The 72,089-nt window shown below is 39.9% G+C and overlaps 1 protein-coding gene and 1 long non-coding RNA gene across 3 annotated transcripts; both read right to left on the minus strand.

Annotated features, from left to right (window-relative positions):
• Positions 1-19,487: 19,487 nt before the first annotated feature.
• On the minus strand, positions 19,488-22,606 carry LOC114261144 (serine--tRNA ligase). Its single transcript, XM_082900453.1, has 4 exons — positions 22,598-22,606; positions 22,439-22,519; positions 22,146-22,217; positions 19,488-19,877 (listed from the first exon to the last, which is right to left on the minus strand). Exons 1-4 carry the CDS (start codon positions 22,604-22,606, stop codon positions 19,635-19,637), a joined length of 405 nt encoding a protein of 134 aa, XP_082756579.1. The 3' UTR covers positions 19,488-19,634.
• Positions 22,607-34,007: 11,401 nt separating this feature from the next.
• On the minus strand, positions 34,008-36,540 carry LOC145805798 (uncharacterized). 2 transcript variants are annotated; one of them, XR_014347956.1, is made up of 3 exons: positions 35,659-36,540; positions 34,449-35,561; positions 34,008-34,296 (listed from the first exon to the last, which is right to left on the minus strand). It is a non-coding gene; the product is annotated as an uncharacterized LOC145805798 (long non-coding RNA). The 2 variants fall into 2 exon arrangements; XR_014347955.1 differs by having other exon boundaries at positions 34,009-34,304.
• Positions 36,541-72,089: the final 35,549 nt, after the last annotated feature.

The raw sequence follows: 72,089 nt of genomic DNA on the forward strand, positions 1-72,089 counted from the left end.
TGAATCATCTGAGGCCAGAATGGCAAGGCTAGAAAGAACAGTGGAAATGTTGACGGAGGCCTTGAGGCTACAACAGCGGAACCAACAGCCCCCACCTCTTCCAGTTCAATCGGAATAGAATGTTAATGATGATATAATAGCTCTGACACAGAAGTTTAGCAAGACGAAACCGCCATCCTTTCAGGGAGGCCTTGAACCCTTAAAGGCCGAAGCATGGGTCCTAGAGACCGAGAAATTGTTTGAAGTCTTTTCGTGTTCTGAAGCTCACAAAGTGCTACACCTTCACCTTACAAGAAGAGGCCAGAAGGTGGTGGATGCTTGTCCGTGACACTGACACTGTTATGACTTGGGCTCAGTTTAGGGGAGCCTTCTTTGAGAAATACTTTCCACAGTGTGTCAGCGACCGAAAGGTGACTGAATTTGAACAACTGAAACAAGGCACCATGTCGGTAGCAGAGTATGAATCAAAGTTTACTGAACTTGCCCGATATGCACCACACATGGTGGATACTGACTACAAGAAGGCCAGGAAGTTTGAAGGCGGCCTTAATGTGGAAATACTTGACAGGATTAATGTTTTGAAACTGCTTAAGTATATGGATGTTCTTGACTGAGCAATAATGGTTGAGTCGAACATCGAGGCACTGAAACAGACTAAAACATCGAGAACCGAGTGGAGTGGTAAGAGGCGAGGCTTCAAGTTTAGGAAAGGCAGAAATAATTCATCGAACAAAAGTAGAATACAGGGTCAACAACCAGTTCTGGTCAGGGAAGTGGTTCTATACCGCCCTGTTCTGATATGGTAAGAAACATAAGGGGTTTTTTTTATAAAATCTCTGGTGCTTGTTACAGGTGTGGCAAGGTGGGCCACATGGATAAAGATTGCCCTTCCACTTCCCAAGGCAATAGCAAAGCTGCACCAAGCGCAGCAGCATCAACTGCTCCACCGAAACCCAACCCCAAAGCTACTGGAAAAGAGCCTATGAGGCAAGGCCGAGTGTTCGCACTCGTACCGGGAGATGTACAGAATACCGAGACCGTTGTGTTAGGTATACTCTCAATTTGTGCTCAAAATGCATATGTTTTGATTGATTCGGGGTCTACACATTCATATGTATCGCATGCTTTTTCGCGAAAATTGAATAGACCATTGGAACCCATGAACTATCTGTTAGCTGTATCTTCACCTGTTGGGGGATCCATGACTTGTGCTTATATGTACCCTGCATATGAAATTATTGTTAGGGATGTTCATCTGTATATTGATTTATTGCCTCTGAATATTGATCACTTTGATGTGATATTGGGAATGGACTGGTTAACAAAATATCATGCTACCATAGACTGTGTAACAGAACAAGTTGTTTTTCGTCCACCCGGACTGTCTGAATTTGTGTTTAACAGAGTTGGAGTAGTACCTTCCCCGTATCTGATTTCATCCATGAAAGCTTTTAAACTGATTAAAAAGGGGTGTAAAGGATATTTGTGTTGTGTATTGACTGTACCTACTGATGATAAAACTAATGTGGACAATATTCCTATAGTCAGAGAATTCCCAGATGTTTTTCCAGATTATTTTCCAGGGGATTTGATTGATAGGGAGATTGAGTTCACCGTTGATGTGATTCCGAGTACACAGCCAGTATCTAAAGCTCCTTACAGAATGGCACCTACCGAATTGAAAGAGTTGAAAGTTCAGCTACAAGAACTATTAGATAAGAAGTTCATCAGGCCCAGTACTTCACCGTGGGGCGCGCCAGTCTTATTTGTGAAAAAGAAAGACGGCTCACTAAGACTCTGCATTGACTACCGTGAACTAAACAAGGTAACAGTGAAAAATAAATATCCATTGCCTCGTATTGATGATTTGTTTGACCAGTTACAGGGTGCCCAAGTGTTCTCCAAAATTGACCTTAGATATGGATACCACCAGTTGAAAGTCAAGACAGGGGACATTGAAAGGACTGCCTTTCGAACGAGGTATGGACATTACGAATTTCTTGTTATGCCCTTCGGAGTTACAAATGCACTAGCTGTATTTATGGACCTTATGAACCGAATTTTTAAACCATTCTCCGATGACTTTATTGTTGTATTCATAGATGACATTTTAATTTATTCCAAAAGCACGGAGGAACATGAACATCATTTGAGAATTGCCCTACAGACCCTAAGAGAACAGAAACTGTATGCTAAACTGACTAAATGTGAATTTTGGCTTGACAATGTTATGTTTTTGGGGCATGTGATCAGTGAGGATGGAATTTCAGTTGATCTGCAGAAAATTGAAGCAGTAGTGAGTTGGTCTAGACCGACAAATGTTACCGAAGTCCGAAGTTTTCTAGGCTATTGACATAGTTTACTCAAAAGGGGATGTCATTTGACTGGACCGATCAGAGAGAATCAGCCTTTCAAGAGTTGAAGACTCGACTGGTGACTGCACCAATTCTTACCCTACCCTCAGGTACGGATGGTTATACTATATTTAGTGATGCTTCTTATAAGGGTTTGGGGTGTGTTTTAATGCAGAATAGGAAAGTGATTGCGTATGCTTCCCGACAACTGAGACCACATGAAAAGAACTACCCGACCCATGATTTAGAACTTGCTGCAGTAGTGTTTGCATTGAAAATTTGGCGTCACTACCTTTATGGGGCGACATGTGAGGTGTATACAGACCACAAGAGTTTGAAATACTTCTTCACCTAAAAAGAACTGAACATGAGACAGCGGAGATGGTTAGAACTAATAAAAGACTATGACCTGAAAATTTTGTACCATCTAGAAAAAGCTAACACCGTTGCTGATGCACTGAGTCGGAAATCGATTAGAAATTTAGCCTGTTTACTCACCGGGCAGGAAGAATTGCTATGTGACCTTGAAAGACTTGAAATTGAGATTGTTTTGCATGAACAAGGTGGAACCATAACCGCTATTTCTGCTCAACCGGCACTGATTGAAGAGATTAAAGAGAAATAGCAACAGGATGACTTCTTGAGGAAGATCATCAAAGAACGGGAATCCAAACTGAGGCCGGATTTAAAATTTGAGAATAATGTGTTGAAATTTCAAGGAAGATTGTATGTACCGAGTGATTCTGAACTGAAAAGAAGAATTCTGCAATAGGGCCACAATTCGAAATTGTCTATCCATCCAGGGAATACGAAAATGTACCAAGACTTGAAACTGAATTTCTGGTGGCCAGGAATGAAGAAAGAGATTACTGATTTTGTGTCGCAATGTCTTCATTGCCAACATGTTAAAGCCGAACATCAACGACCCGCAGGTTTACTACAACGCTTACCGATACCGGAGTGGAAATGGGAACATATCACTATGGATTTCATTGTTGGTTTACCTCACTCCAGTAAAGGTATGGATTCAATTTGGGTTATTATTGATAGACTGACTAAATCTGCTCACTTCTTACCTGTCAAAACAATTTATAATGCGGATAAATTGGCTATAATTTATATTGATGAGATTATTAGATTGCACGGAGTACCTGTGTCCATTGTTTCTGATAGGGATTCGAAGTTCACATCGAGATTTTGGCAAAGCCTATAGACAGCATTGGGTACTGAACTGAGACTGAGTAATGCATACCATCCTCAGACAGACGGTCAGTCAAAAAGAACCATCCAGACTCTGGAGGATTTATTGAGAATGTGTGTCCTGGATTTTTAGGGAAATTGGGAAGGCCACTTACCCCTGTCTGAATTCGCCTACAACAACAGCTTTCATTCAAGCATTGGTATGACACCTTTCGAGGCTTTATATGGCAGGAAATGACGATCTCCTACCTGCTGGGCAGAAGTTGGAGATGGGCCTTTGCTTGGGCTCGAGATTGTATAGGAAACCACAGAAAAGGTGAAACTAATCCAACAGAGACTGAAAATTGCACAAAGCCGATAGAAAAGTTATGCGGATGTCCGAAGGTGGGACAGAGAGTATGAAGTAGGTGATCATGTTTTTGTAAAAGTAACACTGATGAAAGGCCAGACTCGTTTTGGAGTCAAGGGTAAGCTAGCGCCGAGATATGTCGGACCGTATGAGATTATTAAGAAAATCAATCCGGTGGCGTATCAAGTAGCGCTTCCTCCTGAAATGGAGCATATGTATAACGTGTTCCATATTTCAATATTGAGGGATTGCCTCCGGGATCCTTTCCATGTGATTGAGCCTACCCGTGTAGTGCTAAGTGATGACTACACTTATGAAGAACAGCCTATTCAGATTGTGGACAGACGGATCAAGAAGTTGAGGAACAAAGAGATTCCGTTAGTGAAAGTTGATTGGCAAAACCATGGTGGCGTGTATGCCACTTGGGAAAGGGAAGACGATATGATCAAGAGATATCCTGAACTGTTCCCTCTGGATCTAGTATTCTTCCAAAATGAAGGTAATTTGAGTTTGGAGGACCAAACTCTTTGTAAGGAGGGGAGACTGTGACAACCCTCCCCACTGATTAGTGCTAATCTATGATTAAGCATGTTAACTGACTGATTGACTGAAATTCTGAACTGATTGATTTAGTGTATTAGTTTAAATGCATTTCTATCTGTTGACCGTTAAATTATCTGTTCATATTTTATGTTTTAAACTGCAAATTGGAGGCTTTATCGGCGGCCGAATCCGAAATTGATTAATGTTTTATGCTAATTGGAATTTATGTGATTTTATGGTATATTTAATTGAAATTTGATTTTGTATGATTAAATTAGATTAAATAATGTTGTATCGCATTAGTTGGACTTATTTACCAAAATGCCATGTTAGTGGGCCATCTCATAAAACATTTGAGACTTAATTCATATCTCTTCCTCGGCCATTTCCTTATACCAAACCGGCTAGAGAGAGAGAAAGAGATAGGGGATAGCTTGATTTCATCTTGTTTTGGCTTGGAGATTAAGAGAGTTGAAGAAAATTTGCATAATTGAGCTTCTACATTTGAAATTGAAGACCTAAGGTAGGACATTTACTTTCTTGTATGTGAATTCAAGTTAGTTCTTGCATGGCTCATGGTAGATAGGAGCCTAAGGTCATAGTTTGGTCTTAAACTGTTGAATTGAAGCTTGAATCATGCATGCATGTTCATATTGTTGAGTTTTGAAGTTATTTCATGAGGATTTCTTCATGCATGTTCATATTTTTAGTCTTGATCCATGAACTCACCATGTTTTGAAGTTAAACATTGCATTTGATCTTGTTTTGTAGCATTGGAGTTCCTAGAAACCCATGCATGTGTTGAATTTGCATTGTTTTTCATGTTCATGAAAACTTCTTTGAAATTTGTGTTCAATCGAACTACCTTTCGGCTTTGATTTCTCAAATTGATCTTTGAAACATGCCATATTATGAGTTTACAAGTGTTTTCTAGAAAATTAGCCCAAAATGATCGTTTTTGGTACATTTAAAGTTGGTTTTGAGCTTGAGGTTCAAATCTGGAAATTCCAGATTTTGGACTCACGCTCGAGCGGGGAACTCCACGCTCGAGCGTACGCTTTGTGTTCATGCAGTCCGCTCGAGCGAGGAAAGTGACGCTCGAGTGGGAAATGCGTGCATCCAGTACTTTACATGTGTTTACAGTCCGCTCAAGCGGGGGAATGCACGCTCGAGCGAGGAATTGTGTCTCACGCTCGAGCGGAGGTCGAGCGCCCATCGAGTGTGAATCTCACCCATCCAGTACTTTTGCAGTCCGCTCAAGCGGAGTAAGTCACACTCGAGCGGGGCTTTTTTGTCTGCATGACCGCTCGAGCGGGGAAACCCATGCTCGAGCGGGACCCATGTTTCAGCAAAATTTTGAAAAGTGCATCTTTGCATCCTCATTTCATCCTAGGCATTCTTAAGCCTAGTTTAAGGCATCTTAATGAGGATATTGATGTAGAACCACACCGAGTCTAGGTAGGGACTAAGTCTTCGATTCCCAAGTATGTGACTTAGTGTGTGTTCATCCTGTAACTGTGTAGGGTTGGCATCCGAGGACGCGCATTAGCTTATCTGTAGCCCAGAACTCTATGAGTAACAATGTTGTAAAGATATGTTCAATTGAGATTATTTTTTGAACAAATGACTGTACTGCTTAATGAAATGACACTGTTTACTGAATGAATGCTTGTCCTATTTGCGAACTGTATTCATGGCATCCATAGCAATATACTGTTACTGAACTGTTATTACTGCTGTTACAAAGATCTCTGTCGGTTCCCATGTTTGGAACTACTACTGTTTACTGATATGATGGCCATCAATTGACTGTTCGGTCTAATAAGACCTACTGTACTGTTTGCTATTGGATGTACCACTTATGACTGCTATGATCGAATAACTGATATACTGTTCAAATGACTATTTTAAATACTGAAAGGACATTCATTCTTAATCTCTTTACGCATATGTTATTCACTGGGCTTTAGCTCACTGTTTATATATATATATATATATATATATATATATATGTAGGTGTCCAAGCACCGGATCAGAGCTAGGGGCGTTGGGTTAAACTCCCTTTTTGTCAAGCCAACCAACGTGCCTCACTGCGAGGTTCCCAGTGCTGCCAAGCTAAGGCTGCTTCGGGGTGTTTTAGATTCCCCCTTTTCTGTCTCTATTTTGTATAGACTGTTACTGCACTGTTATGGTAGGGATTTGGGTCCCTAACTTGAATACCCGTATATGATTGTATATGATGCATGTATATACTGTTTTTGTTCTGGATGTGAATGTGTTATGAAAAGTCTTTTTGCATACAGACTGTCACAGCTCATTGGACATCTTTTAATTACAGTTTTGGCTTCCGCCAGACCCTGTACTCTGTATTACTGTTTTACTGTTAAGCAGGCCTTCGGTAATCACGGATCATTGGCCGGTTACGGTGCTAAACCCATAGAGACGGATTTGGGTCGTGACAGTCACCTCTTCCCCAGATACCACATGGCCCAAGAACTTCACCTTTTTCAGCAAAAACTCACACTTCTCGAACTTAGCATATAACTAATGCACTCTAAGCAACTCCAACACAACCCGTAAGTGTTCCTCATGCTCCTCCTCAAAGGGTGAATAAATCAAAATGTTGTCAACAAAGACAACCACAAAACGATCAATATACTCACGAAAAACCCGATTCATCAGGTCCATAAACAAGGCCAGTGCTCCCCAAGGTGAAGTACTAGGGCGGATAAAACCCTTGTCTAGCAATTCCTGGAGCTAAATCTTCAACTCACTCAACTCAGCAGGTTCAAACCTATACGGAGCCATGGAAATCGGTGTCGTGCCGGACACTAGAAAGATCCTTAGGAAAGAAATCTAGGTACTCACAGACTACCCTCGACAATTCAACTCGAACTAGATCACTCTCTGCCCCCAAGGATGTAGCAAAAGAGGCTAAGCTCGCCCCGACCATGCGGGTCACAAACTGGCAACAAAGCCCTATCAACCCAATCTCCCAAGAAATAAAAGTAGTCACCGCTCGAGGTACACACAGTAACCCTCTGACAGTAACAGTCTATAACAGCCTGATACGTAGACAACCAATCCATACCTAGTATAACATCAAAACTCAACATATCAAGCAAAGCAAAAGAAAATGGAAGTCGACGACCGAAAACTTCTATATCACAACCCCGACATCCCTGTTCTAACACAATCTCACCCCCAACCGGTGACTCTACGCAGAGTGGCAATGCTAACCGAGCCAACTCTAACCCCAATGCACGAGATAAAAGAATGTGATGAACCTGTGTGAATCAATATATTGGCAATAGAATTGCAGAACAAGAAGGTATCTCTCACAACCGAAGGTGCTGGTACTAACTCTGGTGTGGTAACAACATACACACGCCCGGTAGGTCTCTGATCCACTTGCTCCCCTCTCAGAGCATATGCCGGATGTACAAACTTAGCCGAAAAGGCTCCTAGAGTGGCCCTTGAGGCCTGTGCCGACTGTTTTGGCTGGTGACTTTGAGTCTGCCTCGATCTAGATGCACCAGGTGTGCCACCCAACTATGGACAATACCACTTCATGTGTCCTGCTTGTCCACACTGAAAGCAAGTCAAACACTGCCCCCTCCCTTGAGTCTAGCTCGGTGGGCGGATTGAAGACGGAGAAAATCATTGTCCTCCCTCCTTCTGTGAGCAAGAAAAAGACTTATGACCCAACTAGCCACACTTGAAACAAGAAAATCCTCCCTGGCCACCTCTCTCTGCCCCTGAACTCGGCATTGGAAAAGTGGACCTAGACTGTGCCCCATGAGACTGTTGTGGTGCAAAACCCCTCTGCCTCTTGCTATCTCAGGTCTCACCCTGCATCTCCTAGCCTCTTTGCTTGAAACCCCTCATCTCTCTCTCTCTCCAGCTCCTAACCAGGTTTCCATATGTGTCGCTACCTCAACAAGATGGATGTTCTCCCTCGTCATAGACCCGCCCACACAGTAGGCAAGCTCATCTCTCAGTCGAGTCTCAAACTCGATACAACTGCGCTCTTCTATCGCCACAAGCTCAGGAGCAAATTTGGACAAACTAGCAAAAGTGGCCTTGAACTCCGCCACCGGTGTGCCAAGTTGCTGTTTAAGGTTCTTGAACTGTTCCCTTAACTTCTCTCTGATAGTAGCAGATAGACACTTCTCCTGAAAGGTGTTGACAAAGGCCTCTAAGGTCACCCTAATACGTCCTCGCGCGTATTTCCACCACTGACCCGCTTCTCCCTTCAGCTGAAAAGATGCCAAGGTCACTCTCAGAGCATCGTCCTCAATGTCTAGCATCTCGAACGTCTTAACCGTCTGCTCTAGCCACTCATCAACCTTCAGTGGCTCCTTAGGATCTCCCACAAAAATATCCGGATTGGTTCGAAAGAACTCCCTTTTTAGCAGGAGTGGTCATGTCTCTGCAACTGGGGCAGTTGGGGCCTGTGCTAGGTTCTCATCCCTCAGTATGTTCAGTGCCCCTGCTATCTCTTGTGCCAAAGCACCCATGGCCTGTTGCCCAGCTAGCTCAGCCACATTTGCCTGTCCTGTCCCCTCTTACTGTGTCGAAGCTAACTCACTCACGTCTTAAGGCAATGGACAACAGTTAATTCATTCCACATAAGCACATACAGATTTTCTTTCTAGATAATGATTGTTCCATGATGTTGTTAGAGTTCCAATCAAAAATAGCAATGATCAAGTGATTTTCTGACTGGAGTTCCAGGAACTCGCAGACCCAATGAACATCTCAGAAATCAAACCCCATACCCATATAATTACATAAGTATGTTATCACATAGCACCTCATCATACAGATATCTCTATCAAGCGGGATAAACCCACTGTGGTACTAACCACTCCCCACGTACCCAAAGTATTCGAACCCAGTACGCTCTGATACCAAGTTGTAACACCCCAAAAATTTGGACAAGGTATATATATCTATACAACAAACCCACCTGATAGACAAACACATATTTATAGCTAATTATTCCATACATCCATTTCCATTTAATCTCAAATGCCAAATTCATGTTGTTCACATCTCAATGCCCAAGTTCCAATCCCAAGCATGCATTTTACAACAAATATGAAATGGAAGCCAAATAGATAATGAGTGCCCTACAGGCTTACAAATTTATCCAAGAACATTCTTGGTTACACAAAATGGAGTTTCAACTCAATGCAAATACAGCCCTGGGCTTACATTCAACAAATAACAATAAAAAAAAAATAAAGCCTCAGCTCCGAGTCTTCCCAAGTCAGTGCCTTAGCGGAGACATATCACATGTACCTGAAATGGTTTCTCTTATAGGGTAAGCCACAGCCTAGTAGAGATATACTACACAACATCTGGACTATGACAAGACTAAAGAGGAGTATGCTCATGCCATGCTCATGATAAAACAGTTTATCTCTCTTTTTATAAAGCATGTAATGCTGAGATGCAACAACAGATATAAAACCATTTCCATTTTAAACCATATATGTTACATGAATACAGGCTCTGTGAATCTCTAGGTGAGTATCTGCAAGTAGGCCCTAATGCACTACCACTGTCATTTTTACCAGTAAACTGGAAGGCTCAACAACTAACCACGCAGTTCTACATCTCCTACCCAGATTCACTAAGTATTCATCTTTTCTCAAACAGATACATTTCCAAACATTTCTAAAAAACAGATACATTTCCAATGAAATGAATGTAATGCAATGTCCAATGCAACAAATGAGGAATGTGGTTCAATTTACCTAAGTCTCATGCATTTCTACAACAATCATGGCTATCTTCCACAGATAGCCCAAAACAGATATTTCTAAACAGATATTTAAACAATTAAATTCTAAAAAATTCGATAAATACAATCTATTCCATATCTCATCAAATATGAACAACTACACTAGTTTTCTTGTCACAATCACGTCCGGTAACCTCTCAATGTCCATTTCTAACCATGTTGGTTTTATTCCAACAAATACATTAAGCAAAATAATACCGTTAATGCCCAAGAAAACATCATTTTCTTTCCAAACTCATTCTGCAGGCATTATATCCTATTGTGATCAAAAGTCCCAGAAGTAAAACATAATTCCTTTGTTTTCTTTAAAAATGCTCTTTTGGTCGCAAACCGGTAAAAATTTCAAAACTGATCGAATCAAAATCCGTTTTTTTTCAAATTTAAAACATAGCTCTTTCATAACCTTACAAACATATTCCAAGTTTACACTTTCGCAATTTGGGCATCAACTCTTTATTTTTCTCAAAATGTCCCTTTTAAGCAAATAAATCACAAATTTTTCAAAAATTCTAATTAAATTATATACAACTCTAAGCTCCATATAATCAAGTAAAAGTGCATAAAGAAGTGTAGGAAAAATTCCTACCTTAAGCCAAGAAGCTTTCAAATTTTTTTGGCAACATAAATTAAATCTGCTCGGAGCCAAACGACGCCTTTTTCGCCCTCTACGTTTTGATCCAAAGCACTAAGGGTCAAAAATGACTTACACTAGATCAAACCCATGAAAAACAAACATTGAAACCCTTTTTTTCTTTCTTCCTCACGGCATTCTCCTAAAAGTTGAACAAAAAATCCTTTTTTGGTTACTATTTATAGATATATACACCTAAACAAATATGTAACCACAAATATCTAACTATATATGTATACACACCAATATATATTTATATATATATATATATATATATCAATTAAAAAATACATTTCAACATCTTTAATGACAAAAGTAAATATAATATTTTCTCACCACAAAAATATATTTCGTTTAATGGTACACACCATAAATATTCACAACTCTTTTATGGTAATCAAATAATAATAATAAAACCACAACACTACTACATGGTTACTAATGGGTCACAATTCAATAAATTGGGTCCAAAATGAATGGAGTTTAATAATTTAAAATAAATCCCCAACTGAGATTAAAGTATAAATTCAATTTGATTCAACTTGTTACATTTTTTCTCTTTTTTTTTTTAAATAGATATTAATCACAACCCATTTCAACTTTATGCAACAAAATCGACAGGCTTTACATTCTATTCTAAAACTAGGAGACACAGAAATGGAGAGAAATGGCCAATTATTTCTAGCGGGATCACATCAAATGTTACCTATTTATAAAAATATTGCACAAATAAATTTAGTAATTTACATTAATAATATAGTAATATTTAATAAAATTCTAGTCCCTTTTGAGAATTTAATTTTTTTATTAGTACAATTATTACATTTAAAAAATATTAGCTTTTCAAAATTATCTTTTAATAGTACCATTATTATATTTCAAAAATGTTAATATTAATGGCTTTACAGAAAATGCTAAAATAAAAAATTCAAGTTGTTTTAGTTTTTAATTTTTTAAAATAAACTAATATTTTGAGATGATAAAAAATAAAATAAAAGAGTACAAATAAAATTTTCTAAAAAGAACATTCTAAAAACTGAAACCAAATAAAATGATTTTTTCTTAAAATTCTTCGTGCATTACATGTGAATGTATTACTTTACGTCCCACCCCCTCTCTCTTTCCCTCTCCCTGTGCAAGCTTTCGATCAAGTCTTCTCTTTTTAAATAGATATTAGTCGCCACCCATGTCAACTTTATGCAACAAAATCGACAGGTTTTACATTCTATTCTAAAACTAGGATATACAAAAATGGAGAGAAATGGCCATTGATTTCTAGTCGGATTGCATCAAATGTTACCTATTTATAAAATTATTGCACAAATAAATTTAGTAATTTACATTAATAATATTATAATATTTAAGAAAATTAACAGAAATTAACTAATAATAATTACACATCAACTTGTAAAAGATAAATAAATATTCCTTGTGTATAACATTACTCAACAATAATTAATAATCCTCCTTTCATTCCAAAATTTTAGTCCCTTTTGAGAATTTAATTTTTTTATTAGGACAATTATTACATTTAAAAAATATTAACTTTTCAAAATTATCTTTTAATAGTACCATTATTATATTTCAAAAATATTAATATTAATGAATTTACAGAAAATGGCAAAATAAGAAATTCAAGTTATTTTAGTCTTTAATTTTTTTTAAAAAAAACTAATATTTTGAGATGTTAAAAAATAAATAAATGACTACAAATAAAAATTTTTAAAAAGAAAATTCTAAAAACTGAAACCAAATAGAATGATTTTTTCTTAAAATTCTTCGTGAATTACATGTGATCGTATTACTTTACGCCCTACCCTCTCTCTCTCTCCTTCTCTCTGTGCAAGCTTTCAAACAAATCTTCTCCCTTTTTTCGTTTTTTTTTAAAATAGATATTAATCGCAACCCACATCAACTTTATTCAATAAAATCGAGAGGCTTTACATTATGTTTTAAAACTAGGAGACACCGAAATGGAGAGAAATGGCCAATGATTTGCAGCGGGATCACATCAAATGTTACCTATTTATAAAAATATTTCACAAATAAATTTAGTAATTTACATTAATAGTATTTTAATATTTAATAAAATTAACGGAAATTAACTAATAATAATTACACTTCAACTTTAAAAGATAAATAAATATTCCATGTGTATAACATTACTCAACAATAATTAATAATACTCCTTTCATTCCAAAATTTTAGTCTCTTTTGAGAATTTAATTTTTTTTATTAGTACAATTATTACATTTAAAAAATATTAACTTTTCAAAACTATCTTTTAATAGTACCATTATTATATTTCAAAAATATTATTATTAAGGAATTTGAAGAAAATGAAAAAATAAGAAATTCAAGTTATTTTAGTCTTTAATTTTTTAAAATAAACTAATATTTTGACATGATAAAAAATAAAATAAAAGACTACAAATAAAATTTTCTGAAAAGAAAATTCTAAAAACTAAAACGACATAAAATTATTTTTCTTAAAATTCTTCGTGAATTATAACTTCCCAAAAAAATTCAACTATCTTCCCTCAATTGTTTATTGTATTCCGGACTTGGGTTCCGTCATGATTGTTGTTGTCTATATCGCATTTCCATCCTTTAATTCTTTGTATTCGAGTTTTGGAATGTATTGGGCAGGTTTGTAATAGGTTGGATGTGATTTGAAATAAATAGTTGCTGCCCAGATTTTTGGTTTCTTCGCTCAAGCGAGGCTTTTGTCGCTCGAGCGAGCTTTGGGTTTTAGTTCCTTCACTTGAGCCAGGGTTCTCGAGCAAGATTTGAGTAGTGTGTCTCTTGGCTCGAGCGAGCACTCTTGCGCTCGAGCGTGCGTCTACGTCTCTTTTTGACCTGAAGGTTGTGTTTCTTCGCTCGAGCGAGCTTTCCTTCGCTCGAGCGAGCGAGGACTATGTTTTTGAGTTTCTTCGCTCGAGCGAGAACTCTTGCGCTCGAGCGTGCTTCTGCATTGCAGACCTGAAGCTTCGCATTGTTAGCTCGAGCGACGCTTCTTGCGCTCGAACGAGGTTCTTTTGTGTCTGGTCGCTTGAGCGACCACTTCTTCGCTCGAGCGAGCCTTGAGTATATAAGTTGCAGCAACGTGTTTCTACTTCACTTTTTCATCCCCTTTTTCCTCAAAACCCTAGATCCGGCACACTCTCTCTTTACATACACCTTCTCTCTAGAAATACACTTAGTTCTTGGGTGTCTCTACCCTAGTCTCTTTGAAGAAAAGGTAGAGCTTTTCTTAGGCTACACTTTGATCCGAAAAAGGTTGGATTTGGAGCACTTTGAGTTTCTTCCTTCTTCTCCTTCGAGCTCCGAAACTTGAGGTAGGGATAACCTACTCCTTTCTATGAGTTTAGACATAAACGTTGGGTATTTTGTATAAATGGTATTGTTTGGGAGTTTTGAGAAAGTTACGGTTTGTTTTGAAATTATAAAAGAGGGGTTTTTAATTGTTAAGCTCCATGTATATGTGAGACCTTGGAAAATGGGATTATTGGTGTAAGATTAAGGAAATTGAGCCTTAGGGCTAAAGTTGAAAAGAAAATGGGAAAATGCCCTAATTAAATGTGATTAATTAATTTGTATAATTAATTTGGAAAAATATGTAAATATGAAATTGAGTTGAAAATCATGAAATTGGGAAGTTATGAGAATGAATGGTGTAGTTGAATTGATTAATCACTCACCTATGAAAATGTTGATCATTTATCTATTTGATATATTTATTTATTTGTTTAGAAATAACTGCTTTGGGTTATCGGTGGAGGATAGTCTTGATTGTTGTAGACACTGCATGATGATTAGGTGAATTAAAACTAATCAACTGAGTTATGTCATTGAATATGACTGTTGAATTGACACATTGAATATGCGCCTAGATTGATCATTGTATATGATAAAGCGTTTAAATACATTGCATATGTATCTTGTTTGGGAGGAAATAGAGGATGTACTCTCAAACCTGTTCGGGGGGAGATAGGGGATGGACTCCATTGATAACTAAGTTAGCTGGAGTGTCCAAGATGAAAGTCCTGAAACCTTAATTACGTTTGCATAACGTAGATGATTGAAGTATTGATAATATGGTTTGTAGTCTCATTTGAATTGATTACGATTGAAGTATTGATAATATGAGTTGTACTCTCATTTGAATTGATTATGATTGAAGTATTGATAATATGAGTTGTAGTCTCACTTTGAACTGTTTGGATAAACAATGAACCATATCTATGAATTGGTTTGGATACTGAAACGGAAAGGGATAAAAATGTGGTTGTGAATATGTATTGGTTATGGAAGAGATGTACGTTGGTTTATATGAGTTAAACATTTATTAAATGCTAATGTTTTAGTTAATTCTCATATTATGTTTAGCGTATCTCTACTGAGCTTTGGCTCACCCTATATGGGACATCATTTTTCAGGTACAGGTGATATGCTGCCTCCAAAAATGTAGTTTGGTAGATTTTGAAGCTGAAGGCTTATTTTTTTATAGTTACCTTTTTGTATTACATGTACTTTAGGCCAAGGGCATAATATGTTAAGAGTTAGAACTCTCTTTTGTTGCAACCAAGTATTGACTTGGAAAGTTATAAGCCCGAGGGGCATTTACTTTTGTTGTCAACATGTGATATTTTGTACTGAATACTCTGATAAATGAAAAGATATTTTATTCTCTTATGTCTATGGATGTCATAAATGATTGGTTTATATGTATCATTTTGAGGGCGTTACATTCCCAAAAATAAAAAATTTAGTCTCCTAAAATAGCCAAAAACTAAATAGCCTACTAAAATAGAAACTTCCCAAACACCCACATAAATGCTGCATTTTGGCAGCAAAAACGCAGTCTAAAAAATTGGAGCAGGATTCCTCATTGACTTTTCTACTTGACTCTCTATTTGATGGGCCATTGGATTCACTTTTGGACTCAATTTCGATGATCAAAACTGTTCACATTTTAGAATTTGTCATGTGCATCATACCTGTAAAAAGTCAAATTGATCGAATATTGGAAGAACTAAAAACCATTTATTAAAAAAATTTAATAAACAGTTTTATTGTTTAATAAAACTTTTAGTTCACTTAATTTTTGATATCCGATCGATTTGATTTTTTACAGGTATGATATATATAACAAATTTTAAAATGTGAACGGTTCGAATCATTAAAATTCGAACCAAAAATTGATCCAATGACCCATCAAGTACGAAATTAAGTAGAGGATTCAAAGGATAGGATCCTTGCTCAAAAAATTGGTCATCTTTTGGCAATAAAGCTGCGTTTTTGCAGCAAATTTTTTTCCTCAGCTAGCTACAAAAGGTGGATGGATATTTGGAAAGTTTGCAAAACGCGTGAAATTACATGAGTAACCATCCTTGTTCCAACAAGGAGTTAAATGAGCCAAAAACAGGTCAAGCAGTAAATTTCTTAAGTTGAGTGAAGTATTTCGATCATTTTATTGTGATGTGATATTATAAACAAATATTAATTCAAAAAACAAAAAAGTAATTTTTTACTAATTTTTCAAATCATTTTTCACAAAAGTCAAAAAATTAGTTAAAAGCCAAAAGTTAGTCTTTAACCATCTTACAAAAACACCCCGTAGTATCTAAACAAAATTATGTACATTTGGAGCGCATATTTATTTTATTTTATTTTTTAATTCTGTGTATTAGTGTTACAATTCTAAGACTTATTTGAGAAAAATAAAATACATACCTATTTTCTTTACTTGTCTTCATATAATAATAACAATTTAATAACCTAAATAATTAGAATACTGTAGTATGTTTGGTCCCAGTTTTTTAAAAATTGATTTTTTTTTTTTGTATTTTTTTTAGTGAATATTTTTTAAATTTTAAATAATTTTTTTATTTTTTTAGATGTACCTTACTTAGATACATCTAAATAGTAAAATATTTGTGTAAAAATACTTTAAAAAATTAATAAATACACAAAAATATGAAAAATGTACTAAATTTTTATATTTTTTATATATTTGGTATTTAGTGAATTTTTTAAAGATTTTTTCACAAATATTATACTTTTTAAGTGTATTTATATTAGGCGTGTCTAAAAATTAAAAAAAAATTACTTAAAATATTAAAAAAATCTGTGAAAACAAAAAAAATATATATAGAAAATGAAAAAAAAAATTCTGAAAGGCAAATTTTAAAACTGAAACCAAATAAAATCTTCTGAAAAGACTGTACTGTATTTAGAAATTTGAGAAAATGGAAATTATTTAATTTTATTTAATAATAGTCGTTTTCAGGAGATTTCACGGTATTTTTAGAAATTCGAGAAAATGGCAATTATTTAATTTTGTTTAATAACACTCGTTTTTACGAGACACGTTTTTTTTTTTTAGGAGACACGTTTTAGCTCTTACCAAAACACAAAAACAGTGTATATATACACTTCATTTTGCTTGTAGGAGAGAGACAGAGAGAGACAGAGAGACAGAGAGATGAACACGTACCAAATAGATTTGAGAATTTCAATTCCGTTGTTGGTGAAACTTGCTTCGTTGTTAGCCTCCTACTTGTGTCCACCGTCAGTCTTTCGGGTCGCCTATATCTTTTGCATCTGCATCTGGATCTCCCCATGTTCAGGCGTCCTGTGCAGCATGCTAAACCGCTCATTGCAAGCAATGCCAATACCAGCCCTTCTTATAACATGCACCACCCCCACCACCCAAACCCATCAACAACAACAAACTACTACCACCCCTCCTGTGCTTGAATTTCATTCTAATGATGAATTTGTAATTGACATTGATGAGGGTGATGGCGAGAACCTGCAGGTAATCTACGGAGGACATGCCTAAACTTTGCTCAAAGCTCGTGTGCGTACGTTTGTCACGTTATAGTGCATCAAGAACACCAAATATCAGTTGTCAACAGTATATTTGTTGTGTTCTATAAATAAAAGATTGTTTGGTAAATTGCATCTGAGTTATTTATATTTTTATATTTGTTCTGTTCTATAAATTGAAGATTGTTTGCCAAAGTGTATCTGAGTTAGTAAGGGAGCTAATGCAATCTCTGATTGGTTGGTTAAGTAAATTAGAAAAATCTAGTGATGGTTTTTCCTTAAGGTCTAAGTTTGATCAGCAACTCAGCTACAAAATTTCACTAAACATGAATTAGATGCTCCACCAATCACATTTAATCAATTTATTTAGACCAATGTGAGTGATTAATAATGACAAGAATGATGGACTTTGTAATACCCACTTTTAGCTAAATATATTTGACTAACTGTCACTTAACCCTACACTCCCTATGCTGTGGGCTTCCCTAATATGTCCCATTTGATTGTTTTATATCTTAATTTATCACGTAAATAGAGTGTTTAATTATCTAAAATAAAAAGATAAACAGGATCAAAAGAGAACAAGAAAGTGACACAATTTTTTGAAAAGCAAACAAGGAAAGGTCAAGATTGTGTCAAAACGTGCCTGAGAATTTGAAAGAAGAAATTATTGTATTAACCACAAAGATTGCATTAGTCTTATCATTGCCAAAAAAATAAAGTAGTCTCTAGAGTTCTTTGATTCGTCCTCACATTCAATGTTTCCTTATTTTCTGTTAAGATAAATAAAATCTTTTATCCTTCAATTTTAGATTAATTACATTTTTAACTCTTATAGCTTGACCCAAATTTCACTTTGGTCCCTATTATTTTAAGTGGAACAATTTGGTTCTTATACTTTAAATCTAGTTCCAGTTGGTCCTTTATTCATTCAAGTTTGAGGTTAAAAATTAACAATTTTTGAGACACTTGTCAGTCTCCAAAGGTGTACACATAGAAAAAAAATTAAAAAATTTAGACGGAAAGACCAAATTAAAACTAGACTTAATAAAGTGTAGTGATTAAATTGTTCAAATTAAATTATAAGGACCAAAGTAAAATTTCACTACAAGAATTAACACTTTTGGCAACAAAAAAATTGGTCGCTAAAAGTCTATTTTTGGTCGGCAAAAGTTATCCGCGACCAATTTTTTTTGTCGCTAGTTTGGTCGCCAATTGAGGGTCGGCAAAAGTAATTCGCGACCAAAATTTTCATTGGTCGGGAAAAGTTGCATTTGCCGACTAAATTTTTGGTCGCTAAATATTTATTTACTGCAACTAATCCATTTTGTCGCTAAAACACTTTGGTCGCGAAAAGTTGCCTTTTGCCGACCAAATTTCTTAGTCGCCAATTGTCACATTCCACGACCAAAATTAATTTGGTCGCCAATTGTGACATTTCGCGACCAAAAATTTTGGTCGCCAATTGTGACATTCTGCGACCAAAATTAGTTTGGTCGCCAATTGTGACATTTTGCGACCAAAAATTTTGGTCACCAATTGTGACATTTCGCGACCAAAATTAGTTTGGTCGCCAATTGTCACATTTGGTCGCCAACATCCAACAAAATAAACCTGTAATTTTTAATAATCCATCCAATTTATTCAATATAATCTGTAATTTGCAAAAATCATTCAAACCAACAAATAAATTGAATCATGAACATTCAACAAAATACATAGATCAACCATTTCTGAACCTGTTTAATTAAAATCAACAACTATTATAAGTTTTCATCCACAAATAATTCCAAAGTACATATTTCATCTAGCATAAAAATTTAAGACATAACAAATACTTGTTATTATGTTTAAAATTTTTATCCATGTACATCAACCGAAAAATATAACTAGTAGTCTACCAAATATTTTTTATACACACCCATCCAAAAATATAACTACTAGTGTATCCAAAAATATAACTACTAGTCTACCCTTTTTCTGCCCATATCGAATCTCTAATCTCCTGGACTGATAGTCAGTGCAGTTTGAACAGGAAACAAGTTCTCTGTAAGTGCTGGATGCAGGAAACCATCCTTCCAAATCATACTTCTTTGCAGCTGCATCATTCAAAGCACCGGAAACAATAGCCACAATTTGATAGGGTAGTTTTAGCTGCAATAGAGAGAATTATGTCATATTTGTAGGAAAGAAAAATGCATAATTAAATAGAGAAAAATCAATTCGTCATCAGCAGGAGCCCATATATAGGACCCTCAAATTTCTTTGGCGTTAAGTGGCAGACTTTTTAGCATTAACCAAACAAAACAACCAATTCCAAAATCACTCATCTTTCATGACATTACAAAACCTGGCAAGATAATCTATATGAGTACTATAAGAAACATTATCAAGCATCTCCAGATTAAAAAAAAAAATATGAATATAACGAAGAAATAACCAAAAATTATACACATCATTCCCCTACAATTCTGAGGGCAGGAAAGCTCTATACCATCTTTGTAAAACTCTTCTGAGTTCGTTATCATTTCCTCGTGCATATCCCAAGAGTCATATATGTTAAACCTACTATATGTGATTTAAAACAGTTACGCATATATAAGGTAAAAAAGAAGCATAAAAAAATAAATTTTGTGAACCAAGTGGATCTAATTGGGCTGATCAAAATTTTGTGCCTTGTTAATTGCCTTGTTAAGAGCCTTGTTAATTGCCTTGTTAAGAGTCAAGGAAGATTTCTCCAGTGATTATTCTGGTCCAGTGAAAAACAGTTTCATCAAAAATCAAAACTAGTGGCAATTTCGACCAAATTTAAAGTATCATACACCATTGTTGCTGACTAAGGAGGAGGGATGAGTAGAGGATCATTTGGTTTGGAAGTCCCATGTAGGGTTTCTTGGCTTTTAGCTTTTGGATGTAGTGAAAAAATATGTACTGGTGGTGCTAAGACAAATTTACAGAGTGTTTGAACTTAATATATCTATTATTATTATAAGAGTGAAGAATCTGTCATAAAATTTGAACTTAAAACTAGTAAGGCAGAACTGCTCCACTTTCTCAAACTGGTGAACTCGGAAAATCCCAAGAGTATCGCGACCATGAGAACCTGCTTCTTTGCGGAAACAAGAAGAATATCCAGCATATCTTGTAATTCATGCAACATAAATTCAACAAAGCGCAGCCACTAAAGATTTATAACCAAGAAAATAAACCATAAAAGCCACCATCTAAAAAGCAGAAACACTTCTAAAAAGGTGTTGTTTCCATGTTCAATGTTGGACACGGACACTTGTTAGACACACACACCCACACATATCGGACACATGACCAAGCATGTCCTATTATTTATTAAAAATGAAGTCATTATCATTTTCATGTTATAAATCTTTTTAAAAGTTGTCTGAGTGCTCGTATCGTGTCATATCTGTGTCCATGCTCCAACATTCTTTAGTAGCCATAAAGGCAACTATCATTCATGGAAGTAGTTATAAATTTAGAGCTATTCTCTTCTAATCAGTTGTCACAATTATGGTTGGTGCCTAATTGTCCAGGGCGTAATGATAACATCTTAATAACATCTTACACCTAATCTGGTGGCTCACCTTCTCCAAGTAACTGGTAATAGATTATAGGCCCAAAACATGACACTAGTATGACTGTCGGGCTGTGGTATTTCAGGGTTTTGTAGCTCAAGGCAAATCTGACCTGCCTGTTCTGTTTTGGTGCTTGAAGGGATGCTCCGATATCTGATCTGTTTTGATATGTTATGTTGCTGTGTTGGTTTTAACAATCTTGGGGATTGGATTGGATGAAGGGCTGCTACAGGTCAAGGCATTGTGTTTGGTCTGACTGTTGGGCTGTTGTAATTCAGGGCAATGTAGCTCACTGACAGCATCAATTAATTACCCATGTACATCTGAATTAATTACTCGCCTCACAATGATGTTGGAAAAAAAGAATCAATTCAATTGACAGCAATGTACAAGAAATGTTTCCCTCACCTGTTATGCAAGCAGAAATCTAGTACTCTCTTGTACTTGTATCTATGTTTGAGGGTAGGAGGTGAGATGATCCAAATGCAATGCTGTTAGACAACTAATCTAAAAGCTTAAGCAGATGGAGAGGGTTTGGTTAAGCATTTCAATCATCAACATTGGACTAAACATAATGAGAAATTATTTCCCGTAAACCGTAACGCCCTTCAAACCTGACAAAGGCTCTAGAAACTTGCTGATAATTCATATGCATTATCCAAATGTAGAATAATTAAGGAAACAAAAAGTGAGTCTCAAAGCATATCGGCTACCGAGGCTTACTGTTCAATGAAGTTAGTGATGTGTACAGACACAGATAATAAAAATAAAAATAAAAATAGAAAGGCCCTAGATAATTTTACTGAAGCACTTGTACGAAAGAAATCTTTACCATTTTCTGGTGTTGATTTAAAGCTTGAAGTTTATGTTGCTCATATTGATTTCTTCTGCCTTCCTTCCTTAGCTGCTTGAGAAAAAACGTCATCAACAATACATTCAATGATATACGTGCATACCATGAATAACATGTTCAACTTGTTTGCCTCTTTCTTTTTCTTTTTTTTTTCCTTTTTGATTAATTAAATCCGAAGCATGCATAAGTTAAAACTTTTATAAGTGAAACATGTTTGCTTTTTAAAAATGAAGAATCCCAGGTTACATGGATAAGTGGGAAACGTCAAGTACCTGAAGCAATTCCTTCTCATGAGAGGCCTTCCATTGTCGAAATTGCTTTGCCTCGTGTTTTATCTTATGTTGCAATTGAACCTACAAATGAAAGGGAAAATTAGTATGACGGATCCTAAAGTCATATAATAAATACATTTATCATTAATCAATCAATACATTTATCATGTTCGCAGACGTTAATTATGTATAATAATCATAATCAGTTCTGTCTTTCAACAAACCATTAGAAGCACTCTTTCATATTTTCTCCCTGACACAGTGCTGAGATCCTAATAGATATGAATGTGAGCGGACAGCCCCATGCATGTATCGTGTGAAACAAACCACTAGAAGCACTCTTCATACTTTCCCCCTGACAAGTGCTGAGCTCCTAATGGATATCAATGTGTGTGGACAGCCCCATACAAGCATCATGTGAACATGTATCAATGTGTGTAGACATAAGAATGACACTAAATGGCCACTATTATCAATATATTCTTTGAAAATAAGGCAACAGCAGCTTTTAAAAAAGTAAGAATATATTTTTAAGGATGCAAAGCAAGACACTTTGTAGAAATCAGAATCCCAAGCCTGTAGTTTCATCTCGGCTGTATCTCTTGGAAGGAATAGTGACAAAAATGGGGAATAGGCTTCCTAAGCCAAAAAAAAAAAAAAAAAAAACTCTAGCAGAATTATTTACATTACAAATTAGAACATTAGCTCTGGGCATATCCACCCTTGTAGTTTGGGTAAAATTTTAAGGGTCGAAAACATCAGTTTTGCTCAAAAAAGAGGTACATTAGTTGTATTCTCCTTTAAGCCTATGTCATAAATAACAGACTAAAACATTAGCTTTGGGTGTATCAACTTTCATAGAGAAAAAATTGAATATTCAAGATGTGTGACCCAACAACCAGTTTTTATGCGGGAGATTAGAAAAAAAAGGCATATTAGATGTTTAACATATGTTCTCCATTAAGGGTTGAGCCTATATGATAACAAATGTATGGCAGAAAACTGCATAAAACAAAGCCCATCAGTGAAACCTCTTTCTGCTCCAAACGCTTGTTTAACTCATTAAACTCTTTGCCCATCGTTTTTCGCAGGAGTGCATGCTCCCACTCTTTTGCTACAGCTTCATCAATTTCCATGTAATTTTCACCTGCAATTTTTGGCAAATTCATTTGAAACATAAAGAACTGAACTAGAAAAGTGCAATATGAGTCGCATGTTTTAGAGACTAAACACACCTCTCTTACACATACTGTGTAATATAAAAACTAATAACATGCTAACTAAATGATAGAAAAATCAAAGTCTGTCATGCATTAACTAAGGGTATGGCATCTTGAAGCTTATTCCCCTCTGCTTTCAGCCTCATTCATCTGAAATAATCTCACAACTAAGTAGCTTACCTGTCATGGCTTCACCCATAGGATAACCAGATGCATCCATGCTCTGTAAGCCCTTCTTTAGCCCATCCCTTTTAACAAAACAGGAGCCATCCTGTCACATCCCGAACCCGCCCCCGCGGGTTAAGGACGTAACCGGCCAGTAATCATGAGATTACCTACGGCCTCAAACTGTTCTAAACGTATTTTAACAGAGTTAATGGGGGCCAAACGGAAGCAAAATTAAAAACTTTGTCCATAGAGCCGTGCTTATATGCACATCAAACAAACCATACTCAGATACGTTAATAACTCACATCAAAAGTGCAGTTTCACAAAATTCATTACAGACAGGATCGTCCAAAACGAGTCAACCTATAACAGACTATGGACAGACATGCACTGGGTCCTTGCCAACAAGACAAAACATAGGTACATAGTAAAAGGGCAAGGATGGTCTCATGCGCGAGGCACAAGGCTGACTCTCCCAAAACTCCTGTTGTTCCTAGCAGACTTCACTGGGGCTGGGTTTGGACTTCCCTTGGCTCACCTACAAATACATGAATGAGCGTGAGCGATAGCCCAGTGAATAATATCAAATATAACAGTTACATAACAATATGTAGATCAACATGCTCCAAACGGCCTTGGGCCCAATTCATACTTCTGTTTAGCAGCAAAATATATATAACTATACGAAATACAAGTCAAGTAACTGTAGTTCCAAACATTCTGGCCTTTGGCCCATCCGGGTTTCCATTCATGGCAAACGGCCTTTGGCCCATTCATTCATGTCAAACGGCCTTTGGCCCATTCGTTCATGTCAAACGGCCTTTGGCCCATTCATTCATGTCAAACGGCCTTTGGCCCATTCATTCATGTCAAACGGCCTTTGGCCCATTCATTCATGTCAAACGGCCTTTGGCCCATTCATTCATGTCAAACGGCCTTTGGCCCATTCACTCATGTCAAACGGCCTTTGGCCCATTCATTCATGTCAAACGGCCTTTGGCCCATTCATTCATGTCAAACGGCCTTTGGCCCATTCATTCATGTCAAACGGCCTTTGGCCCATTCATTCATGTCAAACGGCCTTTGGCCCATTCATTCATGTCAAACGGCCTTTGGCCCATTCACTCATGTCAAACGGCCTTTGGCCCATTCATTCATTTATTCTTGTCAGACTTTTGTCCACAATCCCAATTAACAACTCATAATATTTATAGGGGAGTAGCAATTGGACATTGACAAGTTTTCAAATATTGATATTACTCACAGTGATCGGCTTGTGGATGCGCCCTGGAGCTTGACCCTACACATTTCATGAATACAAAAGGGTCACTAACAGTTCAATCCGTTCTTTAATTCACATATTCCTCTTTAGGCTTTGTTCTTATCTCATTAACTCATTTACAACGCTTAACACATGCCTAAGAGTGCTTACAAGTGAAAGGGAACGGAAAACGAATCACAGAATGCATGAACAAAATTCCAGGAAACAGGGTCCCCGCTCGAGCGTAAGATTCTCCGCTCGAGCGGACCCTTAAGGCCTGCAAGGTACTGGTTGCACAAAAGATGCGCTCGAGCTGAAGGTCCGTCTACAAAAATCCACGCTCGAGCGTGAAATGTCCCGCTCGAGCGGGCATCCAACTCTGCAAAAATGCTGGGAGCACGATTTTCCCGCTCGAGCGGCCATTACCCCGCTCGAGCGGACCTCAAAAATCTGGGTTTCCCAGATCGTGTTCTTGAGCTCCAAATCAGTTTTCCATCTACATTTCTTGCATGCAATGGTTCAAATTACACATTTACACATGCTAACATGCTACTAATGCAGATTACAACATTAGGAAGCTCAATTACATGAATTATCTACATGCATGTCCCAAATTGTCTCAAACCCATCATCAACATGCTCAAATTCAACATTCAAGACTTATACTCCCATGATTTGTACATGCATGTGGGAGATGCTCATCATTCTCAACTTAGATGGTACAAATGGTGACTACAATATGAGCTTTACCCAAAACTCCACATGAATCATGTGTTTCAAGCTCAAACATGCAATTTCAAGGTAATTTCTTACATGCATGAGTTCTAAGACTTCAATCTCAACAAAAATCAACTCATTACATGTTCTTGATCGCAAACAACCCTTGAACTTACAAATTACAAGTAAGAGTTCATGAAATCACTTACCTAAGAGCTTCAACACTCAAGCTCTAGCCAAATCTTGAGCTAGATCTTCAAATTCCCAAGTCTTGAGCCCAAATTACACAAATCTCTACCTTTTTCTCTCCATGGCCGGCCTCTCTCTCCCTCTCAATTGTCTAACTCAGATTTTGAGTTTTAAGAGAGCTAAAGGGGAGTGCAATGCAAATATAAAACAAGCCCCACTAACAAATATTTTAATATAAAATAATGGGGTACTTAATTTATCAATTTAATCAGTTTAAATTGGCCAGAATCAAATTTCAATTAAATTTCACCGTAGGCCCTAAAAATTATGCCAACCACAATGGCGTAGTCAATTTCGGGTTCCGTGGCCGATAAGGCCCTCAATTAAATTTCCAAAACAGACTACTCAAACAGATATTCCTACGATGAACAGATAAAATTTCAAACCACATATTCTCACATAGTGGAACACAAAATCATATCAAAATACATAATCACATCATGTTAAGGACCAATTAACATACTACGGAACAGGGGTGTCACAGTCTTCCCCCCCTTTAGGAAGTTTGGTCCTCCAAACTTAACTTACCTTCGTCGGGAAACAAATGTGGATAGCGTAGCCGCATTTCCTCCTCTTTTTCCCATGTAGCATCTGCCCCATAGTGTTCCTTCCATTCCACTTTCACCATTGGAATGGATTTGTTTCTCAATTCTTTCACTTGTCGGTCAACAATTCTTTCCGGCCATTCAGCATATTCCATATTTTCATCAATAGCAATCCGGTGATAATCAATCACATGCAACGGGTCTCGGAGGTAACCCCTCAACATTGACACATGAAACACATTGTGGATTTGCTCAAATCCCGGTGGCAAAGCAACTCTATAAGTAACTGGACCAAGTTTCTCCAAAATTTGAAACGGCCCAATATAACGGGGCGTCAACTTGCCCTTTTTCCCAAACCTGACTTGGCCTTTCATTGGAGAAACACGGATGAACACATGGTCGCCGACCTCATACTCAAGAGGTCTTCTCCGGACATCTGCATAACTCTTCTGTCGGTCTTGAGCTGTTTTGAGCCTTTGCCGAATAGTTTTGATCTTTTCAGAGGTGTCTTGTACAATTTCAGGCCCGAGCAAAGCTCTGTCCCCGACCTCTGTCCAACAAATAGGTGATCTACACCTCCTACCATACAAAGCCTCGTATGGTGCCATACCGATGCTGGAGTGGAAGCTATTATTATAGGCAAATTCTGCAAGTGGCAGGTAATCTTCCCAACTCCCCTGAAAATCCAAAGCACACATGCGAAGCATATCTTCCAAAGTCTGTATTGTTCGTTCTGACTGCCCATCTGTCTGTGGGTGGAATGCAGTGCTGAACCTTAGTTCTGTTCCCATAGCTTCCTGCAAACTCTTCCACAATCTAGATACAAACTTCGGATCTCTATCCGACACAATGGATACTGGAACTCCATGTAAGCGGACAATTTCATCAACATAAATAGTAGCCAACCTGTAAGCAGTAAATGTAGTTTTGACAGGCAGAAAATGTGCAGATTTAGTCAGTCTATCAACTACAACCCAAACAGAATCCATACCGCGGGAAGTCCGAGGTAGGCCAACAACGAAATCCATGGTCACATGTTCCCACTTCCACTCAGGAATGGGGAGAGGTTGAAGTAGACCGCCTGGTTTCTGATGTTCAGCCTTAACTTGCTGACACTGAAGGCACTTGGACACATGTTCTGCAATCTCTTTCTTCATTTTAGGCCACCAATAGGTTTGTTTCAAATCCCGATACATTTTATTGTTACCCGGATGCATAGCAAATACGGATCTGTGGGCTTCATCTAAGACCCTCTTCTTTAGCTCCGGAATAACTGGAACACATATTCGGTTTCGAAATTTCAACATTCCATTCTCGATACTGAACTCTGCTTTTGGGCTGACTTCAAATTCATCAATTACCTTTCTGAGGAACTCATCCTCTTTCTGTTTTTGCTTGATTTCATCAACAATTGCCGGCTCGGCTGTAATAGCGGCTATCAATCCGCCCTGTTCACACACTACCACTTCAATTTCAGACTTTTCAAAGTCTTGCAAAATCTCCCTTTGTTCAGTAAGCAAGCAAGCCATACTCCCTGTTGATTTCCTGCTCAAGGCATCAGCCACTGTATTAGCTTTTCCGGGGTGATACTGAATTTCTAGGTCGTAATCTTTTATCAATTCCAGCCATCTTCTCTGACGCATATTCAACTCTTTCTGCGTGAAGAAGTATTTTAGGCTTTTATGATCTGTGTAGACTTCACACTTTGCCCCATACAAATAATGCCGCCAGATTTTCAAAGCAAAAACAACTGCGGCCAATTCTAGGTCATGTGTTGGATAATTCTTCTCATGTGGCCTCAACTGTCGGGAGGCGTAAGCAATAACCTTTCCGTTCTGCATTAACACACAACCCAAACCCTTATAAGATGCGTCACTGAAAATCACAAAATTTTCCGTACCTGAAGGTAGTGTCAAAATTGGTGCAGTGGTCAATCTTGTCTTCAATTCATGAAAGGCTGATTCTCTTTCACTATTCCACTCAAATGGTTGTCCTTTACGTGTCAATTGGGTAAGAGGCACAGCTAATTTCGAAAAGTCCTTTACAAACCTTCTGTAGTACCCAGCTAAGCCCATGAAACTGCGAACTTCTGTCACATTAGTTGGTGTAGGCCAATTTACAATTGCTTCTATTTTCTGCGGGTCCACTGAAATTCCTTCCTTGTTGACCACGTGCCCTAAGAAAATAACCTCATCCAACCAAAACTCACATTTCTTTAACTTAGCAAATAGTTTTCTTTCCCGAAGTATTTGTAAAACAGTCCTCAAATGACGTTCGTGTTCAAGTCTATCTTTAGAGTATATTAAAATATCATCGATGAAGACAACAACAAACTCATCAAGGTAGGTTTTAAAAATTCTATTCATTAAGTCCATAAATGCTGCCGGAGCATTAGTCACTCCAAATGGCATAACAAGAAACTCGAAATGACCATACCTCGTTCTGAATGCGGTTTTCTCAACATCTTCTGCCTTAACCTTCAGCTGATGATACCCGGATCTCAAATCAATCTTAGAAAACACCTGTGATCCCTGCAACTGGTCAAATAAGTCATCAATACGGGGTAAGGGATATTTATTCTTTATCGTTACCTTGTTCAATTCCGGGTAATCAATACATAGGCGTAAGGTACCATCCTTTTTCTTTACAAATAACACTGGTGCGCCCCAAGGCGAAGTACTGGGCCGGATAAACCCTTTATCAAGAAGGTCTTGCAACTGTTCTTTCAATTCTTTCATTTCGGCTGTAGCCATCCTGTAGGGAGTTTTAGAAATAGGTTGGGTGCCTGGCACAGTTTCAATAGTAAACTCTATCTCCCTGTCTACCAATTCCCCTGGTAATTCATTTGGGAACACATCTGGGAATTCTCTAACGATGGGAATATCATTCAATTCAACATTCACGGATTGTTCAGTCAATACATAACACAAATAACCCTGGCATCCCTTCCTGATCAATTTACATGCTTTCATTGCAGATATCAAATATGGTGGAGGTACTACCCCATTTCCCACAAACACAATTTCTTTCTGTTCTGGTGGTTTAAATACAACCCTCTTTGTCACACAATCTATAGTGGCACAGTATTTGGTCAACCAATCCATGCCCAAAATTATATCAAAGTGTCTAAAGTTTAAGGGCAACAAATCTACATACAGGGTAGCATCCTCAATATGCATGTCACAAAACCGATATATATAGTCACATAACACAGATTCCCCCGATGGAGCAGACACACATAACAAATATGGCAACAATTCTAGGGGTCTTTTCAGTCTAGATGCAAATGCATATGTCACAAATGAATGCGTTGATCCAGAATCAATTAACACAAAAGCATCCTGATTACATATCGAGATAGTACCTGAGACAACGGCATTGGCATTCCGTGTATCACCCGGAACGAGTGCAAAGACTCTCCCTTGTCTCACTGTATCCCCAGTAGTAGCAGATCTCAAAGTGTTTCCCGGCTTCGGGATCGATGCAGTGGAGCTAGCAGCTATCTTCCCACTATTCTGATTACAATCTCGGGCCATATGCCCTTGTTTCCCACACTTAAAACAGGCTCCCGATGCACGGTAACAAACTCCACGGTGCCTTTTGCTACAAGTGTTGCACATGGGAGTCGTGTCTCGGGAAGAACTTGAGGTAGTTGAGGAGCCCGTGTTTTGCTTTTTCAGAAATTTCTTCTTCAAAAAGAAGCCTTGTCTTTTGTTGCCTCTCCATTCGGTTGTTGGCTTAGCTTGTCTAGCTATATTAGCCTCTGATATGATGGCCCGGTCAAGCACCCCAATGTAGGTCTCCAATTTCAGGACATTCACCCGCTCTAGGATGTCACTTCGGAGCCCACCTTCAAAATGCCTTGCCTTCTTATAATCAGTGTCGATTACGTGTGGTGCAAACCTGGCCAACTCAGTAAATTTGGCCTCATACTCAGCTACAGTCATACTGTCTTGTTTGAGTTCCATGAACTCTGCCACTTTCCTGTCCCGGACACACTGCGGGAAGTACTTGTCATAGAAGATTTCCAAAAATTTTGCCCAATCAATATCTCTGTGGTTTTCCCTCATCAACATCCACCATCTTCTCGCTTCATCTTCTAGCATAAAGGTGGCTAGAAGCACTTTCTGTGTATCCGAGCACGGAAACACCTCAAACAGTTTTTCAATCCCAAGTACCCAAGCTTCGGCTTTTAAGGGATCTAGTCCACCATGGAACTGTGGTGGTTTCATTTTCTTGAATTCCTTGGTGAGAGCGATTATCCGATCATCATTTTGATTATCTGGCACAGGTGGTGCCGGAGGTGGAGGTGGCGGATGTGGTTGCTGCCACTGTTGTTGCCACTCCTGTTGCTGTCTCAAAGCTTCTGCCATTTCCTGAATCAGTCTTTCCATTCTGTCCAGTCTGGCAGCAGAGGATTCTTCTAACTCATCACCTCTGGTTCTCACCATCTGATTAAACTTGCATTATATTCCATACCAAAGGTACACAAGTACACATACACTAAGGAGCACATATTTCCAGATAATTCGTAATGCAAGTAGTTCACAACTTACACATATGATTATTCATAACAAAACATTTAAGTATATAATCAATGCTTCCAACCTCGTATTTATCACATGAATGCATCCTAGATTTCATCTAGACGCTTATTGCTCTTTTTGGACAAGTGTGTGAGTTATTAACTCGTGCTCTGATACCACTCTGTCACATCCCGAACCCGCCCCCGTGGGTTAAGGACGTAACCGGCCAGTAATCATGAGATTACCTACGGCCTCAAACTGTTCTAAACGTATTTTAACAGAGTTAATGGGGGCCAAACGGAAGCAAAATTAAAAACTTTGTCCATAGAGCCGTGCTTATATGCACATCAAACAAACCATACTCAGATACGTTAATAACTCACATCAAAAGTGCAGTTTCACAAAATTCATTACAGACAGGATCGTCCAAAACGAGTCAACCTATAACAGACTATGGACAGACATGCACTGGGTCCTTGCCAACAAGACAAAACATAGGTACATAGTAAAAGGGCAAGGATGGTCTCATGCGCGAGGCACAAGGCTGACTCTCCCAAAACTCCTGTTGTTCCTAGCAGACTTCACTGGGGCTGGGTTTGGACTTCCCTTGGCTCACCTACAAATACATGAATGAGCGTGAGCGATAGCCCAGTGAATAATATCAAATATAACAGTTACATAACAATATGTAGATCAACATGCTCCAAACGGCCTTGGGCCCAATTCATACTTCTGTTTAGCAGCAAAATATATATAACTATACGAAATACAAGTCAAGTAACTGTAGTTCCAAACATTCTGGCCTTTGGCCCATCCGGGTTTCCATTCATGGCAAACGGCCTTTGGCCCATTCATTCATGTCAAACGGCCTTTGGCCCATTCGTTCATGTCAAACGGCCTTTGGCCCATTCATTCATGTCAAACGGCCTTTGGCCCATTCATTCATGTCAAACGGCCTTTGGCCCATTCATTCATGTCAAACGGCCTTTGGCCCATTCATTCATGTCAAACGGCCTTTGGCCCATTCATTCATGTCAAACGGCCTTTGGCCCATTCACTCATGTCAAACGGCCTTTGGCCCATTCATTCATGTCAAACGGCCTTTGGCCCATTCATTCATGTCAAACGGCCTTTGGCCCATTCATTCATGTCAAACGGCCTTTGGCCCATTCATTCATGTCAAACGGCCTTTGGCCCATTCATTCATGTCAAACGGCCTTTGGCCCATTCACTCATGTCAAACGGCCTTTGGCCCATTCATTCATTTATTCTTGTCAGACTTTTGTCCACAATCCCAATTAACAACTCATAATATTTATAGGGGAGTAGCAATTGGACATTGACAAGTTTTCAAATATTGATATTACTCACAGTGATCGGCTTGTGGATGCGCCCTGGAGCTTGACCCTACACATTTCATGAATACAAAAGGGTCACTAACAGTTCAATCCGTTCTTTAATTCACATATTCCTCTTTAGGCTTTGTTCTTATCTCATTAACTCATTTACAACGCTTAACACATGCCTAAGAGTGCTTACAAGTGAAAGGGAACGGAAAACGAATCACAGAATGCATGAACAAAATTCCAGGAAACAGGGTCCCCGCTCGAGCGTAAGATTCTCCGCTCGAGCGGACCCTTAAGGCCTGCAAGGTACTGGTTGCACAAAAGATGCGCTCGAGCTGAAGGTCCGTCTACAAAAATCCACGCTCGAGCGTGAAATGTCCCGCTCGAGCGGGCATCCAACTCTGCAAAAATGCTGGGAGCACGATTTTCCCGCTCGAGCGGCCATTACCCCGCTCGAGCGGACCTCAAAAATCTGGGTTTCCCAGATCGTGTTCTTGAGCTCCAAATCAGTTTTCCATCTACATTTCTTGCATGCAATGGTTCAAATTACACATTTACACATGCTAACATGCTACTAATGCAGATTACAACATTAGGAAGCTCAATTACATGAATTATCTACATGCATGTCCCAAATTGTCTCAAACCCATCATCAACATGCTCAAATTCAACATTCAAGACTTATACTCCCATGATTTGTACATGCATGTGGGAGATGCTCATCATTCTCAACTTAGATGGTACAAATGGTGACTACAATATGAGCTTTACCCAAAACTCCACATGAATCATGTGTTTCAAGCTCAAACATGCAATTTCAAGGTAATTTCTTACATGCATGAGTTCTAAGACTTCAATCTCAACAAAAATCAACTCATTACATGTTCTTGATCGCAAACAACCCTTGAACTTACAAATTACAAGTAAGAGTTCATGAAATCACTTACCTAAGAGCTTCAACACTCAAGCTCTAGCCAAATCTTGAGCTAGATCTTCAAATTCCCAAGTCTTGAGCCCAAATTACACAAATCTCTACCTTTTTCTCTCCATGGCCGGCCTCTCTCTCCCTCTCAATTGTCTAACTCAGATTTTGAGTTTTAAGAGAGCTAAAGGGGAGTGCAATGCAAATATAAAACAAGCCCCACTAACAAATATTTTAATATAAAATAATGGGGTACTTAATTTATCAATTTAATCAGTTTAAATTGGCCAGAATCAAATTTCAATTAAATTTCACCGTAGGCCCTAAAAATTATGCCAACCATAATGGCGTAGTCAATTTCGGGTTCCGTGGCCGATAAGGCCCTCAATTAAATTTCCAAAACAGACTACTCAAACAGATATTCCTACGATGAACAGATAAAATTTCAAACCACATATTCTCACATAGTGGAACACAAAATCATATCAAAATACATAATCACATCATGTTAAGGACCAATTAACATACTACGGAACAGGGGTGTCACACATCCTGAGATAGAAAATGTCACATAACTATCAATCAAGTGCCAACCAAAAAAAATAACTATCAATCAAACTATTGTAATGACCAAAACCTCAATAAATATGGTCTGTTGACCACAATTTAGTGGCAATAAAGAGGAAAGTTAAAATTGCAATATATATATAATTCTTTTATTTTTCTTCTTCGAAGATAAAGAAGGAATTATATTAGCGTACTTCAGCATCTGTTTCTCTCGGCTCTACAACAGCACGTCTGCTATGATACTCATGTAGTTCTCGAGAAAGCTCCTTATTAAGTTCAGCCTGCAAGTACTCTAGCTGCTGCCGCATATTTTGCATCTCATTCGACATCAAATCTCTGTTAACCTGTACAACAATATAATGTGCTCCCTCAGAAATCAAAAGATACAGAACTTGATGCCAATAGAATCTATCCATCTCCAAATAGTGAAGTGGAAATATTTAACAAAAAGAAAATAATAATAACATATAATCATCAAGGTTACTTACAACAGGCTTATTCTGAATGTTTCGAGCACGATTAGCATATTTGAGAGTGTTCAGAGTTTCCTCAGCATTGATGTCAGTAGGGCTGATGCAGGCTGGAAGAAGGATGATGGCAGAATCAACCAAACAAGAATGAAAAAGGTTTTAACAATAATCATAGGTGCACAGGCTAACCAACTTATCCCCAGGAAAAGATGAGGGGGGGCGAATTGATAAAAAAACAATTAGAAAATAAAAAGAGTTATAGAATAAACAACAATAACTGGTTTCCAGATTTGGAAGACGAAAGCACTAAGAGACCCGCCCAATCTCAAGACAAACCCAAGTAAACTGTTTGATAAAAAATGGAGTCTTTTCATATATATTTCTACTGCTCAATTTAATCAGCAAAAGGACCAACAAATGCATATTCATCTGCTACATCAACTATGAGTTGCCTGCCTAATTGGTGGCTAAAGCAGGCATTTAGTATTAAAAATGTATATCATCCTGCAGCTTGACAAGTTGTTTCCCACTGATTTAAACTCTTCGGATTTTTAAATTTATTAAAAACCATTATTTAACCCTGCAACAAGCTTACATTGCAAACATTCAAGTTCACGAAAATTTTGGTAGAGCATATGCACCAAAAAATGTATATTGATACATGCAGAAGAAAAACAATAAAGTCCGCATCCAAAAGTACATTATTTAACTGTACATGACAGGAATTAAGTTATTAATCCATACCACCATTAATTGCAGGCCAAGAAGAGTGCAAGATGGTGTTGACCAATCTGGAGCAAGGGCTTTAAGAGCTCAAGTGTTGTAGGTTTATGTTACTTTGGTCTCATCTGTTCATAGTTCTCCACCCAACATAGTAATTTGGCCAAGAAAAAATACTTCTGTTTGATTACTAGTCATTTCTTACTACACTACAAATTAGCGTACATTTTTGTTTTTGAACTACATGATTAACTGTGTTTATGTGCATAAATTTGATTGCTGCAAGCCTCCAACATGATAAGCACTCTAACACGCTGGAAACTTCAAGCTGTCGGAAGTATGGGAATATAGTGTAGTCAAAGCCTCATATCCCACTATCCTCCAAGTGATGTTGTGTTCCCATGGTCTCTGCTGCATGATTAAGAGACAGATCCCAAAAATAATATATTTGCAAAAACCACACAACAGAATAGAAAACATTGAAGAGTCAATACCATGACATCCATACCTGAATGTTTGCATTTCTTCCATCTGCCCTCTAATTAATCAGTCACCAGACCTTCACCAATTCTTTCATCCATCAAATTCAAATTTGATGAATAAAGAGCTAAAAGTGAGCTTTAATTCAAGGCATTGTGTTTGGTCTGACTGTTGGGCTGTTGTAATTCAGGGCAATGTAGCTCACTTTTAGCTCTTTATTCATCAAATTTGAATTCAGGGCAATGTGATCTTGGCAACTGGGGAAAATAAAAAGCATAAATCACTTGCATACCAAACAGGAAAAAGGACCTCAAATACTAGAAAAAAAACTGGCAGTATAAGAGTGTTTGCAACCTCATCACTACCCTTTTGTGACAACATTACCAGTCACAAAAAAAAAAATTAGCACAGAGGTTGAAAACATGAAAGTTAATAATGGTGTTTCTGTTGCCCCAAGGAGAATGCATCAATTTTATAAATTTAATAATCACTTATTGAATAAAACTTTCAGCTTCCACTTTAATCGTTCATGAGACGTAAGACTTTACAAATTTTGAAAACTTGGAGTGACAGAAGTCTAGTAAGGCTAAAGGGTTGATTTACTTGGAAGAGAGTTACAAAACCATTACCAAAATGAAAATAACTAATGAATGATAGGTAATCCAAATTAAAAAAATGTACAAAAATAGCATGCTCAACTGTACCAAAAGGGAGGTTGAGTGTAATTATGCTAACTATATTTTTCTCAAATATCAGGGGAGGTAAGAAAAAGGGTCTCCATAAGTTAATTTATGAGTAATAAAAAATCCATCAATCCTCCTAAATGCCCTAATTGTTTATTGATTGCTCAACATTGTAAAACCAAAAACATCCCAATCCAAGTATACATTGAACTGTGCTTGTGGGTGTATGTAATGTGTAATGTATGGTTGAGAATAAAATCGAAGATAATACATAAATATAATATCATACTGAAGATGGGCGGGTTTGCCACATTGAGCACATGATAAGGTATCTGAGTCTCTGAACCTTCGTCGTGAATCGCTTCTTCATCTTCTTTTTCTTCGACAGTGACAGCGTTGTTGTGGGTTCTCTAAACACGGGTCTCGAGGAAAGAATCGACTTGGTCTTAGATGAAGGCTTTGCGGTCAAGACAAGTCGACGCCGAACTCTGACTCCAAGGTGCGCCGGACAGATCGGGCGGTGGTGGTGTTGAGATCGGAGGTCTGGAGCACATCCCAGAGCCGATTCACCAGCTTTGAATCCGAAACCATGTTTACTATTACTCGTATTCAGATACTCCGATCCGATTAAAGAACTCAACCAAGAAAAAGAAGAGAAGAATAAAAGAGAGTGAAATTGGTGACATATGATTTAGGGTTTGAAATGGATGAGTGTGGTGGAGTAGAGTGACTTCTGCAAAGAGTAATTTCATTTTGTCATTGGGCGCAAGAGTATTTCATTTTGGCGCCTCAGTATTTCATTTTGCCCCAAATTTTTATGAGAGAGAGAATAATTTGAATGGTTTAAACAGAGAACAGGCGGGGGAATCTGCACCTTTGGTGACAAAATTAGTTTTTGGTCGGCAAATGTAATTATTTGCGACCAAAATATTTTAGTCGGCAAACTCAATATATGGTGACTAAATAAGTTTAGTCGCTAAAAATAAGTTTTTGGCGACCAAAATTTTGGTCGCCAAAGATAAAAAATAATTTTTTATTTTTCATTCAGCGACTAAATAGTTTTAGTAGCCAAAACTTAATAGACGGCGACTAAAATGTTTTTAGTCGCTAAAAATAAGTTTTTTGGCGACCAAAATTTTGGTTGCCAAAAGATAAAAAATAGTTTTTTATTTTCCATTCGGCAACTACATTGTTTTAGTAGCCAAAACTCAATATACGGCGACTAAAATATTTGTTGTCGCTAAAAATAAGTTTTTGGAGACCAAACTTTTGGTCGCCAATTCCACAACCAACTTATTTTTAATCTTTCGCGACCAACTTATTTTTTGGTTGCCAAAATGTGACCTTCCGCGACCAAATTTGTAGTTGGTCGGCAAAAGTATACCACTTTCTGCGACTAATAATATTTGGTCGCCAAAAATAATGATCATTCGCGACTAATTAATATTTGGTCGCCAAATATCATTTTTTTGCGACCAAAATTTTTTTGGTCGGCAAAAGTGGTCGGCAATTGTGTAAATTCTTGTAGTGTTTGAGTTAAACTATAAGGGTGAAAAGTGTAATTAATCCTTCAATTTTTCTTTGAATTTTAATTAAATTATTTAACAACAGTAGAATTGTGGAGATGCAATAAAAGAAACAAAAAGTTGGGACAGACAACAGCTTATAAACGGAATAGGCAATTATGTGTGTTTTTTTTTAATTTTCAAATTTTGAGTTGTGTTGAATAATCTTTCAGTTGGCAGTTATGAGGTATATTAAAAGTAAAACGAGCAAAATATATTGCACTGAAGGAGATGAATAACCCACAAACAAATGGAACCATTGCCAAATAAGGTGAACACTTTTACAATTCTTAAACCAAACACTACTACAAAAATAGTTAAAGATCACACTTTGAAAAAAAAAAAAATATCTCACTTTTATTGGAAGTGTGATAAAAAAAATTAGATTGATATTTTAATTACACTTAATTTGATTGAGTGTGATAATATTCATTTTTTATGTCACTTTTCAATTAAGTGTGATTATATATATATATATATATATATTTTAATCACACATTCTAATTAAAGTGTGATTATATATACACTACTACTTTTTAATCACACTTTTTAAATAAGTGTGATTAGATATATATTTTTTAATCACACATTGTAATTAAAGTGTGATCATTTATATATTTTTTAATCACACCTTCTAATTAAAGTGTGATTATATCACTACAAGAAAATACACAATTGGAGACCACTTTTGCCGACTAAAAATATTTTGGTTGCCAAAAGTTGTGGAATTGGCGACCAAAAATTATGTTAGTCGGTAAAAGTACAATATTTAGCTACTAATTTTTTTTAGTCGGGGTATATTAATTTTGGCGACTAAAAAAAAATTAGTCGCTAAAAATCTCACAGTTGGCGACTAAAAAAATATTTTTGTTGCTGTATATATAGTTTTGGCAAGTAAAATAATTTAGTTGCTGAAAGAAAAATAAAAATTTATTTTTTATCTTTCGCGACCAAAAGTTTGGTCGGCAAAACTTTAATTTCAGCGACTAAATAATATTTTGGTCGCCGTATATATAGTTTTGGCAACTAAAATATTTTAGTCGCTGAAAGAAAAATAAAAAATTATTTTTTATCTTTTGCGACCAAAAGTTTGGTCGGCAAAACCTTAATTTCAGCGACTAAAAATTAGTTTGGTCGCGGTATATATAGTTTTGGCAACTAAAATATTTTAGTCGCTGAAAGAAAAATAAAAAATTATTTTTTATCTTTTGCGACCAAAAGTTTGGTCGGCAAAACCTTAATTTCAGCGACTAAAAATTATTTTGGTCGCGATATATATAGTTTTGGCAACTAAAATATTGTAGTCGCTGAAAGAAAAATAAAAAATTATTTTTTTTTATTTTGCGACCAAAACTTTGGTCGGCAAAACCTTAATTTCAGCGACTAAAAATTATTTTGGTCGCGATATATATAATTTTGGCAACTAAAATATTGTAGTCGCTGAAAGAAAAATAAAAAATTATTTTTTATCTTTTGCGACCAAAAGTTTGGTCAGCAAAACCTTAATTTCAGCGACTAAAAATTATTTTTGTCGCGATATATATAGTTTTGGCAACTAAAGTATTTTAGTCGCTGAAAGAAAAATAAAAAATTATTTTTTATCTTTCGCGACCAAAAGTTTGGTCGGCAAAACCTTAATTTCAGCGACTAAAAATTATTTTGGTCGCGATATATATAGTTTTGGAAACTAAAATATTTTAGTCGCTGAAAGAAAAATAAAAAATTATTTTTTATCTTTCGCGACCAAAAGTTTGGTCGGCAAAACCTTAATTTCAGCAACTAAAAATTATTTTGGTCGCGGTATATATAGTTTTGGCAACTAAAATATTTTCGTCACTAAAAAAAAAAAAAAAAATTATTTTTTATCTTTCGCGACCAAAAGTTTAGTCGGCAAAACTTTAATTTCAGCAACTAAAAATTATTTTGGTCGCGGTATATATAGTTCTGCCAACTAAAATATTTTCGTCGCTGAAAGAAAAATAAAAATTTACTTTCACTCATCACTCTTTCTCTCTCTTTCTATCTATCTGTCTCTCTTTTTCTCTCTGTGTCTCTATCTCTGTCTCTCTTCTCTTTCTCTCTCTCACTCATCACTCTTCTCTGTCTGTCTGTCTCTCTTCTCTTTCTCTCTCTCACTCATCACTCTTCTCTATCTCTCTCTCTGTGTCTCTCGCTCATCTCTCTTTTCTCTATCTCTCTCATCTCTCGTTTCTCTTTGTCTCTCTTCTCTTTATCTCTCTCGCTCATCTCTCCATGTATCTCTCTCGTTTATCTTTTTCACTCTTTTTCTCTCTCTCTCTCTCTCTCTCTTTGTTTGTCTCTTTTCACCTATTTTTTTTATCTTCCTCTCTCTATTCTCTTTCTCTCTCTTACTCATCACTTTTCTCTCTTTGTCTGTTTGTCTATCTATCTATCTGTCTGTCTCTCTCTCTGTGTCTCTCACTCATTTATCTCTTCTCTCATTTCTCTATCTCTCTCTGTCTCTTTCGTTCATCTCTGTTGTCTCTATCTCTCTTGCTCATCTTTCTTCTCTCGCTCTCTGTCATCTCTCTTTTCTCTCTGTCTCTATTGTTCATCTCTCTCTTATTTCTATCTCTCTCTCTCTGTCTCTCTCGTTCATCTCTCTTCTCTCTATGTCTCTCTCGCTCATCTCTCTTATCTCTATCTCTCTCTCTGTCTATCTCGTTCATCTCTCTTCTCTCTCTGTCTCTTTTTCTGACTCTCACTCTCTATCTCTTTCTCTCTTTGTCTCTCTTCTTTTTCTCTCTCTCACTCATCACTCTTCTCTATCTGTCTGTCTTTGTCTCTTTTTCTCTTTGTTTTTCGCTCATCTCTCTTCGCTCTATCTCTCTCATCTTTTTTCTTTCTCTATCTCTCTCATTCATCTATCTTCTCTCTATCTCACTCTCTGTCTTTCCTACTCATCTTTCTTCTCTCTTTACCTCTTTCTTTTGCTATGTATTTCTGTCGATCATCTCTTTTCGCTCTCTTTCTCTCTCTTTGTTTATCTCTTATTAATCTCTTGTTTCTATCTGTCTCTTTCTCTTTCCTACTCTGTCTCTGCCTCTGTCTTTGTCTCTGTCTCTCTCTTTCTCTCTCTCTATCTCTCTTCTCTCTCTATTTCTTTCGTTCATCTCTCTTCTCTCTATCTATCTTGTTCATCTTTATTCTTGAGCTCTCTCGCATCTCTGTCTCATCTCTCTTCTCTCTTTGTCTCTCTCGTTCATCTCTATCTCTCTCTCTGTCTCTCTCGCTCATATCTCTTCTCTCTATCTCTCTCTCTGTCTCTCTCGTTGATCTCTCTATTTCTCTCATTCATCTCTCATCTCTCTCTGTCTCTTTTTCTGTCTCTTTCTCTCTTTGTCTATCTCTCTCTCTATCTCTTTTTTTGTCTGTCACTCTCTATCTCTTTTTCTCTTTGTCTCTCTCTTTTTCTCTCTCTCTTCTTTTTCTCTCTCTCACTCATCATTCTTCTCTTTCTGTCTTTGTCTCTGTCTCTTTTTCTCTTTGTCTCTCGCTCATCTCTCTTCTCTTTATCTCTCTCATCTTTTTTCTTTCTCTATCTCTCTCACTCGTCTCTCTTCTCTCTCTCTGTCTCTCTCTGTCTCTCATGCTCATCTTTCTTCTCTTTCTATCTCTCTTTTTTTCTATGTCTTTCTCTCGATCATCTCTTTTCGCTCTCTTTCTCTCTCTCTCTGTCTATCTCTAACTCATCTCTTATTTCTTTCTGTCTCTGTCTCTATCTCTTTCTCTCTCTGTCTCTCTCTCACTCATCACTCTTCTTTCTCACTTTCTCTCTCTATGTCTATCTCTCACTCTTCTCTCTCTCTTTCTCTCTATGTCTCTGTCTATCTGTCTGTCTCCCCTATTGTATTCACTTTGCTCACTCTCTCCTCTACTATCGCCACTGAATATTTTGTTTTTCAGGTTTTTTTTAAGTGAATATTTTAAAAATTGTAAGTATTTTTTTTTTTACTTTTTTAGATCTATCTTACTTAAATGTATCTAAAAAGTAAAATATTGTAAAAAAATATTTTTAAAAATTAATAAATACACAAAATACAAAAAATATATTGAATTTTAGTATTTTTGGTATATAGGAATTTTTTAAAAGTTTTTTTTACGAAAAGTTCTAGCTATAGGAAGTTTTAGTCATATATGCGTTATTTGGCAACAAATAACCAATTTAGTCGCTAAATTGGTCTAAAACTTTGCGGGGGGAAATTACTTTTAATATTCGCGCCCTCTTCCATTCTCGTTTTGAACAAACACAAAAGTCCTCTCTCTCACACATCACCACCAAACCTCACCCCATCTCATCTCAGCACAGTCCCTCACCACAGTCGCTCACCGTACGTCGCACATCGCCACCGCCGCAGCCGCAAATCACCACCGCCACCGCCGCAGATCACAGGTTCTCTCTCCCTCTCTGTCTCGCGCTATCAGTCTGTTAGTCCTTCACAAGCAAGCAGGTTCTCTCTCCCTCTCTCTCTCTCTCTCTCTGTGTGTGTGTTTCGAAATTACATACACACATATACACAACTTCTATTAGCAGATCTAAGATCCACAATTTACAGATCCCGAATGTCTCTGCTTCGTTCGCTGATCTGAAGGTTAGTTCATTGATTCAATTGTTCTGTTGAATTTTTTTGTTTAATTGATTCAATTTTTTATTCGCATCGCTCTCATTTGTTTAATTTCTTCGTAATTTGAATAATTTTTTGTATCCGATGTGTTTATTCAATGTGAACATTCGGAAGAAAACTTTTCCAGATCTGGGTTCGATTCGTAATTTATTACTGTATGTGTTCCATGTTTTGAATTTCGATTCTTGTTCGAGATTTGTATTTCGGTGCAGATCGATACATTTTTCCCAATTGACTCCCTGAGCAATAATGACTACATGCAGATATGGTGGAGGCATGAGCTCAACAAATGTTGCTCTTGAGAGTGATACAAAAGTATTTTTGGACTCCTCCTTTTTTTCCCCCCTCTAGTTTTTCATACTCACCAAATTTAGCATCCTTTATTTCTCACGTTTTTTGATGGCTTGTCTCATTTCTGTGCTTGATGAAGGTGCTTGCTTTTGAAGCTGGAAGAAAGCACAAAATCAGAGTCAACACAATCTCTGCAAGTATACAAATAAATTAGTTACGCAAATAAATTATTTAAAAAATTTGAAAACATCCATTATTTTCATTTTTGCTGATCAATTTGATTATTGCTTTAAGTCAATTTTCTGTCATCCAAAGCCCCATCGAATACTCTGTTTAAGCAAATCGTTTGTATTTGTAAATTTTGTCATTTCAGTAAAGGAATTGAAGCCCCGAGGATGACACCTAGCTGTCACTCATACTTCACCATTGATTGGGATTCCATGAATTCAAGTAGTTCAATAGTTTGAAACATTTTTTTATCATCACTTGTTGTGTTTGGTTTTTTTATTTTTTTGTGATAAATCATGTCTTCTAGATGCCTGATGGATTCTCAATCTTCAGAAAATTGAATGAGACAATTATATATCTGCTGGACTACATGTTTAACATCTTACTGGCTTTATCCTCTCTTCTTGCATCATTGTGCTGACATATTGGAATTATATATAGGTCCACTAAGAAGTCGTGCTGCAAAAAGCTATTGGCTTTATTGATATGATGATCGACTACTCAATGGCTAATGCCCCATTGCAGAAAGAACTTTCTGCAGGCAAGTCCCTTTTACTGTTCTTCATTTGGTGTCCCATAGTGTGTTTTGGTGTAATTGAGTTACCTTTCATGATATCCATATCTATACATGTGTGTGTGCATACCGGGCAGGACTGGTTCGTTGTTGCTGTGGCAAATGGCTAAAGCCATAGAAGCAACTAAACGAGTTCTCTGCCAACAACATTGCTCACAAATAATTTAAACCCCATTTTAAAAAGGCAACCCAATGCAGAAGGCTCCTGCTAAAGTGAGATTTGAGAAGGGGAAAAAGTATGCAGCCTTATCGTCATTTTTGGAGAGGTTATTTTCATGACTCAAACCCACATCACAGGGACGCTAACCTTACCATTGGGCTAACTTGCCTTTTCTAATTTTAAAACCACAATGTTTGACTAAATTGCAATTCAACTCCATTTTCATATTCTTTCTATGCTTTTTACTTTGCCATACACTAAGCTTGACAAACAAATGTTACAGAGGAAGTGGGGTATACAGTTGCCTTCCTTTCATCGCCAATGGCTTCAGCAATCACCGGTGCTGTTGTGTATGTTGACAACAGTCTCAATGCAATGGGAGTAGGAGTTGACAGCCCGGTATTTGCAGATCTCAACATTCCTAAAGGCAACTAGAGGTAGTGATGACAAATATCGAGTGGCAACTGATTGGTATTGTTTTCATTTTGATGTTTTGAGTATTGTTGTTTTTATTTTTGTGCAGAAGTAGTTTTCAAAAAAATTAGAATACAATTTAAAATTTTAAAAATAAAATTATAAAATAAATTCACTAAAGACCAAAAAAAAAAGGATGGTCATGGAAGCATTGTTCTTTAGATTTAGGAAATAATAAGTTAAAAATAACTTGGTTAAAAACTCTAGTAAAAGAGAGGTTGAATAGGCTTGACTCTAGATTCTATCAAACTATTAAAAATTAAACAGGTAGTAAACTAATTCAACTAGCCAATTCAATTTTACTCAAAAGATTCCTATATAAATTTATATAACATTGCAGTAATTATAAAATTATAAGTTCATACATTGAAATGCATGAAAAACCTAAGAAGAAGAAGGGGGGTAAACTATCGACTAAACACTAAAATAAAATAAAAAATAAAGAAAAAGGACTTACAAAAACCTTGGATTCGTTTTAACCTCTATTTGAGTGGTAAGCAGATCCATTTTCCCTACAAAACAATTCAGCACCTTGTTTGGTTTATAACATAGAAACTGGTTTTGATTATATTTTTTTTAATAGGTTTATTATGGATTGAATAGATTATTAGGAATTCCAGGTGTATTGTTTTCCTGTTTTTGGCGACCAATTTATTAGTGGGGACAAATAAATAATTTTTTTTCGCAAAAAATGACAATTGCCGACCAAGAATTTTGGTCGCAAAAAATACATCTATTGCCGACCAAAACAACTCTTGGTCGTGGAATCTCACTTTTGCCGACTAAAAGTTTTGGTCGCGAAAATTAACAAATGGTGACCAAATTTTTTGGTCGTAGAAACTATTATTTAGCGACGAAGAAGGTTTGGCCGTGGAATGTAATTTTTGCCGACCAATTTTGTTGGTCGTTGAAAGTAATTTTTGCCGACCAAATTAGCAACTAACATGTATGGTCGTTGAATGTAATTTTTGCCGACCAAAGTCTTTTCGCGACTAAATAGGTTAGTCGCGATAATTATATGTTTAGCGACCAACAATTTAGTCGCTAAATAGAACGTTTTGCCGACTAAAAATCTTTTTAGTCGCTAATTACTTTCCGCGACCCTCAATTGCCGACCAACTTGGCGACCAAAAAAATTGGTCAGGAATATGTTTTGCCGACCAAAAATTGGACTTTTGCCGACCAAATCTTTAGTCGGCAAATGTGTTTATTCTTGTAGTGGTAAGTGTGTGAATTTCTTCCAACCCCAAGTCTTTCTCCCTTTTACTTACCTGCTTTTAATGGTTAGTTTTAGGTCATGTTTCAATTAGCATCCTTATGCTCGCATGTTTGCATCATTCATTTGTATTGCATGCACCGGGCTCGGCGCATCATACTAACCGCATAGTATTTCAATTCCAACTTGAATACGTGTATCGAGTTGTCGCATTTCACATGCCATTCTTAGATAGCCGAGCCTATTTCTAGTTGCAATTTTCATGTATTGCATTAGGCATCTTAACATAGCTAGGATCATGCATTGATTACTAACTAGCTATTGTTTTGGCTCGGAGTACTGGGTAAGCTTTTATGCTTTAGCATCTTGTATGAGTGTGAGTGTTAACATGACAGCATGCTTGCCATAAGGTTAACTGCTTATATGATATAACTGCCTGAATGCCTGTGGGTGAAGGTTAAATTACTTAAATTGGAACAATTCATTGAAATGCAAGTTTTAAGCCCACTTGATTGTGACAAAATCATGTTTTCTAAGCCCACTCGAGGGTGGAAAAATTCACGTCTTAGCCTACTTGCGAGTAGCACCTTCAAACTATTTTCAAACAAACAAACATGAGATGATTTGTTCCAACTTAGGTGATCTAGTCTATACTTGTGTGTTGTGCGCATTACATAGTAATTCTAGGCTAATAACCGGAATAAGAACGCATGTGTTTTCAAAAACAAGATATCATGTTAGTAAAGGCCGATCTTTGATCGGGCGAGCGGGGGTGCTCATAGATGACCTTCCCCAATCGTACCCAAGTTCCCGAGCCGAGGAAAATTTGGTGATGACGGACACATGGCCTTAGACACGAGGCAGGGTTTCCTAAATTCCCCGAAATAAAATATTTAGGTAGTGACTTTGTATCTGGCAAAGCAGTCCATGTTTGGCACTTCTTTACAAAAATCAATTTTCCAAAACGATTTGCCAGATTTGGACTCTTTGGTGATTTAGCAATCTCACATTACACATTATGAGATCAGATTAAGAACCGTGACATTTGAGTCCGAACTGTAGCACTACATAAAGCCCTCGGGGCGCGTCTATAGTTTCTGGCGACTCCGCTGGGGAGTTAGAGAACTTGACTCGAACTCATGATATCTTGTTTTTATTACACTTATGCGTCTCTTTACATTGCATTTGCATTGGTGCGCCTAGGACACCATGTTTGCTGTATGCTATTCCTGAACGGTTTGTCGGAGGCTTGCTTTGAGAAGACTGCCATAAGGCTGATCGGTTACGGGCTCTGCCACGACGGGAACACAAACCTCGATTTTCACCGGGGCACCCTCTTTGACCATTCGACCTAGTGCATATCGGAATCCATAGTGACTATTCCAAACTAGGACAGGTTGCTTACCCGATTGTAGGTTGTTTGAAAACCGCTGTGTGCATAATGAAACCCTAGCTCCTGACAATAGGACAGGGAAACCTTACCCCAACATAAGGGTGTTTTGGCCCTTACTTGCTTGTTATGTGCTTTTAGAGTTGGCCTCTACAGGTATGCACGTATCAGTCTGCAAGTTTGGGTATCAGGCCTGCGGGCATCAGCATCAGTACTTTGAGAATCAGTTATATCTGCGAGTATCAGATTCAGATTTGGGGGCAGTGATTTGGGAACAGTGATCAGTGGTTGAGAACAGTTCATTTAGCTTATGTTTGCCAACTGTGTGTTGTCTTTATTTAAGCTGTTATGCTGTCCGTTTTTCTGTTCATTATTTCTTTATTATTTCTTTATTTATCTTTTTGCAAGGTAGTTTAGCACCATGGCATCCGACCAGGCAGATATCCCCCGAGCACTCTGTGTTAGAGGTCGTAGCCTTAATCGATCCAGGGATCTGATAGACGGACAAGTACTGTTCCTTTCTTTACCCCCGGTTACTAGACGGAGGTTAAGAGGACGCAGTGTATCGGTGCAGCGGTCGCCAGATCAGTGGTTTACCCCATCAGTGGACAGTCAGGCTGAGGTCTTAGTTTCTACTGTAGGGATAGATATACCGGTTGTGCAGATAGATCAGTGCGGTATGGCAGGTATAGAGGAGATGATGCGTTAGCTCCAGGAAAGTATGAGGACCATGCAGCAGGATGCTGTCCGTCAAGTAGAATTCGCCAAACAACAGGCCGAGGTCATGGCTCAACAGGCAGAAGTAATTGTCAGGCTGCAGCAACAGACTGGAGCATTTGCTTCACAACAAGCTCCTCCCCCACCAAGAGTTCCAATACTCGGGGAGACAGCACCCGTCCAGGATTATACGAACATTCCAACAGGGCCGGCTCCGCCTCCAATCCTACCCCAACTATCCAAAACACCTATCAACCTACCGGATTCCCCCTTTGAGTTCGAGGTGGACCCCATAGCGTTAAAAGTGAGCAAGCTTAAAAAGCTGTTCAAGAAATCCCAGGGTATGAAGTCCATTCCGGATATCGAGGACGAATACACTGACTCGGCCGTGACGCTGCCGGACCGATTTAAAATGCTGCACATAGACCGTTTCGACGGGTTTGGAGATCCTATGGTGCATTTGTGGCTGTTCTCGGACATACTAAGGCCGATGGGCCTCTCTAGATTGCAGAAACTTTCTCTGTTTGGCCGAACCCTATCAGGTATAGCGGCTATTTGGTATGCAAAATTGGAAGACTCTGTTAAGAGGAACTGGGATGAGATGGCTCAGGCCTTTGTGGCTCAATACTCCTATAATACTCTAATCGAGGTCACAACTCGTGATCTGGAGACAACTAGGCAAGAGCCGAAGGAGAACTTCTTCGATTTTGTGACCCGGTGGAGGGCCAAGGCCTCGATGATGACCATCAGGGCTATTGACAAAGATCAGATTAGGATGGTTGTGCGCAACCTTCAGCCCAAGCTTATGTAGAAGATGATCGTTCTCCCCCTCCCCACCTTTGCAGATTTACATGAGATAGGGGTGCAGATCGAGGACGCTATGAAGCAGGGCCTCATTGATCATGAGAGAGAACAACCTAAGAGGGCATTCAACTGCAGTACGAATGCAGGCATAAGCAGTGCTGCAGCTGCCAAAGCTTATGATGTGAGTATGGTCACCACCACCACCACCACCCCGAGAACCCTTTCAGCTACACCATTCACCGGTGCATCTGGAAGTAGCTCACAAATAACCAAGTTTCCACCCAGAGGCCAAAGAACCTTTACCCCACTATACATGTCTTTGTCTAAGGCTTTGGGGGTTTTGATCAGGACAGGGCACTTGAAGCCCCTAGAGCCGCGACCATTGCCAAAAAAATGTTCCCCCTCCCACAACCCAGCTAAATATTGCGCATTTCACCAACAGTATGATCATGACACCGACCAGTGCTATAGATTGCGTCACGAGATTCAGGATCTCGTTGACAATAGGGTGATCGTGCCTTCGGAGAAACCAAATGTCACAACCAACCCTCTCCCACCACATAACCAAGCTCCACCTCCTAAACGCATCAATTTGATCCAAATAGGGGTTGTGTCATATGACCCTAGTATATATATCACCCCTTCTCACCTACCCAAGCCGGAGGTGTTCATTCCTGACAGCACTGACTTGTGCGTGTTGGACATCTCCCGAACCCAACCTGAAACAGTGGTGGTAGCTATCGAAAATAGAAGTGGGTCGACTACGGAGGAAAATGAGAATGCAAATACAGAGCCTGAGAGGTCTGCAAGCTTCATGTATAACCTGAGCGGTTACATTACATCAGCAGGCCAGGCTAGGCTGAATATGGAATTGCCAGTGGAGGCAGAGATTTGTGTAGTGTGGGAGGATGGACTTAATCAGGGACTGGATGACCTGGCAGAACTAGAAAAGGACATTGCTAACCTTCAGTTTTTCAACAAGCAAGATCCGGGAGACGTGACAGTCAACTGGTTTGATTTGGATGGGGCAGCGGAGTCTACTGGGTGGCTTGACGACTAGCCGGATGTTGTTGAACAACCTCAGCTAGAACAGGGTCCGTCAGGGACGGGGACATCAACTGTGGTCGGAAGGGTCGGGAATCTGGATGAGTTGTCGGAGAGCGCCGGTGTTAAGAATTTCGCTCAGGATCTGGGCAATTTGAATATAGGAGATGTTGAACAGCAAGCTGCGCTGAAGCAGTCTGAGCGGGAAAGGATCGAGGATTCTGAGAGGGCCAGAAAGGCCAAGGCCCCTACAGGGACAGAACGTGCTGTGTGCACAGGAACAGAGTGTGTTGCGGGCACAGGAACGGAAGGTGCTGTGGGCACAAGAATAGTTGTAACAGAGCCGGACCAGTGTCTATCGGCTGCCGATGGCATATGGTGGGAAGATGATGATCTATGTCTTGCCCACACGGATGAAGACTAAGGACGAAGCCAACCGGATGATACCTGGTACATTGGCGAAGTTGACCACATGACTAGGAGTGGGCAGTATTACAAGTCCCCACACTTAGATCAACCAGAGGCGTCTGGAAAGGACAGGGAGACAGACAAGCAAAAAGAAAAGCTACTCAAAGAAGAGGCTATGCTGAAACAGCTTAAGAAGATACAGGCAGACATCTCCATGTGGGGACTGCTTATGGCTTCAAGAGTACATAGACAAGCTGTCCTTTCTGCTATGGACAAGGCCAAACTTTCAATAGATACCACGCCTGAGCAGCTGGTAGGATTGGTTTTTTTGGGAGGAGCTTCCCCGACGTTGACCTTTTCTAACAAGGAACTACCGCCTGAGGGCGCAAACCATAACAAACCGCTCTACATCTCTATGGAGTGTAGAGACAAGTGGGTATCGGTAGTTCTTGTCGACACGGGATCGGCCATTAACGTGTGTCCGTCGAGGACGGCATATGCAATCAGGTTGAAGCCCACAAACTTTGTGCCAACTGCCTAGGTGATAAGGGCTTATGACAATACTAGTAGAGAAGTGATGGGGACTGTGCAGATTGAGACCAAGGTTGGTCCAGGACATCACGAGATTAACTTTCATGTCTTGGACGTTCCTGCGACCTTTAATCTACTCCTAGGGCGGTCGTGGCTACACCAGGTAAATGCATCAAATGTTGAAGTACCCCCATGGGAAATGGGTGGCCATTGTTTTTGGAAATTCGTCAATCCATCCGCCGCTAGAGGTGTCTACACCAGTTTTGGAAATCGAGCATGGCATGGAGGATGTGTTCCTATCAGGATTCACCCTAGCGGAGGCCCGAGTCGTACAAAACATTTTGGCTGTTGATGAGGGGTTGTATGTCAGTGCACACTCTATGTACCTCATGAACAAGCTCCAGCATATCCCTGGGATGAGATTAGGAAAGAGTGGCCGGAAAGGCATTGCAGTATCGGCCGAAGTACCGCATAACCCGCATACCTTTGGTTTGGGTTATCTGCCCACCAAAGAGGACTGGGTAAGAAAGGGCAAAGAAATGGCTGGGAGAGCTAGAGCCAAGCAGATCGGGAAGCAGTTTGAGCTGATGCATCGGCCTATCCAAGGCACTCTGAACGGACGGTTTATCTGGGAAGGGGAGGACTTTCCATTCTGCGGCTTCCCAGAGCCATGGCTGAATACCGAGAAGAGACGCCTACCAGGTTTTGAGATCTTCTTCGACTTACGGTTGTCTGGGGATGATGTTGCCGAGGAGTAGACAGAACCATCAGCTGAGGTTGAGCAGTGTAAGGAAGTGGATTCCGAGAGCACCGAGATTGAAATGGGGGTACCATTGGCTTATCTACTATCAGATCCTCCGATCGTACATGAGTGCTTGGGGGATGACCTCTCAGTGTCCATGATTGGGAATAAAGTGGCTGCAAGCCCATCTGCAAACATTTTGGATGCGTCCAACGCACCCTCCCTCGTTTGGCAGTATAAGGAGGGATTCTTATTGAGCAGCACCGGGTCAGGTAGTGAGCCAGAATCTGATTCTACCTAGCCTGTAGGGTCGGAATCAGGTTCCAGCTCGTCTGAGTCTGAGTCCGGTATTCCTGGGGGTGACAACCCGGATGCCACAGTCCTCTCTAGGTCGTTTTTTTCTTTTTCCTTTGAGTCTGTTGTAACAGAGGAACCAGGCGACTTAGAAGTGATTAATGAGAATGGAATGGTTGTGGCCTTTGAGTATTTTTCTGTGCCTTTGATTTATTGCATTAATTCAGACTTTCAAAACTTTGATGAAAACGACGAGGAATAAATTCTTCCGGTTTTGAAATATTTGCTAGATTAGGAGCAGGAGAGGTTTGTAAAACCCCTGGTTGATGAAATCACCCAAATTAATGTTGTTATCGAGAAGAACCCGTGGCTGGTCCAGATCGGGTCCACGTTGTCTTCGGAGGAGCGTGAGTGCTTAGTCGCATTATTAAAAGATTTCAAAGATGTTTTCGCGTGGTCCTACGAAGACATGCCTGGAATCGATCCTGAGATTGTACAACACCGAATCCCTCTTGACCCCGAGGCCCGACCTCTTAAACAGAAGCTCAGAAGGATCCGCCAAACTAGGCTATCAAGATAAAAAAAGAGGTCACCAAGCAAATCGACGCAGGGTTCCTGCTGGTATCTGAATACCCAACTTGGTTGGCCAACATAGTTCCAGTACCGAAGAAGAATGGCAAGATTCGGGTATGTGTGGATTTTAGGGATTTGAATAAGGCTAGTCCAAAGGACGACTTTCCTCTGCTGCATATCGATGAATTAGTGGGCTTCACTACTGGGCACGCATTGATTTCATTCATGGATGGCTTTTCAGTCTACAATTAGATTGTGATGGCACCCAAAGATCGGGAGAAGATTGCTTTTACCACCCCGTGGGGGACCTACTGTTATAGAGTGATGCCGTTTGGGCTGAAGAATGCTGGAGCTACATATCAATGGGCTGCGACCACAATATTGCACGACATGATCCACAAGGAGGTTAAGGTGTACGTGGATGACATGATTGTCAAGTCCAAAGAAAGAGAGGGCCACTACGCTGCCTTGTAAAAGTTCTTTCAACAGACCAGAGAGTATCGGCTGCGGCTGAATCCTCAGAAGTGTACATTCGGTGTTACAGTAGGGAAAGTGTTGGGGTTCTTGATTACACAGAAAGGTATCGAAGTCGACCCTTTCAAAATCAAGGCCATCTTAGAAATGCCACCACCAAGGACTGAAAAGGAGGTGCGAGGCTTTCTGGGTAAAGTGCAATTCATAAGACGGCTTATTTCAAAATTAACCTTGACTTGTGAACCACTCTTTGGTTTCCTGAAGAAAGGAACGAAGTTCCAATGGGATGGCTGATGCCAAGCTGCTTTTGAACAGATCAAGCAATACTTACAGAACCCACCCGTGTTGTCACCGCCTGAGCTGGGAAAACCGTTGATTTTGTACCTTTCAGTAACTAAAACTACAATGGGCTGCATGCTTGCACAAGAGTCTAAGGACAAGGTGGAGAGAGCTATCTACTACCTGAGTAAGAAGATGCTGGATTACGAGAACCGTTACACTCCGCTGGAAAAGGCTTGCTTAGCCTTGGTATGGGCTACCAGGAAGCTACGGCACTACCTGTTCCTCGAGAAATCGACATTTACGAGTAGGCTAGCTCGTTCGTTGCTTCTGCTTTCTGAATTCGATCTGAAGTATGTGACGCGCAAGTCAGTGAAGGAGAGAGCGGTAGTGGAGTTCCTAGCCGATCACCCAGTTGAAGGAGATGAAACAGTTGAGTACCTATTTCCAGACGAGGTCATTTTGCATGTCGAAGAAGAATTTTGGACGATGTACTTTGACGGAGCGTCAAACCAATACGGGTATGGGATAGGGGTGTTGCTAATAGCACCCGATAATTCTTGTATTCCTCTAGCATTCAAACTCCGGTTCAAAGTCTCGAACAATGAGGTAGAGTATGAAGCGTGTATTGCTGGACTAGAAGCAGCTCTGGAACTAGGGGCAAAACGATTGGACGTCATCGGGGACTCGAACCTTGTTGTATCTCAAGCAAAAGGAGATTGGAAAGTCAGAGAAGAAAAGATGAGAATATACCACCAGACCTTGGACTTGCTGATTCCTCGGTTTGAGAAGCTTAACTTCACTCATCTGCTAAGAGAGAACAACAGGTTCGCAGATTCACTAGCAACTCTATCTTCTATGATAGACATCTTTTTCGGAGTTCGGATGCGTCCGATCATCATTGACCAGAAGTTTGTACCGACCTACAAGCTGATTGCTACCATAGATGAGGTTCAAGATGAGAACCCTGGTATTATAATGTTTGGAACTTCTTGGAAATAGAAGCGTATCCACCAGGGGCAAATGCCAAGGACAAAAAGGCAATTAGGAGAATGGCTGCTCAGTTCATCGTCTACAGAGGGAAGCTATACAAGAAAGGTTATCTCGGGATGCATAAGTTGTGTGTTGATGCCGAAGAGTCCAAGCGCCTAATGGAGGCCATCCATGGAGGAGAGTGCGGAGCGCACATGAACGGGGTGATGCTAGCCCGAAAGATCCTCAGACAGGGTTATTACTGGTCCACCATGGAGGAGGATTGTATTGGCTTTGTCCGGCGATGCCACAAATGCCAGATCCATGCAAACTGCATGAATATTCTGCCGTCGAAGTTGTACAACATGACTTCGTCGTGGCCATTTTCAGTCTGGAAGATTGATGTGATCGGGGCTGTCACTCTGAAGGGGTCCAATGGGCATGAGTTCATTCTGGTCGCGATAGATTATTTTACAAATTGGGTTGAGGCCCAATCTTATGCGGTGTTGAAAGCGTCAAACGTTACAAAGTTCATTAGGAACAACATCATCTGTCACTATGGGGTCCCGAACGAGATCATTTTAGATAATGGTTCTCACTTCAGAAAGGAAGTGATCGACTTATTGGAAAAATACAATGTAGCTTTTCACAAGTCATCTACATATCGGCCGCAAACCAACGGAGCTGTTGAGGCCGCCAACAAGAACGTCAAGCGTATTTTACAGAAGATGGTGGAAACTTACCGAGACTGGACAGATAAGTTGTCATTTGCTCTGTGGGGCTACCGGACTTCAATTCGAACTTTTACTGGGGCGACTCCGTATTCCTTGGTTTATGGGATGGAGGCCGTTCTACCTATCGAAACTAAAGTTCCGTCATTACGAGTACTGGCTGAGTGTCATATAGCTAAGGCAGATTGGCAGCAGAACAGATTCGAGGAACTCATGCTCTTTGATGAGAGAAGGCTGAAAGCACTGTACCATGTTCAAGGTTATCAACGACGAATTGCCAGGGCTTTCAATAAGAAGGTTAAGTCCAGGAATTTGAAAGAAGGAGATTTGGTGCTCAAAGACAACCGAGCTCCCATCCACGACCCTAGGGGCAAGTTCAGACCCAATTGGACTGGCCCTTACATCATCAAGTCTATCTGGTCGGGTAGAGCTGTCATTCTGATGGACCTAGATGGCCTAGAGTTCTCCCAACCAATCAACATGGACAAGTTGAAGAAATATTTTCCCTGAGAGGCTCGCTAGGCCGAAAACCCGAAAAGGCGGCCTTAGCAAAAGTTAAAGCGTAAAAGGTGAGGGTTAATACACGAGTGAACATGACCCGGAACTACGTAAGGCTTGATTCCCATGTTTGGGATACGTAGGCAACTTCTTCCTGAAGTCTAGCCATAATCACTTCCCCGATCAACTTTGTCCATTTGATCATCTCGGTCATCTTTGTCTATTCAGCATTCAAGAGTTCGGTTGTGATCTCCGGTGTGGTGCTATTCAGACTAGGGGCAACTTTCCAGTTGCTGGAATTCGGAGTTGTGCATCTCAGTGACAGATCTAAGGCATATCCAGTTCTGATCCATACCGAAAATGGTTTTGACAAGTTTTAATAAAAGTTGATTTTGCTCAAATTAATCTTTTTACAACTTAGACCATTTTTTTGGGACCAAACGGAAAATTTTCAGTACCCACAACCTTCAATTTTATTGATTTCAATACAGAGTCCTCCTGCTCTTGAATACAAAAGTGAAGTTGCTTTTCATTACATTCATAAAGAAAACTTGAAAGTTCTGATTAAAAGCAAATAAATCCGGGGCATAGTCAGGTGTCCCTGCGTCCCCTCCCAGAGCCGGTCGAAGCCTCCGATGCCAAGCTGGGCCCGATCTGTGCCTCTTCATTGAGCCAATCTAAGCACTAATCAGAGAGGGTGTAGTTGAAAGTGGAAGCGGGGGCCAGAAGTTCTCTCGTCCTCCATGCTGCGGCATACCGAGCTAGCTGCGCACCTCAGATTGGAAATGTAGCAGGGTACTCTATCCCCTCCTCCGGGCAAATCTGATCATGTCCGAACTGGCGCCAGAACCGGAACGAAAAATAAAAGACACATTGTGCCATGCCAATCAACTGAATCCCGGGCTGACGGGTCATGCTGTAACTCATTGCCGGCAGGTTAAGCCAAGGGTAGTGCCAAGCAATGCGATCCGCGGACAAATTGCACATCCAGCTGTACTACCACCCTTCATATCGTCGATAACCCTGCCAATGATGGTCGCCGCGGTTACCAGCATCAGAAAACCGACAAACCAAGCTCGGAGTGTCCAACTCTCCCTCATGAATCAATGACCGAGTGTCATGCACAGTAAGGCCGCACATCCGTCCTAAGGCTTGGACGTGGCCGAACCGGAACTGAGGCAAGATTTCCTCGTCGCGCTCAGATTCTATTAAAGCTTGGAAATCCTCAAACGTGGGACACATCTCTTGACCGCCAAAACTAAAGACGTGTGTTACCGGATTCCAAAACCTTGCCGCGACATGGAGGAATGGAAAATGCAGCGGGGTGCGACCCATCGTGAATAGTGCATTTATGCCGAAACCCTAGAAATTCAGCCTTTCCGAGCCATCCAAGTTGGCAATCCAAGTTGTGGGATTTTGGACAAGAAACTCTTCCATTTAGTGCAAATCAGTGTTGAAATAAGGAAAACTACAAAGCTGGGGCTTTTATAGAAGATAAGGTGTTGAGTGAAGGACATGTGTCAACATTCTGGAAGTGCTTGCCATTTTTAGGTGATCGGCCAAATATAGTGCCGACCAACCATCCTTTTTGGCCGATCGGCTAAAAATTTTGGCCGATGGCCATTTCTTGTGGCCTATGGCCTTTCCCTTTGGGCAATGGCCTTCCTTCTTGTTCCCTAAGCTGTTTATGTATTGAACATGCTGATAATTTGTGATTAGCACCACTTCAAATGCCTTCTGGTGATGATTTTGCAAAGTCACGCCTGCGTTACTTTGATTTGTTTATCGAGTTATTGTACATTTGCTTATCGAGTTGTATTTTATATTCTTTAAGTCTTTGCTTTGCTTATCGAGTTGTATTTACACTTGGTTAGCTTATCGAGTTCTTTGTTTTGATTATTGAGTTGTTTTTGTCGTTGGTCGGTTCACTACCTGATTATTACGATGCAAGTGGTTAATTTTCAAACAAAAGTTCAATCTCATTTACATTATTATGTAATGCGATGCGATGCATAGAATGTACAAATGCAACACTATTTGAACAAAATAGCTGTTTCATTTCTATCATGTCTTTTGCAAAAAGTACATAATTTTGAGGAAAGTAAAACCTGCCTGAGATAGTACAATGTGCTCAAACTACTAGTAAAAAGAAAAGTAAAGCAAAAAAAGAGGAAAAAAACAACAAAATGTCTAAACAGAGCAAAGAAAAGAAAAAGCAGCAGAATGTCCAGATCAATATCGATGGCCTCAAGTACGGGAGTTGGTCCTTGTTCTCTTCTTAGACGAGGGTCTAGGGTCACCACCGCCATCTCCATTGTCAGAATCTGAGCTGTCTCTGGCCTCGCCCTGGGACGGCACCACCTCATCGTCAGAATCATCGGGGGAGGGTTCTCGCGAACTGCTCTCAACACGGGTGCGCCTGTATCTGCCCCGACTATGGAATGTCATCCCCCGCCTAGCTCCCCCTCCTCTTCAGCTGGAGCGCCTCCTGTGGCTGAAATCTGGAATGGGGCCTGAAAAGGACAAATGAAAAATACATCAGTTATGCTACGCAAAGCAGAGTATGAATACCGAATACAGTGTGTGAGTACAGTGTATGAATGCTGTGGGCAATGTGTGAGTACACTGTATGAATATCGTGAGCAATGCTGTGAACAATATGTAAGTTCAAGTGTATCACTGCCGTGAGTGCTGTGTGTCAAGTGCCGTACCGACAATGTGGTACATCAGATCAGTATGAAACAGATTATGCAGAGTTTGAGACTGTGGTTGAAAGAACTTACTGGGATGCCATAGATGGTCAACAGGTCGATGCTCCGCTGCAGCATCCTCATCACAGAGGCAGTCAGCTCCAGAGACTGACGAGTGTACTCGACGGAAGCCTGCAAAAGGGTTAAAAGCATCAGTATTCTGCAGAATATCAAAGGAAATGAAATGAAATGGCTGTACAGAATGCAAAGTGTGGTAGTACATACCGGGGTCGAGCCATAGACTCCGACAAGCTCATGATCAGCCGAAGGAGGAGAGATGGGTATCTGGTAAGTCTCCCCACCCTGTCCTCGGCATGTCATCGTCATAGGCAGCTCTGGCCATCCAGCTCCCTGCCCTCTCCGGGACCCACTCCTGCCTCACGCCGAAGGTGCCCTCGCTGCCCCTGCTCTTGCTGCTGGCTCCGCTGGCCTCTCTCTTGACTCGGCGAGCATCGGTCAGAGGCCGCATGAGATAAGCCTAGATGTACTCGACGTAATCGCCCTCGTCTCTAAAGCACTCATAGCTCCAGCCAATCATGTAGTCTATCATCTCCTCTAAGTTGTACCTCTCAGTGTACCTTGTGTGGGTAGGAGGAGGTGTTGGAACTGTCTGCTCTGGCACGCCCAAGGTCTACCGTAGGAAGCGCTCCCCAAAATACGAAGCGCGGCAAACCGGTCCCTCTAACAAGACCCTGAACCGGGCAGTCTCCCGAGCACCGGCATACCGCTCCCGAACTGCGTCAGGCAATGGGGCCCAAGGCTGCTAGGTGATCTGCAAATAATACACAGTTTGTTATCTACTGTTATTGAGAGTACAATATAAAGAGAAGCTTAAATAAACTGTAATGTTTGACATACCTCGGCTGCAGTGGTGGTGTCAAAGTAGCGACGGAAGAACATGAAGGACTCCCGTGGCCTCCGCTCATCTCACATCGAAGCGGTGGGAAAACGGAACCATGGGGGGCATCTCCTCATCCGGCACTGGGGCGAGCCTAGGAAAGTAAGCATACACCCACAACTACAGAATGTAACAAAGCAGATATGAGTATGCTTATCAGATAAAGCAGTATACAGATAAAGCAGAGTGCAGTATGTGCAGTGTGTGTAGTGTACAACCAGTGTAAAGCAGATTGCGTGGGCGCAGTGTGTGATTTACAGATAATGAAAAACAGAATTGAAAAGGCAGAAAAGGGAACATGTACCTCCCAGGCTCGCCAGTAGCCTCCAAGCAACTGCCTGCTGCGGCAGGAGTATGAGCTCATATATCCGTAAAGGGTGGCCAAGCCTGCGCCACCCCAGTCGTAGCCGTGGATCTACGTCACGTCCGTAAGTGCGCTCAGTAGGTAAAGGGCGACAGTGTTCACCCGGTCGGCAAAGAGCGTGGTCCCCAGCAGGAACATGATGAAGCCACGAGCATACTACTCCTCTTCCTCCCGAGTAGTAGGCGCCTGGATCTGGAAGTGATCCTCGAACCATGAGTACCTCACAAACCCTGACCGGGTAAAAGGTGGATGAGTGCCAAGCAAGTATAGCTGAGCGGTGTCCCACTCGTCCATATCTGTATCAAAGGGGATCGGATCACCCCCTACTCCGATGCCTGTGAGCATGGAGAAGTCAAAGGGAGTCATCGTCATCTCCCCGGTGGCAGAAAGGTGGAAGGAGTCGGTGGTGTCCCACCACCTCTCTACCAAAGTAGCAAGAAGGGGCCTGCTCGCAGTGGGGCGCGAGAGTCCCATGCAGAAGGTCCCAAAGCCGGCTTGGTCGACAATATGGCGAACCGCATCGGGTAGCTCCATATACCATCCTCGAGCGACGATATTCCCATGCCCTCGGAAGGCATGTGAATCTCCCTGTGTTCAAAGACAAATAGATGCGAAGCAATGTCAGATGTACAGTGTTTGAATGTCTTCAGAATTGGGAAAAATGCAGTATAGGTGCATATGTTCGAGTTTACACATACATTGGGTGGGCTAAGCATATGATGTAACAGTTTGTTTGAGTTATTCAGTTGAAAATGCAGTGTGTGTGCATGTGTTTGGGCGCGCTCAAAATTGGTGAAAATACAGTGCGGGTACATGTATTCAGATTTAAACAGATATCGGGTGTGGGTGTGCTCACAGTGAACTACAACATATGATATATCAGTGGGTTTGAATTGTTTAGTTGAGAATGTAGCGTGTGTGCATGTGTTCAGATTTAAACAGATATTAGGCGTGGGTGTGCTCGCAGTGAACTACAGCATGTGATGTATTAGTGTGTCTAAGTTAAGCAGTTAAGAACAGGATCGACTATCGCAGTTATATGTTCTACATTGCAGAAAATGAAACAGAGGAAGAGTGTACCTTAGAAGCGCCGTAGGACAGATGTGACTCTGGTTCACGCAGCAAAAGCTCCAGTGGCGCGTCCCGCGCATAGCTCCTGAAGTGGCAGATGCCGTCGGGAGGCAACACGTATATCGCCGGCCTGTAAGTCGCCAGATCGAACAGCCGGATGCGAAGAGGTAGGAGCTCGACCTCAGGGTCCACGTCCATCTTCGGAGGAGTCCCACCATGTGGAATATCGTTTGCCATCTCAAAAGGAGCGTGAAAATGGCCGAGAATGTGAAAAACGGGCAAGAATGAGAAAGGTCAACCCAAAAGTCAACCCCGAGAGGATGAAAAATAGGAGAAAAGGTCGGAGTGTGGAAAAGGCATGAAAACCAAGTAAACTCAGGGGAAACAAATCCCAAGTAGTGGAAACCAAGAAAGAAATATCGAAATCGAGTTTTGTTCGGTTTAAAGTATGCGAAACGGGAAAGGTTTCGCGAATCGAACAACAAAAAAGGCTCAAAAACAAGAGAAAAACGAAGATCGTAAGCGGGAAAAAAACCTAGAGAGAGAGGAAGGATTTTCAAGCTTGGAGAAGTGAAAATATGGGGTTTGAAACCCCATATTTAAAGACCCGTGGCCAAAAGACAAAACTGCCCTGAAACTGCCATTTTTGGCCAATTGGCCAAATTGTTAGCCGATCGGCTAAATATTTGGTCGATGAGATCATTTTGTGGCCGATGGATGGCCAATGGCCTCCCCTTGTGATCGATAAACCTCCCACACCCTTGGTTGGGTCAATTATGTGGTTTGGGACCTTCATCTCTCAAGATAGTGCAAGAAAGTACACTTTTGAAACTTAACCAATTTTCGTGTTGACCTCGAACTGTGTCTTCCGTGTACGGCATTCGATGCGCGCGAGGTGTATCCTTTTCGTATCCTTTTGTATATTGTAAAAATTCAAGAATTACTTTTGAGCATGTTATGTTACAATGTTTTGTCATAATTGTAATAAGCGCGCTTGTTATGTGTCTTTTCGTCCTTGCATTGAGCATGCTTCATCTTGCTTTCGAGTTGCATCTCAACATCATGAATAACATGCCTTTACCATGCTTTCGTTGAATATATACCTCTTTTTGTTGTTGCATTATTACACACATTGCTTGCGTTGTTGCGCATGCTTTACTTACATGTGTTTATGCACCCCATTCTCGCATTGTTACACACATTGCTTGCGTTGTTGCGCATGCTTTACTTACATGTGTTTATGCACCCCGCTGTTGCATTGTTACACACATTGCTTGCATTGTTGCGCATGCTTTACTTACATGTGTTTATGCACCCTTTCGCATTGTTACACACATTGCTTGCATTGTCGCGTATGCTTTACTTACATGTGTTGTCATGCTTTTCCTCACATTGTTATGCGTACACTTAGGTTGCATTGTTATGCACCCCTTGCTTGCGTTGTCGCGCATGTTTTATTTGCATTATCATGCTTGTTTCCGTTGCATTGTTATGCACCCCTCGCTTGCGTTGTCGTGCATGTTTCACTTGCATTGCTATGCACCTTCTCACTCACATTGTGTAGGCATCTGTTTATCTCTTATTGAAATAATATCTTGATCTAACGTTGAACGTGTGTTTCTACTATATTGTACCTGTTGAATTTCTTTCTTTTACAGGCACGATATTGTATGTACGGTTCATTCAAGGGAAGCTCTTGTTCAGTTTTACTGCTACCTTTCTCCACTCGCGTGCCGCGTTTGGACGTACCCGCACTTTCATGTGCATCGCGCTTTCTTGCGCAATCTTTTTCCACTCGTGTGCTGCGTTTGGACGTACCTTTCTCCACTCGCATTTGGCATGCGTTTGGACGTATCTCTCTCCTCTCACGTTTGACATGCATTTGGATGACTATGCTTTCTTGCGAGGTCCTTTCCTCTCACACGTGTGCCACGCTGAGAGATGCTCTCTTTCCTCTCTTGCATGTGCTACGCTGAGAGATGTTGTGTTTGAGACTCCGGGTTTCCTCGGTAGTCGCTTTTAGTCTTCTCCGCGTGAGACGCAGTGAGAATTGCATAATTTTCTTACATCCTTTTTGTTGAAATATGTAGGACTATTGTTTCTTATTCGCTTGCTTAAAATATAGCATTTACTTTGCATGTTATGCTTCATTACAGCTTTCTTGGTGTGACCACAAGTTATGTTCAGCATTGTGCATGTAATTTGCATCTCGCCCCTGCCTGCGGGCACATCTCTTTGTTATCCTGTATGCTTGTCTGAGTCTTCAGCCTTGTCAAAAATGGGTCGTCTCTGGGATCTTATGACTTTCGAGTTCTGTCAAAGAGGGGCAACTGTAGACACCCCATTTTTGACCGTCCTCAAGACTTGGACGTCATCGCTTGAACACTCGATGATCATCCATGTTCGTGTTCGTTTTGAGTTCCCGAAGGTCTCGGCTGCGTACCTTGCCCTAGGATCTCTCAACTTGTCTGTTTTGTGCTTAGTTATGGACCAAGGACTTGTGATTTTGCTTCTGAAGGAAAAGGGTGGCTTGTGGGCCATCCCCACACCCCATCGGCTATGGCGTGATGCCATCGGCCTTGCTTCCTTGCCATTGGCCATAAATGTTGGCCGGTCAGCACTTTTGTTGGTCGGTCGGCACTTATTTTGGTCGATCGGCCATATTTTCTGGCCGAGGCCTTTTTCTTTGCCTTTTTTAGGCATTGTGCATGCCAGTTGTGCCAGCTGGTAAGCACAGACCCTCCCCTCCATACACGTGTATGTAGAGATTTGAACCAAAGCTTAGCTTCTCTGAGAAGCTTTGAATTTGATTTCCTATAAGAGGGGAGCCTCCCCTCCCTCGCCAGAGGTTCAGCAAAATAGATATAGAGTTCATATATCCCTCTCTCTCTCTATATCTCTCTCTCTATATATTTGTGTGTGTGTTGGTGCCTTAAAAGTGTATTTTGTTCATACTTTTGCACTATAGCACCTAGTAAACACCTTCCTTTGGTTGCTGAGGCACTAGGAAGTTGGTTTCAGAGTTCTTGGGCTGGTTTTGATCCAAGGGAGTGGCTGGAGTTGTGTTCTTGAAGGTGTTCTTCAAGGGTGAGCAACTAACCTTTTGTTTCCCCATTTTGGCTTAAGCTTTTAGACCTATTTGCATATTGTTTTAAGCTTAACTACAAACTGAAAAAAGTTTTGTTTTTGTGTGCTTAAGATGATTGTTTAAGGTCACTTTTTGGTTGGGGGTTGTCTACCCCCTCTTAGGCCTTATTTGGCCTTGTTTTGAACCACCTCTTTTGGCCTTTGTTCTTGCCTTTGCATGACCTTTCTACCATTGAAATCCAGAGGATTTTTAGTGGTGGAAAGGTAGTTTTAGAGTCTTGTATAGGAGAGGGACACCCCTCCCTCCTTGTGTCTCATATGCTTGTGTTATTGGCTCATAATTGTAGCATGTTTTGGCTTCATTTTAGCAAGTATTTGGTGTCATTTGGTCATGATATACCTCTGTTCCAGGTTGGTTTAATGGCTTCTTGCATGCATCATATACTTGCCTTGTAATCCCCTTTATTGCCTTAATATGCATCTAACATTTGGACTATCATACTTGCATATTTTGGCTCAACTCAAAGGAACTTTAGGTCATATTTCAGCATGCTAAAGCTCTATTTGACGTTGTTTTGATCATATATGCATTGCTTTGTATAGCTACCATACATCCTCGCTTACTAGCTTTGAATGTCCAAGTCATTAGCATGCACTACTTGGACCTTTGTTTTCATGATTTGGCATCATCTAAAATATTATTTTAGTGCATATAGTGTGGCCATGCACTTGCATTTGTCACTCTTTCCATGCTTTGGAAGGTTGGTGCTTTATGCCTCAAACATGAGCCTATATGCATGCCTTTTGGCCTAAGCTTTTGGACTACCATATCAGTGCATATTTGGTGTTATTTTGACAAGCCATAACTCTGATTTTAGTTGGTGAAATCATATCGTGCTTGATTTTGATAGGTGTAGTGCAATCATCCTTATTGGCCTTGTATGCGTCATGTTTTGTGCTCACCTTTCTAACATGTTTTGGCCTCATTCCATGCATGTTCTAGCCTTGTTTTGGTCTGCCTTGGGACTGCCTTAAGTCACCTTGGCCTTTTGGGGCTTGCTTGTTATGGCCATAGTGTAAGTCCCTTGGCTAGCTTTAAGCTTTGAGTCCATTAGAATGCTATGTTTATCATATGTGCATGATTTGGCATCATTCCTTGCATGATTTCAAATCCTATTTCACTTCCATACTCTCACATTTTGTACTTCTTCAATGTTCTTGAGAGTTGGTGCCCTCATGCTTGGTTTGTGAACCAATTGACTAGCATGCTTGCATATACTTTTGGACCATCATTTCAGCACCTTTGGCCACTGATTTTGGGCATGGCTGAGGTCTGTCCATCTTCGGTATAAGTCCATTGGGTATGTGGTTTGCAAGTTGTTGCGTGCCTATTGCATTGTATGTTTGCATGCTTAGATTGCATTGCATTGTGCATGCTTAGCATATTACATGTTTGCATGTTTAAGGCGCATGTCTATTGCATATTAGTTGCATTGCATGACATTAATGCATACTTGTTGCATGCTTACATGTTTGCGTGTTTGCTTGCATACTCATATTGCATTGAGTTTGTTTGCATGCCATTAGTCTTGTTGCATTGTATAAATGTCCCCATGTTGCATTGCACTTGGCATACTTGCATTGCATTGTGTTTGGTTTGGGGTGTCGAACCAAACACGAGGATCGAGGGACGTTCGTACTTGAAGTGATGAAACGTGCCTCAATCCTCAGTCGCCGACACTCTTGATCCAACATGATAGAGTTCTAGGCATTCATATGTTTTTGTGCATTCATTCCATATTGAATCGCACACTTGGCTCCTTTGGCCATCATGCATCGACATGCATGATTGATGGCCCGAGGGTCGAGCACTACACTCCCTTGAGCTCATGGCATGATAGGGAGGGTGTTTGTGCACACATTGCCTTGAAAATGCATTGACATGCTCTGTTTGTCCTCTGCTATAGTAAAACAATATTCTGCAGGAAGATATGGCCGGCCGGCCATCTTCAGTGCCGATCGACTAAACATTGTTGGCCAAGATCCTCACAAATGGTCAATGACCAATTCCATATGGCCGGTGTTCCTATATTTTGGCCAGTGACATCTCACAATGCTCAGGGAGTGGTTCGGAAGCATCCTTGGGACTTGTGCAGTTTTCAGAGGTACAGAACAGTGCAAACAGAGGCAACATGTGGCATGGGAACGGGTTTTCGAGCGAGGCAATCGAGCATGCATCATTCAATCATTCTGAGGCGGAGCTGCGGCGGCCTCTTTAGTTTCATTGCTTAGTTAATTTGTTTAAATTAGTTAAGAGTTATGTAATAACTAATTAGCTAGGGTAGTTAATTAATTAGTTGATTTGTATTATTTATTCGGACCCTCCGTCGAGAGAGCGAATTTTGTAATAAGTGTGCATGAGTGTGTGAATGTCATTCAACCCTACGTCTTTCTCCTTTTTACTTACCTGCTTTCAATGGTTAGTTTTAGGTCATGTTTCAATTAGCATCCTTATGCTCGCATGTTTGCATCATTCATCTGTATTGCATGCATCGGGCTCGGCGCATCATACTAACTGCATAGTATTTCAATTCTAACTTGAATACGTGTATCGAGTTGTCGCATTTCACATGCCATTCTTAGATAGCCGAGCCTATTTCTAGTTGCAATTTGCATGTGTTGCATTAGGCATCTTAACATAGCTAAGATCATGCATTGATTACTAACTAGCTATTGTTTTGGCTCGGAGTACTAGGTAAGCTTTTATGCTTTAGCATCTTGCATGAGTGTGAGTGTTAACATGACAACATGCTTGCCATAAGGCTAATTGCTTATATGATATAACTGTCTAAATGCCTGTGGGTAAAGGTTAGATTACTTGAATTGGAACAATTCATTGAAATGTGAGTTTTAAGCCCACTTGATTGTGACAAAATCATGTTTTCTAAGCCCACTCGAGAGTGGCAAAATTCACGTCTTAGCCTACTTGCGAGTAGCACCTTCAAACTATTTTCAAACAAACAAACATGAGATGATTTGTTCCAACTTAGGTGATCTAGTCTATACTTGTGTGTTGTGCGCATCACATAGTAATTCTTGACTAATAACCGGAATAAGAACGCATGTGTTTTCAAAAACAAGATATCATGTTAGTAAGGGGGTCCTCATAGATGACCTTCCCCAATCGTACCCAAGTTCCCGAGCCGAGACAACTTTGGTGATGACGGACACGTGGCCTTAGGCACGAGACAGGGTTTCCTAAATTCCCCGAAATAAAATATTTAGGTGGCGACTTTGTATCTGGCAAAGCAGTCCATGTTTGGCACTTCTTTACAAAAATCAATTTTTCAAAACGATTTGCCAGATTTAGACTCTTTGGTGATTTATCAATCTCACATTACACATTGTGAGATCAGATTAAGAACCATGACATTTGAGTCCTAAGTGTAGCACTGCATAAAGCCCTCGGGGCGCGTCTACACCTAGCCAAAACGCCAGATAGAGGAAAGAGAAAGTCCAAAATTGGATCATAGTCCAAAATTGGCTCCTCAAAATGAAAGAAGTTTCAGTAAAGAACGGTTGAGTAAAGTTCACACTGAACTGAAAGCCAAGGAAAGGTCCAGCTTAGCAAGTCATGAAAAGGCTTTGATAGAAAGCAACAGTGAGATACAAGAAGAAATGGAACTAGGCCAAAGAAAAAAATGGCTGAGGATGAGATGTTTGAAGCCTTCATGGCTGAGCAGACATTTTTGGTCAAAAAACTAGCAGGGGTAGACCATTCGAAGAAAGTCACTAGTGCTGAAGTACCAGAGTGCAGTACCAGAGTGCAGCATGAAAGATGTTTCTAAAATAACTGAACAAGTTAGCCTGGAAAAGAAACAAGTGCATCCAGTAGTTCAGTTTAGCTCATTTCCTCCAATATCAGTAAATATGGTGCATATACTGCCACAGGAGTTCTAGGCTGAAGATGGAAACCAAGAAGGCCAGGAGATTGACCCTATTCCAGTTTCTAGTGAAGATTCACAGGTTAGCATGGTTCAAGATAAGTCTGAAGTAGCCACACCAATGGAAACTGAGGATGAGAGTGAGGAAGTGAATATTAATCTCTCATATCCTTTTGAGTATCCTACAATATCTATGACACAACATGTCAAGCCCTTGTATATCAAGGCTTTTTTCGATGGGATACACATAAATAGGGTATTGATGGATAATGGGGTAGTAATGAACCTGCTTCCGAAATCCTCTTTGAAGAAACTGGGAAAAAAGAACCCTAAATTAATCGCAACCAGCACAACCATTGCTGGTTTTGTTACGGATAAGCAGATGGCTCAGGGTATTTTGCCCATTAACTTGAGTGTAGGAACCAGAGATTGCATGACGGCATTCTTTGTTATTGATAGTAATGCTAAGTATAATGCTTTACTTGGCAGGGATTGGATTCACACCAACAAATGTGTGCCTTCCTCTCTACATCAAAAGATAATGATGGCCTTATGCAATGGAGAGACAAAGGAAATCAATGCAGATCCTCAACCCTTTATTGCTTGTGCTGACTTTGTAGAGGCCAAATTGTATAATGAAGGAGTGACACCACTCAGTATATTGAGAAAACCTGATGGTTCAGCTGAAGTGACAGCTGATGAAAAAGTAGCACACCTGAAGCACTTAGTGCAGAAGTGTGCTGATGAAGAATTTGTCATCAAAGATGATAATGATGCCTGGCTGTAGGCAAAAAGATGAAACCCAAGAAGCGAGACCCTTGGCTTTAATTAAATTTACAATATTGGACATAAAATCAATAGTCCAGAAGGTTCAAGAACAAGAAATAGAAGCCATGATAGTTGGTTGTAATCAGGAGCAACAACAGGTCAGGTCTTTGACCTTTTATAAACATTGTGCATTAGACATCGAAACAAAAGTCCAGGAAATACAGGAGGAAAAAGACTTATGGACAGACTTTGTCTATGAGAAAGAAGGCAAAGATGTTGAACCAAAGAAAGTGGAAGCACAACAAAACCAAGAAGTTGCTTCGAGGGCAGAAGAAATCAAAAGAGAAGCATTAGTGAGTGCTCAAGTACAAGACCACTTAGAAGAAGTTAATTTAGGGGGAAGTTCTGCGCAACAACCCATTTATATCAGTGCTTGGTTAAGTCCTTGTGATAGAAGCCAATTATTGGTTGTCTTAAAACAATATAAGGATTGCTTTGCTTGGTCTTATAATGAGCTTCCTGGATTGGATAGGTCATTAGTGGAACATAGGCTCCCTATAAAGCCTAATTTCAAGCCATATAAGAAAAAATCAAGAAGAATGACTCCTGAAGGTAGACTTTATTAGAATAACCAGATATGTTGAGTGGCAGTCCAATATTGTGCCTGTAGTTAAAAAGAATGGTAAAATGAGGGTATGCATCGATTTTAGAAATCTGAACTTAGCAACTCCAAAAGATGAGTACCCATGTCCATAGTAGACTTGTTAGTGGACAGTTCAGCAAGGCATAAGATTTTGTCTATGATGAATGGGCATTCTGGTTACAACCAAATTTGCATTGTAGAGAAGGATGTCCATAAGATAGTATTCAGATGTCCATGGAACATTGACACCTTCGAATAGGTCAAAATGCCATTTGGTCTGAAGAATGCTGGGGCTACATATCAAAGGGCAATAAACACTACCGTTCAGGATCTCATTGGAGGATATTTAGAGTGTTACATTGATGACATTGTAGTAAAATCCCAGTCTATGAAAGAACACTTAGTTCACTTGAAAGCAGCTTTTGAAAGAATGAGAAAGTTCAAGTTGAAGCTTAATCCTCTCAAATGTGCTTTTGGTGTATCAGCTGGAAACTTCTTGGGCTATGTAGTACACAAGAAGGGAATACAAATTGATCAAAATAAAGCCAAAGCCATCATTGAGGCCAAGCCTCCATCAAGTAAGAAAGAAGTACAAAAGTTCCTTGGTTAGGTTAATTTTCTTCGAAGATTTATTTGTAACACTACAGGGAAAACTAAATGTCACGCCCCAAATTTTATTCAACATGAAACCCCAAATGAACAAACATTCACTATACAATGACCATAACTCTTCCATCATCATCATCATATATATATATATATAATAAATGGGTTTAATACAAAAGTTCCACATGCAATATACATTCACAACACTAAAGGATATATGAATCTATAGCATGTGAAGCACTTAATCTCAAAATAATAAAATGCCCTCAAAGGCTTACAACTTCCAAGGCATTAGCCCGGTTACACAAAAGTGGTCTTTGGACCCATACATGTTAGCCCTTGGCTTTACAAAAGAAATCACAACAAAAGAAGAGCCATGTGCTCTTTACAATTATCCGCGCCCTCAACTTGGCGGGATCACCACGTCTTTATCTGCACCAAATCCCATAGGGGTGAGCACAAAGCCCAGTAGAGAAATACCAAACAAAGTATATACATTTACGTTAGATGGCCAAAATTGAATGCAAGTGCACATGCAATGCAATACTCATTTTCAAGATATTATCCATGTTTTTCTTAAAAAAAAAAACACCATGCATTTCATTCCCAATTACAATCTCATAAATTTCCAAATTTTAACTTTTTAATCGCAAGGTGTAGACACCCCATTTTTGACCGACCTTAAGACTCAGACGTCACCAATGGAGCGCTCGCTGATGTTGCATAATGTGCTTGTTCAGAAGTTTCAGAGTCGCGGCCGTGAGCCCTGCCTCCGGACTTCCGAACCCTCTTCTGTGCCTTGTCTCGGTTTGCGAACCAGACTCGGTTTTCTTTGTTTCTTTTCCTGAGGGAAGGGAGAGGTCCCGTAGACCGTCTCTCAATGTCCGTAGGCTACATTTGGTGGCCGTAGGCCATTTTGCCCATTTCGGAGTCCGGTTCCCGGTTTTCGGAGCCGTCAGGCCGTATGCCTCGGTTCGGGACCGCTTAACCATCTCCTATTGCTCTGATTTTTGGTATACATCTTATTTTCTCCCTTTTGAGGGACACTGGGGGCTGAGAAACCCACTTCGAGGTCGAATACCATTTTCGGTGCTTAACAGCCCATTTTCGGGACCCCGAACTGCGTGTTTTGGCCCCGGAACATTCGTTTTGCAACGGTTTTCGTTCATTTTTGGCAGGTACCTCTGTTTTATCATGAGGAAGGTCACTGAAGGGCGGGAGGCCAGCAATTGTTGCAGCAACCAGTTATCTCTCCTCCGGAGCCTCCCGGCGCCCGTTTTTCGCACTTCCGGGCCAATGTTGAACACCCTAGGGTTAGTATTGTCAACTTTCAACCACATATCTGTGATCTACACACCTGGGAGGCCACTAAAAGTTGGTGGTCGGCCATTAAGGTTACCTGACCCTTTTGACCCCTTTCTTCCGGGCTAATGTTGAACCCCTTGGACCCTTTTTCTTGAACTTTGAACCACATATCTGTGATCTACACACCTGAGAGGCCACTAAAAGTTCATGGCCGGCCAGTAATTCAACTTGACCCTTTTGACCCCCTCTTTCCGAGCCAATGTTGAACCCCTTGGACCCACTTTCTTGGAATTTTAACCACATGGTTGTGTTGTACACACATAGGGGTACCTCTCCAGTAGCTGGCCGGCCAGAAAATCTCCTTGACCCTTTTGACCCCTAGCCGGCCGGCTAGGGGGTGTGGCCGGCTGGCCACCTGCAACAAAAGTGATAGGCCGGCCGTGTTCCTTGCACTGTGCACTTTATAGCTGTGGGGCAATATCCCCCAGATATTATCTGTATCCGGGGGATATTTTGTGGGGGAGTTTTGCTCTCCTTCTCCCCCACCTTTACACCCCCTTTTGGACCCTTATAACCAGCTGGTGGCCTCCTTTGTAAGGGTTAGAAAATTTACTCTTCAAGCTTCCATAGCCAACTCCATCTTCTTCCTTCTCAATTCTTCAAAAAACCCTAAGTCCCTAACCATCATTCCTTCTACACCACCAAGCTCTACCACCACCATCTCATTTCCAGCAACAAGGAAGGATTCTTGAAGGCTAAAGAAGCTGCAAATCCATCCAAGAAGCAACAAAAGTTTGATTCTTCAAGGGTAAGTAATACTTTTACCCTTTTGAACCTTTTTCTTGATCTATTTCTAAGCCCCACTTCTTTTTGGTTTCAAGCTCCGGCCCTAACTGAAAAGGGCCATCTTTTGAGCTCATCTTCACTTTTCATTAAGGGCTCAACCCTATTTGAGCCCTCCATAATACACTTGCTTCATTGATCATCTTGTATGTCATGATTTTGCATGCTATTTTTGGCCCATGAGAAATTTATTTTCGAGCATGTTGTAAACTGATATTAGGCTTATTTTGAGCCCCTCTTTAACATTGGAGAAGGGCTCAACATTTTTTGGTGTCTCCATGTGTCACTTGTAGTTATATCCCTTATTTGGCCCCATTTTTGCATAAATTGGCAGCCCCCTTTTCTTCTGTTTTTGGACCTTGGTCCGAACTGAAAGTGGCATTTTTTTGGCCTATACTTCATGTTTCATTCACACTTTGTTTCTGTTTGGTGAATATTTTGTATACTTCATGTTATAGCCATTGTTGAGCCTTATTTTGCATCACATTTCTATCATGTTTGTATACTGATTTTGAGGCTGCCATATACTGTAAATGTTCATATTTTTGGTCCATCTTCAGTGTTGTAGAAGGAAATTTTTCATTTTGGGTTTTTCTTATACCACTTGCTTCATTACCCCTCTTTTGGCCCCTATTCTTGCATGCTATTTTTGCCATATCTATGCTTGCTGTTTGGCCTTGTTTATAACTGTGAAAGTGCATATTTTGGGACTGTCTAGCTTCTGTCTTTGCATTGCATGTCCATATTGTGCATGTTTAGCATAGCTATAGGCCATTTCGGGTGCCTAATGTTGCATTTCGGGACATTTCCTTGCATTTCATGTCATTTCGTTTCATTTCGGGACTGTTTTCCCCCATATTTTGTTGCTGAAATTCCATTAGCATGC

This window comes from Camellia sinensis, chromosome 13 (genome assembly GCF_055761805.1).
Source record: "Camellia sinensis isolate YWXY chromosome 13, ASM5576180v1, whole genome shotgun sequence".
Classification (NCBI taxonomy): Eukaryota; Viridiplantae; Streptophyta; class Magnoliopsida; order Ericales; family Theaceae; genus Camellia; species Camellia sinensis.

What these genes read in the sequence shown, in the direction of transcription:
- LOC114261144 (XM_082900453.1), bottom strand. An exon ending in ATGAGAAGGAATTGCTTCAG is followed by an intron (nt 22,218 to 22,438) that starts GTACTTGACGTT and finishes TTTCTCAAGCAG; the next exon opens with CTAAGGAAGGAAGGCAGAAG. An exon ending in TAAATCAACACCAGAAAATG is followed by an intron (nt 19,878 to 22,145) that starts GTAAAGATTTCT and finishes TCTCTATTGCAG; the next exon opens with CTAAAACTACCCTATCAAAT.